This window comes from Heliconius melpomene, chromosome 15, assembly GCF_056956725.1.
Source record: "Heliconius melpomene rosina isolate 202511_hmr_F chromosome 15, ASM5695672v1, whole genome shotgun sequence".
NCBI lineage: Eukaryota > Metazoa > Arthropoda > Insecta > Lepidoptera > Nymphalidae > Heliconius > Heliconius melpomene.
The window spans coordinates 11,991,655-12,063,743 of record NC_140403.1 but is presented as its reverse complement, the minus strand read 5'-3'; the positions used below and the strand labels follow the sequence as shown (position 1 = coordinate 12,063,743).

Genomic DNA, 72,089 nt, shown 5'->3' with positions numbered 1-72,089 from the left:
CATACAGGGAAAAAAGGAGAGCTCTGCATGTGGCCTTTTTAGATCTGCAGAAGGCCTTTGACTGTGTGCCTCGTCAGTGTATCTGGTGGGCATTGCGATCCAAAGGGATCCCTGAGGCCTATATTGAGATTATCAGAGACATGTACCACGATTCCGCTTCTATGGTTAGGACTGCTGTTGGCGACACTAGACCCTCCCCGATTATAGTGGGGGTTCACCAGGGCTCGGCTCTTAGTCCGTTCTTATTCAATGTAGTGCTCGATACTGTCTCGGCTCACATCCAGGACCAGCCTCCATGGCTGATGATGTATGCCGACGACATAGCACTCATTGCCGAGAACCGACTGACGCTGGAGCGTAAAGTGAACCTCTGGAAGGGTACGCTTGAGAACGGCGGTCTTAAACTAAATGTGTCGAAGACAGAGTACATGGCCTGCGGGAGCCGGGACTCGAGCACCATCCTTATAGGTCCTGAGCCAGCCGTTAAGTCGGAGAAGTTCAGGTACCTTGGATCCGTTATGCACGAGTCTGGAGGCATCGATCACGATGTCCAAGGGCGGATAAGCGCTGCCTGGGCCAAATGGCGGGAGGTCACTGGTGTGGTCTGCGACCGCAGAATACCGCCCAAGCTCAAGGGGCTGATATACAAGAGCATCATCCGACCGGTTCTTTTATACGGCAGCGAATGTTGGCCGGCACTATCTCGGCACACTCAGGAGCTTCACGTCACGGAAATGAAGATGCTGAGGTGGATGTGCGGCGTAACGCGGTCTGACCGCATACGCAACACATTCATTCGAGGTAGTCTTGGGGTCCGTGACGTAGCGGATAAGCTCCAAGAGCGTCGTCTGAGATGGTTTGGCCACGTTACGCGCCGGCCTAAGAACTATGTCGGATGCAAGTGCCTTGCTATATCAGTTCCTGGAGTGAGACCTCCTGGACGCCCAAGGAAGCGCTGGCTGGATGTCGTGATGCAGGACATGAGAGCCAATGGTCTAACCACCGAGGACGCAAAAGACCGTGCAAAGTGGAGTAGGTTGAGTAGGAGGGCAGACCCTGGCAATAGCCGGGATTAATGCCAGGAGGAGGAGGAGGCTGTATCCCGCGTATAGCAGGGTAGGCAGATGGAACCTAGTGTTAAGAAAAGTTCCCTACTTTCCGCCGAATTTTCGAAATATCGCACTTTTGAAAATGAAAATCTTAATAAATAATAGAGTGGGAATTCTATTCAAAAAATTTTCGAACGGAAATCGAACTCACAACTGATCAAATTCGATGCATAGATGATACGTATCTGTTAGTTGCGTTGACTCAAGCTTAATTTTTTTTCTGTGCTCCAAAGAATTTAGTGCTTGAACTGCTCTACTGAATATTTATAATATTAATTTCAGCTTGAAGCCTCTACGCGGTCTTGAGATATAAGGTCTTGACATACTGACATCAAAGTCATCCAAACAATTTTGAAGTACAGAATCCTAAAAATGCTCAAAATTATCTTTTACAGTATATCATGTTTAGATTAATTACTATATTAAATTAATTTTAGGCGTCAAGCGTAACTATTAGCAATTTATCATGTCAATTTCTTGTCTTGCTAATAAATCCTTAAAAATATAAAAAACATGCGTCCGTGGTATAATAACTGATCGCCCCTAAAGTAACAAACAAGATTACAAAGTAATCAATCAGGGGAACTGTTGTAGGCAATTAATCAAGTGTGTCACGATTTGCAGAGAAAACTCTTACAGTATCAATTATGTATCTAAGCCTGATATGAAGCGGATTATTCTAAATATTATAGTACATATTTGTACTTAAACATGTATAAACTGTATAAATATATAAAAAAAATATAATTTTTATTGAAAGCATTATTACAAAGTTTAATGTAAATCTATACTTATATTTAAATATAAAAACATATTGATATACTCGTAAAACTTTACGCACTGATTAAATTCGGTATTAAAAAATATATATTAAAAAAATATAAATGCAACTATAGAATGATATTTTCTTAACACAATTCTAATTCTATTAAATATTTAATAAACTGTTTCAAAGTTAAAGACAATTTAAATTTTCTTATATTAGCAAAATTTGTTTAAAAATATATTAAAAATATCTTTTATGAATGAATGGCTTTATGACTGCTGTGTGCGGGATACAGCGTGAAGTTGATTTTATAGTAACTCTTAATATGTTTTTTTCGGTTAGCTTTATCGTTTTTGCGGGAAAACGTACTTTGAATATACTAGAGCGCTGTCGCCCGCATGATAGCTTACGGTCGTTTATAAACATTTGGCTTTGCTACCTGAAAATCAATCAGTTAACCTTTATTGGCATGCGCTTCGTGCGTCTCTAGAGAATAAACCTTAACATTCTCACAGATAAATAAGCTTTTAAACTTTTGAGAACTAAAAAATATAGTATTAAAAAAATATATGAGGATAATTTGGTTTTTGAAAATGAAATTACTATATTTTTTTCTTATATAGTCGGTCCATGTTGTCGTTTCTTGTTCTAAATAATCCCGGATATTAAGTCCGGAAAAACCGTGTTTACTCAGAAAAATGACCCGTTTACGTGCAACTTAGCTTGAAACTAGTTTCTCTTATCTTACTTGTGTAATAGTACAAATTAGTTTGCTTTATTTTATGTATTATTTTGTAGGTAAAAAGTAATATTTAAAAGTTGGTTTTTCGAATTGTAAATACAACTATTATTTATATTATGTAAATACAAATGTTTTACGTGTATTTACAAATACATAAAGTCTTTATTACTTATGAACTAACTTATTTTTCAACCAAATTATCTATATACATACAAACGTAGAGTAATGGTTGGCCAATCTAACAATATATAGCTCAAGCCACTTGGTAAAGTAGGTAATTTGCAATACAGATTCTATTGCACTCATTTATATAAAAAAACAGCATTTAAAATTTATAGGAGTAAATCATGTGTCTTACAATCATATTCTATTTAATTACATCTATAATATGAAGTAACGATTTTCTAAAAGTAGTTTTCAAGTATCACATATATAATCATTAACACATTCCTTTTTTCTCTTCAACGTAATTCCTTTCGAAAGAATAGTCTAACAAAGCAAATCACTAATCCTCGAAAGGGCAACGAATAGCCCATTTCCTGAAGGAACTATATCTTTTTCTTTTCGAAGGACACACATTCCCTTTGTTGAAAAATAGTAGTGAGTCACGAAAATAGCGAGGAAGGGTCGTGTTTTTCGATCTACTAAAAGTTATTTTTGATAGGTTATAAGAGAAGTTTTGATATGGCTGATTGGAATATGTTGAGATTCTATACTTGGATATTTTCAAGGTTTTTGAGTAATCACACAGAATTAATGTGCAACAATAATTGGGTTAATATTAAAACGTAAAAAACATCTTAAATGTATTTGTAAAAGACGTAAGTTGGACGTTTTAGTCCAGTTTATTACAATGTATCAAACTGGACATTATTGTAGATCTTTTTTGGGAAAACAGAGTGACCTTTTAATATTCTCTATTAGTTCGCGAGCTTCGATAGATACTCCTACGTGACCCTCGCCATTTATGTCGACAGAAAATGCCCATGGTGACTAACTTTTACAATTCGCTATATTGATATCTGTTATCGCTTAGACGGGCTGAGAGAGTTTCACATCAGGTATTTGGACCATTATAAATTCATTAGAATGAATAAAATAAATACACTTCCTTGAAACATATTTAGCTAGCACGAACTAAGTTAACAAACAAGCAAGACATTAAAAGATAACACTCATTCTATCGCCGGAGGAAGATTCTCCGTGATCTTGTATTCAAGCGGCACCCCCCTCTTGCACAGAGGGCGGGCGGCGGGCTTGGTTTACAACACGTCATGTTTCACGCGTATTGCCTGAGGACAGGCATTGTGTGTTTGCTCTCAAGTAGGTACATACATGATAAAATAGTAGTTGTGTAAACGTTATCTTTAATAACAAGGAGAATAATTGTACTTCAACATAAATGGACATTATATTTTAGCGCACTTCCCAAACTACATGTGGAACGAAACGTTTTAACTCTAGGTTCCCTTTGTTTACCCCGCTTTATGGAGGATATATAAACACAACCCTCCTTTTGGGTTTCGTCGCATTTGAGTAAAAATATAGCTTCATGTTTTTGACGCAACAGTAACAGAGAAGTTTTATTCCGCTCAATTCTTTGGTTACGTTCCGCCCAATTTTTAAGACATTGTGCGTTGACTGGCAAAATATCATACTTCGCTTTATATACCAAAACGAGCAAAATAATATAAGGTAAGATTCAAAAGTCTATAAATACAAATATGAACAAACCCGTCAATATGGATCATATACACACTCGACGGGATAGTCAGACCAATAGATTTTTTAAATGCTCGTGCATTTTCCATTGTTTTATTTGAATTCTGGTTGGTTATTTCCTGATTTGGACTGAATTATGAAAACAAGTTGTTCGTGATGCAAATGCAGCATAATAATAGTAGTGGTAAGTGGACGGACCGCTAATAAATAAATATAGAACATTGGAGACCTTGCATGTTGAGTGGCAGAACTCGGGTAAATGGATGAATGAAAAGAATTCATTCTCCAGATTGGAAAAAAACCTATATTTATCGTTATCTAAATAAAAAAATCCGCAACCTATGCAGGATGAAATTAAAATTTATATACAACTACCACCTAAGTCATGGTTTTTTTGATATAATCCCAAACTGTATGAATGAAGCCGTTCTCAATCTAGTTTGCACCATCGATGTTTTCCTATAGAGTTCGGTTCAAGGATTAAAATTGGTATGGACGGATTAAAAAAGAAATAAAACCCATGGGCAGATTTGTTTAGGCTTTTCTTTTCAAAATAAATGTACCTATCATTTACATAGTTTTGTTTTGAAATGGTGTGTTTACGTATCTCCTGTCAGAATGAACTTGTAAAAAAAATAATCAAAACCCCGTTATTTGCGGGATACAGCGTGAAGTTAAAAAAAAATTACACGCGCATGCAGTTTAACAACTGATTATTTCTGACTTATACTCCTCAGTTAAGCTCCCGGGGTAATATTGAATATCTGCCACAAGTTGTAATATTTCTCACATTGACTCTATAATGCATCGCATATTACTCGTATCTGCAGTACGACGTAAGGCAACTATTTGCCCGCGGGTTATTACTGGTCCTCGCTAGTTTATTGTTCTTGCATAACTTTGATATTACGGGTTATAATATTAAATGGAAATGGAATGAAATGCAATTGCAATCTCTGTTCTAAATGGAGCATATTATTTTATATTCCTTATTCATATGTATAATTTAGTTTTCTGTTGTCGGTTTGTTTAATCAATAATATTTGTTGTTGAAATTTAGTATAGGTTAAATAATAAAGTCAGGTGGGACGAATTCTTAAAGTCATATGTCCAATTTCGTATCAATAACAAAAACAGTTGACCAAACGAAACTTCAAAATTTTCCACTGTACAACTGAAATATGAAAATTGAACAAACTTCCTTTATTAAGAAGCACGGACCAAAAAGAGAAGTTTTAATTGAACTCGCGTTTCTGTAAAAGCTTTTATAAAAAATAAAAACTACAAAATGCAAACGGTCCTTGCACGTTTGTTTTGGTCTTTTTCAGTTTATACATGTTAACGTTACACACAAATTTTTAGTTTACAAAATTTTAATTAAAGGCAGAGAGTATGTAGCAAAATAAAACAAACATGTAACCTACAACTCTGAAAATGTCACATACATTCTTTTTAAAAATGTAAATTTTGTCAAATTGAAATTTCATTAAATTTTCAATAATGTATAAGCTACTATGGTTAAGTCCTGTTAAAATATTTAGGCATGTAGGTATGTAAAACCTAGTAATACAATTGTCCACATTCTGTGAATTTCAGAGAATCTATATATATAAAAGGATTTGTCATCACTGACTGAGGTAAGACGCACGCACAGCCGTAACCGCTGTGCGTAGAAACGTAATATTTGGACAGATGTTTACTTTCGTAATCTGGACATCCACTAAGAAGGGATTTTAAAAAATTATAACCCTAAAGGGGTGAAATAGGGGTTGTAAGTTTGTATGGAAAAAAATTTAAACCGGCACCGATTTTTATAAAAATTGAAATTTAGATTTTTAAAAGCATTTAATTGAATACGTGTTTCATAGTTTTCTAGAATTCTCCCGCTAAGGGTGCAAATAAGTTTGTATCGATTTTTTTTAAATCGGCACCAATTTTTATAAAATTTGAAATTCAGACTCTTAAAAGTATTTAATTGAACACATGTTTCATGGTTTATTAGAATTCAACCCCTAAAGGTGCAAATAAGGGGTTGAAAGTTTGTATGGAAAAATCTTCAAATCGCCACCGATTTTTATAAAATTTGAAATTTCGACTCTTAAAAATATTTCATTGAAAACATGTTTCATGGTTTATTAGAATTCACCCCTAAATAAGCTAGCGAAGCTGCGCGCGTCCGCTAGTATATTATAATTGTATGACTGACGCGTATTTTTCACTGAACCAGCAAAGTGAAAATTAGTAAAGAATCGAATCGTACAAATAAACATAATTCTCATCAAAACGAATTGTACAGCCTACAACCTAGGGCTCTAAAACATGTGAAACGTAGATTTTAAAAGATAATGACTACTCTATTTCTTTTGCTTACCTCGTGTATCGAAAAGTTCGAATAAAAGTACGAGTCAGTTTGGCATGTTTTAAATTTTGTCTATATACAAAAGAAATTCTAAAACTTTAAAATAAATAGACGACAACAGGTAACACAGCTTAAGCTCTCTCTCAAACACACAGTCACAATAATAAACCAACCAACGACCGATAACTTGTTTTCGAGAACTTGAACAAATCTACTGGGACTTTTAAGATATTTATTTATTTATTATTCGTATCTTATGTTATTTTGGATATTACTAAGAGTGATTTGAAAATATATTCATTATTAAAAAAGTCCAGTAAAGTTTAGCTTGTCAGAACCATAAACAATACTCAAATAAAAATTAAATAAAACCTACCCCAAAATTATACTTTATATGCACAGACTTAAACAAAAACTAAATTATAGAAAAATTGCCCCAGCGCCACGACTGGCCTCACTGGGAACTGAGGATATTGGATGAACCAAAAAAAAATTTTGTTATTGTTTCATAATTCGAAATTATAAAAATATGAATATTACAATACAGATCACATCCATTCTGTGTAATTATCGGGAAAACGTAAAATCATTCGAAAAGCAAATAATATATCAAAGTCATTCCACTGACGCGCTGTCACTACGAGGAAACACCTTTTCCCAAAGTTTTGCTGATCGACGCGAATGTAGATATCACATGTACCTACATAAGTGATTGATGCTCTTTTTATACAAACGAAGTCTAATGGGATATTTGTATGGATGTGGCAATACGTGAGCACAGACGATAAATGAGTCCCGAGAGATGCTCCCGAGAGCATAAAATTTTGAAAGAAAGACTTACTGACTTGTAATTCAATCCAAATAATTAATCGTCTTACGCATAACATGTTAAAATGTATTCAAATTTTAAATTTACAAAGAAATGCACAATAATAACGAAATAATTTAATAATAACTGTAAACAATAATAAGTAACTATAGACAATTTATAGATTTCAGATTTCAGAAAAATTGTCATCTTTAAAAAAGATAACGTGAGCGCCAAATTTTCTACTGGAAAGTCGAAAGCCTAAAAGCGAAAAGCTTCTTTGATAAACTAAATCCCCAGGAGTTCAGCGCAGACGCTCTCGCATGCACGTAAAGTGCTACGCTCAATCAGCTCTCAAAGAAACTAAAGGAAGCGACATCAAAGAGCCCGCGACTTACCTCCCACTACCTGCCTATTGAATGTTTATTTTAACTATGTGGATTTTCATACATATTTCCTGTGAATATGAGGATTATGCTGACCATTTACTACATATATTTATATTCTATAGATATAGAGGGTAATATTTGTTTATATGAGGTTATGTAGGCGCAAAGACACAAATGTGGAATCGCGGCGGTTGTAGGTTCGATTTCCACTTGGGGGAATTAATTATTTTATTTCCTTTGCGGGTGGAATACATGTTTACTAAGAAATTAAAAAATATATAATGTAATATAAGATATACTTATAGGGCGGTGTATGTCACGTTGAAATGACTACTAACTAGCGAAGCTATAAAAGTATTTCATTGAATTCTGGCTTCGAGTTCCACTGCAGCAATAATATTTATTTTTATTTTTTGCAAGCGGCTTAAATTCAAATTCAAATTCAAATTCAAAATATTCTTTATTCAAATAAACTTATAATAAGCACTTTTGAATCGTCGAATGAACATATGAACAAAAAGCTACCACCGGTTCGGAAGGCAGTTCTGCTGAGAAGAGCCGGCAAGAAACTCATCAGTTGCTCTTTTCAAAATCAATGGTACAATCTATTACATTAGTTGGCAGCTATCCTGCATTACATTCAATAGACATTAATTCCATACATGTTTGTCCTCTAAGTATTCTTGAACAGTGTAATAAGCTTTACTTGTTAGAATTTTTTTTACTGATATTTTAAATTTTGGAAGTGGCAAATCTAGAATACACTGTGGAATTTTATTATATACACGTATGCTCAGACCCATAAAAGATTTATTAACTTTTTGGAGGCGAAAACTTGGAGTAACAATCTTATCTTTATTTCTCGTTTCTATCGTATGATTGTCACTATGTTTACTATGACAATGTATATTTTGTCGGACAAAGAGAATATTATAGTATATAAATTGGGAAGCAACTGTAAGAATACTTGCATCTTTGAAAACATCTCGCAGAGAATCTCGCGCTCTTAGTTTATAAATATATCTCACGGCTCTTTTTTGGAGGATAAATATTGAATTTATGTCTGAAGCACTGCCCCATAGCAGCATTCCATAAGATAAAATACTATGGAAATAGCTATAGTAGACTAATCGGGCAGTGTCAACGTCCGTCATTTGTCTTACTTTTTTAATTGCAAACGCGGCAGAGCTGAGTTTATCCGCAAGTGCTTCCAGATGAGCGTTCCACTGGAGTTTGGAATCTATAGTTACACCTAAGAAAATAGTTGATTCCGACAAATTGAGAGTTTCTCCTTTAATTAGTAGACTGAAATTATTTTTTTTAACATTTTGTAAAGCAAACTCAATACATTTAGTTTTTTTAGCATTTAACATTAGATTATTAACATCAAACCAACGAAGAATATGCGATAATGCGCTATTCACATCGTCATAGTTTATTTTATTTCTGTCAACCTTAAATATTAAAGAGGTATCATCCGCGAAAAGTACAATATCACATAGGTTCTTCACATAAAAAGGTAGATCGTTAATGTAAAGAAGAAATAAAAGGGGACCAAGAATGGATCCTTGTGGAACGCCCATCTTTAGAGGAGATCCAGATGATTTTACATTATTTATACTAACCTTCTGGATTCTTTGGTTTAAATATGAGGCAATAAGGTCAAGGGCAGTATCCTGTATACCATAATGTTTTAATTTTAATAACAGAGTTACATGGTCTACGCAATGTATATTAAATTTTTTTTAGAAACAATTCTAATTCCAGTTCTTTGCCTCCTAAGCCTTGTATATTTTGGTGTACAATATTCAATGTAAACGGCCTAGGTGTTGTCTTGTTATCTAGTTTAAACTGGAACTTATTATGTCATTATTATTTTTTAATGAAAAATTATTATTACAAACTATTTCCTTTGTTATACAATGTATAACAGGGTTTCGAATATTATATGCTACTAAAGTAGCAATTTGTTTTTTAAAATATAAAGGTAGATACAATGTATCTTCTGTCAACTTACAACTATTATAAATAAACTTATTTAAATCTAAATAAAAAATCGCGTCACTATGACGTTGAGTCGTATTATACAAGGTCATATTTAAATTATAAATATACCTATTTTGTCTATCTGTAAGGCAAGAAGAATATGGAAAAGAGCATATAACAAATTTACATTTACTTTTACTGTGTAATTTAAGCAAATTTTCTATACTCTTTACCACATCTTGTCTCCTCACTGACAAACTATTTCCATGTAATAGTACAATAGTACTATGCTCATTTACATTCATAGACATTATTTTGTTAATATTAAACTGGTAACTGGCTCCAGGCGAACATGCATTAAAAACATTCGAAAAATGGTAATTAAGTAGGGACCCAAAGCCTTGACCTAATTTATCTGAAATTACAGTAATATTGTTTGGAGAGGAGCGAGAGGAATTTTCTACATGTAAATTCTTATTCAATATAATGTGCATGGCCGAGTCATCCACAACCTCAGAATTACATATCGTTTGAGTGATACTTGACTCAGTGGACTCCGTAACAGCACAACCACAACTATGTTTATTTGTCAAAGATTCAAATCTTTCTACATTATAATTGCACAAGTCAACTAAGTTATTCGCAGCTAGAATATGTTCTCTAATTTCATTCTGTGAGGATTCATACTTCTCACTTAATTCTCTGAGGGAGCTATGTAAGCTATCGATTTCATTCTGCAGTTGAAGTGTGTCTTGGTCATACATATACCTACTTTGCTTTAGTTTATTATTATAACACTCAAGCTTTTTAATTAATGTTGAATTATCATTTCTTAATGTGATAATTTTTTTTGCAGAAAACTTAAAATTTACCATTTTATTTGTTTTTTTTATAAATTTATTTAATTTAATATATTTCTTTAATTTATTATGTGTAGAAAAGTTTATATTTTGCATAGCATATAAGTCATCCTTCGTCAGGTCTATTACAACTGGTTTAAGGAATTGTTGTGCGTTACAATCAACCAGCTCATCATATAAACATGAGGTTTTCTGCGATTCATTACATTCTTTTTGTTTATTTAGTGTAAGAATTGAGGCTTTGGCTTGCAACTCAATTTCAAGCTCTGAAATCCGGTCCAGAGCCCTCTCATGTTCAATGCTGCACTGGTCAAATGTACCCACAACAACATTCAGTTGATCCCGCTGTGCCACTACATCTAAATAGTTTGTATGCAGCTCAGCAAGCTCATTTTTTAAATGTGAGTTCTTTTTAATGATTGTGGTAATTTCCACCTCACTGTCCTCACGTTCCTGGAGAAGCTGCTTACACAGGTCTTGAGAGGATTTTAGTTTATGTAAGGCTTGCTTCAGCTTGCTTTCTAGGTCTTTTGTAGAGGCTTTACGGGTCATAATTTGTGATTCCATTGTTAATGTACTGAAAATAAATAGAGAGCTTAAATATCAACAAAAGGGGCAATATAGTAAATATTAAACATATAAACCAGTTATTTAAGCAATTTCTTTGATCTTTACATGTAAATTAGCAAAGGTAATTTAGTATCACTGTTTTAATATTAATCAAGCAAATTAGCAGTTATATTATTGTATATGTGTATATCACACCCAATAGTCATATAATACTGTGAATTATATAGTATTGAGTGGAATTTTTGTCTGAGGCAAATATTTGAGTCTGCAACTAAGCTTCCAGCTTGTCAAGCAAAGTGAGACGGTATGGTGCCTAAGTGTGAGTTACTCACTATAAAAATGTATTTTGTGTAATTTAGTATGTTGTAAATATACAATATTGAAAGAAATACTCCCCGGGTTTCACAGAGAAATTCAAAAGTCCTTCCGTTGGCACAATGACAGACGACAGGTCACGGCGGTTGCACACTTGCACAGTCCAACGTTAGTAATCTTACAGTTAGGAGTATTTATAACACTGATAACACGTATTTAGGTGATTTTAGAATATACACAGTGAATCATATGAATTAATATACATTAAATAATCCTTTTTAATAATTTAAATTACGGAGCTACTATATTGACATGTTGCCTTAAGTCCGAAAATTGAAGTACCGAGTGTAATTCCCGCCACTGGACTGACTTTGTTCACTCAAAGTAACTAAAAATATTAGTAAAAATAAAACAATAATGAAAATCAGTATTTGACAGTTTTTAATTTCATTGTATAGTTTTGAAAAGGGATGTAAATGGAAATACAAGCCAGTCTGGGCCAGTTGTGGCCAGTCGTGGTGCAGAGGCTAGATGTGACTGTAAAATCGACTCGTTGTAGGTCCCCAGTCGAGGAAATGAGATATTTATTTAAATGTATATTTTCATTTTTTCGCTCTGGTGTCGGCGAAAAGCGCGGCGTTGAGATCCACCACTCAACAGGCAATGCCTCCAGAATTGTGATCACTTGACGTTTTTTACATACTTTATGCGGATAAAATTATGAATGTAATAGGTATATGAGATGTTCATCAAATTAATATATGTACTTCTATAATTATATATTTATTTAAATATTGGAATATTCATTAGGTTAATAATTATGTTTTAATTCATTAATATAAGTGAACTAAAAATACATAAATATGCAAAAGTCGTAGAGCACAGCTAAAACAGGAACGATTTAATGATTCTTTTTGGAATGTTCTGGAGCATCTGGGTTTACTGAAAAAAAAAAATTAAAACACTATATTAAAAAATAACTTTGAAATAAGTTTAACAGCATCTCAAATTTAAATTAATTATATAAGGTATTTTATCGTGTAAGATTTATACGTTTTAATAGGACACCAGTTTATTAAATTTTTTTGTTAAGCAAGGCAAGAACGGTAGCATTCAGAAGCGCCGATCCCATTAAGATACTTGTGTTCCCCGTGAACGTTAAGTGGCTGAACTAAAGGCCACGCTTTGCTTCGTTACCAGAGTGAGTAAATTAAAATAAATATTTCTTTTCCTCAAATGGGAATCGAACCCACAATTTGTCACGCTTAAGTCGCATGCTTGTGCTCCTACGCCACGACTGGCCTTAACCACGTACAAAAATATAGAAAGTGGGGGAACTGAGTTAGAACACTTTACTATATAAAAGATATTGCGTAAAGAAGTTGATGATTGATTATGTACTCGCATTGCAACACCACATATTTAATAACCACCAATACTTAGTAACGGCAGATATATTCTTAAGTATTACCGATAGACACATATAATAGATATTACACCCAAAAACTCAACAGACGATTCTTCGTTAGAACTTCGTCACTAGTCACGGACGCGACATCCTATATCTTATAAAACAAAGTCGCTTTTCGTGTCTGTCTGAACTTTCTAACTCTTCTTCTTCTAAACCACCCAACGGATTTTTATGCGGCTTTCACCATTAGGTCGAGTATTTCTCAGGGAAGGTTTATATATAGTTTATTATTTGTACATTCTTATGTAAATTAACATAAATACGATAAATGTGTCTAAAGTCCTACCCGTTGAGACACTTTCGCGCATGCGCTGCTTTAATGGTAATTACTACATGAAAATAATGTACTGGAGTATTGTTCCTCTTAATAAGATCTACAAAAAAGTCCGCGAGAGCATATTTTTATCTTTTAAGAATAACGTGTAGTGATCATATTTCTGTCTAAAAATAGTAATTTCAATATATTTTTTATTGTGAGGGATATTTTTCCATAATGGTATTAATCCTTATCCTTTAAAATACTTTATTAATTTTCTACGTTAAACGAAGATAAAATTTGCTTCTTACACTATTTCGAAATTGCGAATAGTATTAGAGAAAAACGCATTTAATTGTTGACACATCCCGCCGTTAACTCATCAGCTGTGCCGACTCAAGTTTTACTTATCCCTTACTCTCAGCATATAAATAAGTATATTAGTTACGTTGGCCATTTAATGTAGATCAAAACTGTCTTTTACTGTTTTTTCATTTTAATAATTACTTTAGAAGTTGTTACAATATCAAAACATCCTTGCTGCGAAACGCGCCCCGCGACGTTATACAAGCGCGTCATGAGCAGTCATCGGTGGTTCAGTGGTAGAATGTTCGCCTGCCACGCGGGCCCGGGTTCCATTCCCGGCCAATGCATTCTTTTTAATTTTCCTCACAGGCAGCCACGTAGTGCTTGCTTTTCATCAGGGACAGAATACCCTCTTCAGCATTAACCACAAGCTCGAAAAAAAAACCCGCCTGCCTCTATAGCAACGAAGATCTAGATGCGTTTGCAGGTATTGGATAATTGGAGTTGAATGTATAATTTCAGCGCGATATATTTGGTTTCATATTTTTTGTAGTAGTTATTAGTAGGTAGGCTTTTGTTTATAGTTTCTTCCGTTTAAAAATAGTCATTTAACTATCTAAAAATAGTCATTTAAAAATATTTTAATAAGTACTTGAAAAGATTAGTAGCACAGATTTAAAATTACGGTACCTACTAAAAAATCCTTGCTGTGTAAAACAATTGGAAAATCCTTATTGAAACTACGAAAATGCGGGTTGCATTAGAGTTTAATTAATTTTCACATTATCTTAAGTGCTTTGCAAACATACATTATATGAATAATCCAGTAGTATAAGCGGGCGAAGCCGCAAGGGGGTCGCTAGTTAACAAATAAAATATATACATAGATTTTCAATATACTTATATAACATTACAAATAATACGCACTTCCAGCGGCAATCACTTCTTCCAGCTCGTAAGGTAGATAATCAGAATATTTGTTTAAATCTAAAGTAGGGCCGTCTTTTTGAGCATTGACTCTATTAATTCTACTCAAGGACAAGCGGAAAGCTAAGTAGTGATTAACTTTCTGTCCCGTACTCTTGTAGTGCTTGTTGTAATCTTTCATGTATTTCTCAAACAATTCCACGGGCTTCTTGGTATCGTAGTGCGGCTTATCACCGCTGGCCACGGCGACGGCGGCCAGCAGGACGATGCCAATGAATATTTTCATTATTAACGTTGATTGCCTTGTATACGGAACTCGTGACTACAATCAAATCTAGAATGACGATCTCGAAGATCTACCGGTCATATATATAGGAGAGCTGTGTAAGGGTATTATTTGGCTCCGTAAATTATAATTTCCTTAACCCGCCATTAGTGACGTTAATTTGATTTACATCTTTGGTGGCGCCGGTCTCACGGACCGGGATTTTTATGTCTTAAATGGGCCTTTACTATTCTTAGGACATTAGGAACTCTTGGAAAATAAACAAAAATATATATCGACGGTCCCTAGGTATAAAGAATGAAAAGTGAAAAATGCTTTAGGAGAGCGATTTAAAGTTTATTTTTTTATTATAATTATTTTTATTTTGATAAAAACTTGGACTTATAGTTGTATTACGATAACAAACTATTACTACAATACTTACTACTATTATTAATAGTGTTCAAAAAAATTAAGTTCAAATAGTATACTACAAAAATGAACATGCATTTTGAATAGAAACTGACACTTTCGATTATATACAGAGAACTGAGTTCCACCACTCAACGCCTTAATTAGGCGGAAAATGGAGAACGAAGTGTCTTAAGATAAGGTTTTCTCTGCCTACCCTGCTGTGTGCGAGATACAGCGTGAAGATGATTTAATTTTTATTTCCGATACCTGTATATTATACACTCAAGTTTTTTTTAGTTTAGATTCAACGCACAGAAGACCTGTACAATTTTAGTATATTTATATAATTTTCTTTATACGTCTTTTATTCTGTGTCTCACCTTTTATTTTCATGAACTTATAAAATAAGATTTGGCTAGTATAAACTGGGTTAACTAGCAAGCAAAATATAAAACTTATATTTTTTTATGACAAAGAATGGAGGTGATGCCGGGGGAAGATTCCACGTGATCTTGTATTCAATCGACGCTGGTCTCTTACACAAAGGGCGATGATTACAATGCACCATGTTTCACGCATATTGCCCGAGGATTGTGCGTTTTCTTTGAAGTATTATGCATATTAAAATAGTAGTTGTATGACCGTTGTTATCTTTTATAACAAGTAGAATAGTTATAAAACGTAAATGGATATCATTACGGCGAAATTATTGTTTCATGTATATGAATGGTAATAAATCGTATAATGCAGGTACAAATGTGTATAATATATTAAAAACAAATATTTCTGCTGATTTTGATTTCATTTGACTAATAATTACAATTTACTAATTTACTAATAAATATCTATTAACTCTAAAATCCGAGAATCCTTTGTTACGGACACATTCGACCCCACCATTTGGTTTTATGTCAAAATGATCCATTTAAAATGTAAATAAATAATGTTTGTTCTAGCAACAAAAATATAGTAACTTGTCTCTCTTCTCTAAAAATATATTAACTTATATCTCTAGTCTTAAACCATACCTCGAATTTGTTCTTTTTATAGGACATGCGGTCAAATTAATAATGTTATATAAAAATAACAGGACTCAGGATGCTAAAAGTAAATAAAACAAAACTGATAATATAATTTCATAAATTATTGAATAGTTTGCAAATAGTTATTGTAACTTGAGTTATTCGACACCAAACTAATCTAGTCACTTTGCAAAGTAGATTATGGGCTGTCAGAACTTGGTAGAGAGCCGAAAAACTTGCAACGGTGCTCCTCATCTGAGGAGCTCAGTAGGACCATCTGGTCCTACTGAGATGATTGAATTTAAACAACATAATCCGACAAGCGCCAGATGCGATCGTTTGCTTTCAAGTAAATGATCACCCGTTTCTATATTTACTCCAGAGTAAGATATTTCTTATAACGTCAGTTTCCGCCGAATTCTAGGGGCAATGCGGTGAGTGGCGGATCTCAACGACGCGCTTTGCCTCGACACCACAGCGACGAAACGGAAATATAAATTTAAATAAATATTTCAATTCCTCGAGTGGGGATCGAACCCACAACCAGCCACGTGTACAAGCATTTGTGCCCCTGCGTCTTGGTCATTGGTCTCTATTCTAAATATTATACATTTTCATATTAAATTGGACTATTCTTAAAAATTTCAAAACAGATAAATTTATAAATTTTATAATTATATTTTATTTGAAAAGTAAATCTGAGGTCATACATTGAAATATTAAGTATTATTTATTTTTTTCGTCTCTAAATATTATTTTTTTAACTTCGTTCTTTTTCTTCTTGATTTAAGTGATGCGACACTAAGTTTTATTACTCATGGGACAACCCTACGAAACATACGCAAAGGATAAAATACACTATGCACATTCGTAGTGTTCAATAAAACAACATTATTAATTAATATTTTGCTTTAATTCGATTTTAGTGTACGTACCGTTAATTAATTTATAATATAAACAAAATCCTGATAACATTCGCTATTCCAATATTAACGATTATTATTTATAGTGTTTACCCATACACGATAGTGTTTAAAATTTACACGTGAAACCATTAGATGTTATATTATAGAGATACCAAACTTTTGTAATTTATAATCTTTAGTTATCTAAAACAATACGACCGAATATAAACGTATATTTACGTATTTTGTCTTTGTCTCTCTAAATATATCTATCTCGCTTCCTTGATTGATGGCACCGGAGATTGCACGTCAGTGTTAGAGGAGGATGTATGGACTATTTAATTCCTACCGGATAGTATATAGAGCGGAAGATATAAAAGAAACTTATAATTATAGACTGACGTGTGAAAAGATTCTTTTCTCTTATATGCCGTTGTTATGACGGAGAACTATTGACTTTACGTCAACGCTCAAAAATGTTTTGTAGAATGATTATTCTCATTTATATATTTTTTTTTACGTAAGAATTTTCTGAATTTCCGCAATTTAATAATTTTATATTATATTATATGTATTATTATTATTTTAATAAGTAGTAGTCTTCTTCTTCCTGGCATTAATCCCGGCTGTTACCAGGGTCTGCCTTACTACTCAACCTACTCCACTTTGCACGGTCTTTTGCGTCCTCGGTGGTTAGACCATTGGCTCTCGCACTCAACAGTCAATCAAAAGTTAAAAAAGTCAATAAAAATTATATATTAATATAGTTTTTGTAAGAAAGCCCTCTAGAGACTGACGGCGGAGGCAAAATCTATTTTGTTCCAGCGTTCTTACTTCACGTCAAAGTGATGATAAATAAGACTTGCCATCTTATAAGCCCTCCCCGAAGTATAAAGTAAATGTACTTTTATCTACATAAATAAAACTGTTTTATATATATATTTCTTTCGTTGTGTGTATGTACGTCGTTAGTTCGCATCAGGAGAGAAATTAATGTTAAGAGACCTTATTCTCCAGTTTCCACACGAATTCTAGAGCTGGGAAATTAAAATAATTTATTGATCCCGATGGGAATAGAACCTACAACCATCCTTGCTTTTGTTGATCAAATTAGTAATCTAGATTTAAAGATATGAAGTAAATAATTAAATTTAGTTAATAATGTAATTGTATTTTCTCCGACTACCTACTACAAGTAGGGAATAGTTTTCGCATAAAGTTGTTTTCAGTTATGATTTTGTTCCTCAAAGTTCTATAAGATTCGCTGTGGTCTTTGTTGTCTATTATAATTTACTACAAGTTTCAGTAGTCATTCGCAACGTAAAGTCTTATTTATAATCTTATTATTAGGATAGGTTCCCTGCCTACCCTGCTGTGTGTGGAATACAGTGTGAAACTGAAAAAAAATACAATGATCATTTTATTAATATAATACTTATAATTAATGAAAGGTTGAATACGAAAATTTGCGAAACAAGTATCAGTTAGGTATATGAAATATTTGTATATTTGAAATTATAACATAAGCAACGACCTGCTTCTTCTGTTCTGTTAGATTGCAAAAATTCTAGTAAAAATCTATATAAATCGGAAATAAATTTTGTAAGAGGAATACTTTACATATATTGAATACGGCGGAATTCCCACAACAAAGAAGTAGAAAGCAGTGCCAATAAAAGGGGACGATTGGCTCGCGTTTGACGAAATGGTAAAGGTTATCACGATTTCAATTTCAGCTCTATACATTGAAAATTTTACTTGAAATATTTTCTAGAGTTACCTGTATTGTAATGTATAAAAGTAACATAAAATAGTACCTGCTTCACATAATTATATACCCAAAAAAATAAAATCACGCTTCACGCAGTATCCCGCATACGGCTGGGTACGCAGAGGGAGCCTAGTGTTAAGACACTCAGTCCCCCACTTTCTGCCGAATTCTAGAGGCATTGCGTGTTAAATGGCAGAACTCAACGCCGCGCTTTGCCTTGACACCAGAGCGAAGAAATGGAAGTATAAACGTAAATAAATATTTCACTTCCTTGAGTGGAGATCGAACCCACAACCGTTGCGTTTCCTTTGTGCCGCTACGCCACGATTGCTTCTTACATACCAGAGCATATTTATATATTAAAATTTTAAACATTTTTGAATCCCTTACTAATTTTTGACTTTTTCTTTTCAGGTGACACTTGTAATAGAGACAGAAAGAATGAGGAAACAAAATTAAACTTCATAGTAGGCAAAGAGGCTAGTGATAAGTCACAATTTCTTAGTTGTTTTACAGTACAATAAAGGCACTCAGTTCCACACAATCCATTTTCGAGATATTGCGCGATCAGTGACAAAACTCATCACGCTTTCTCTTATTACTAGAATAGGTAAATGAAAAGAATTAATTCCCCACAGTGGAAAACGAACCTACAACCGCGGCGTTTACAGCTACACATTGTGCCACTGCGGCACTAAATTTACTCTATATTTAAATATCTAAATAGAAAAATCCGCAACCAACGCAGGAGGAAATTACAATTTATATACAGCCATCCTAGCCACCTAAGCCGCGGCTTTTTTGATGAATGTAATCCCAACATGTATCAATAAAGCCGTTCCCAATCTAGTTTTCACCATACATATTTAACTATAGTATTCGGTAAAAGGTTTATAATTTGTATTGGCCTAAGATCCCAGTGCACAAATCTGCAAGTATCAGATTTTTTAATCATCTATACTAATATAATATATCGAAAGCGTTCTTTTGTTTGTTTGTTTTTTTAAACGCTAAGATCTCAGAAACTACTGGGCTGATTTACTTTCTTTTTGTTTTGTATGAAAGCATTCTTCACAAGCTTTAATCAAAACAGTCAAACGTTTTGAACTAGCTCCTATAGTTATAAATCAGTTAGTGCGTGTAATCAATCGGTGTGACCTCATTTGTTCACGCGTATTTCGCAGTAGAACTGAACAAACGACATTTCCAATAAATTTAGAACATTACAATGGGGATTACACATCAAAGCCACTCTATAGGGGTAATCAGCTCATATACGAACAAGTGATGGCGCTGACATTCTAAACTGGTCCCTGGAAATACAACATTTAATGAAATTTTACTGATTGAACATCTTTCCTTTGTTATACAAAGGAACGTTATAAATTGCTATATTGCTGTCATATAATTGTAAATACCTCATTCAATTGAAATTAAAAACGTGTCAAAAAAAAACTTTCGTAAATGTTGTTTTTCAAGAAAATTTAAGCGCAAATAGTTAATGGATTTTAACTCGATTCCAAAATGCTAACTCCATTTAAAGCTCGTCGGTTTCAATATAATTTTGACGAGTTCGGTAAAATTTGCTTTTGATAAATCGGGTCGCCTTTTAATTAACTATTTAAAATGAGGTAGAATGTTGGAATTGTTAAAAATAGTTCTAGCTTAAAAGTAAGCTATTAAATTTAACAATTTATTTTTCATTTACTTAATTACCATATCTAAATTGTATAAAATTTTGTTTTGAGTGAACGAGTGTGGTTCAGCAGCACAGCTATCAAAATACAAGTTATTTCTTTTTTTGGGACTTAGAATTTATCTTAACACAAAGCTTTTCTCATTCTTGTCAACTCAACTAGACGCCGCGTTTTGCCTGGACACCAGAGCAAAGAAACGACGAGCGACGGAAAATACACATTTAAATAAATATTTCCTTCCTCGAGTGGGGATCGAACCCACAACCAGTCGATTTTGCAGCACACTTTGTACTCTGCTCCACGATTCGCCTTCGATCGTGGTGATCGTATTTTAATTTTTATTACGTACATTTTTTATGACAATTACCTTATTATTATATCAAGTCAAAAAACATTACATAGTTAAAAACTAGGTAAGTTTAACATTTTTATCATTTATCTTTGAAAGAAGAGAGAATTTTTCGCTATTAGTTAGAACTGATCCATTTCTCGTAGACAAGAGCTCTGGAGCTTCGCCAACCCCCCGTCCGCCGCCGGCACAGCGCTACGGTGAGCAACGACTGACATAAATCGCTTTTATTGAATTGCGATTGACGATATTTGGAATTCTGAATAGATTTTTATATGATTTCTTTTCATGGATCGTGTTGTGTTAGAGACATACTCGTAAAAGTAGTCGCTGTAATTCGAATATTTTGAAATTTTCTAATTAATTTAAATGATATTTTGAATTAAACGAACCGTTTATATTCCATTCCACCACATTCTTCAACTTTGCGATAAATTTAATCATCAAATAATAATAAATAAATTCCTTTTTGCACTCCACAACTAAATTAAAATTATGTTATTAGTGATAAATTTATCTCTAATAGAGATTTTTTACTAGTAGCGAAATGTCCTAACAAAAAGAGCATAAATGTATTATTAATATAGTTAATCTTATTATATGAACATTTTATAGACGCCCATTAATTATTTACAATATTCTCGCAACCACAATATGTTACGCAGCCTCGCACTATAAAAGGGAGATAAGAAACAGATATGGGCCCTCAAAGTGTGTCTTTCATTCATGGTATTGCTATCGGTATTCTATGACTCGTTTTGTTTTGACCGCTAAAATGTTTAAATAAAACTCATTCCAAACGTAGCATAAAGATGATATTATATGGTTAATAATTATAAAATAGGCGTAAGTTTGCTTGGTTGTCCTTTAATGCTGGTGCACGTACCTGTTTTTTAAGTTTAAGTCAAGAAGTTTGAAAAAAAATAGGATGAAGGAGAACATTTTCGATGTCAAGAATGGGCGTGTATTGCGTGGCTTATCAGATTTATCAAATAACCTTATATCGTCGCTAGGTAAAACTGATATATCTATTTCTAGAATCAAAGAAAGTATTCACAAGGCTATTGAAACACAAGAGCATCTAAATTTTTAGTAACGAAGACGGATGAAAACTTTTACCATCTGGGACTACTACGTAATATAAAGGTAATTCGAAATATTAAGAAGCAAAAGAATAACAATCTCTTCTTACATTTTTATGTGAAATACTATACATACACAGATGTTCATTTTAATACTCCCATCATAAAGCCATAAATACCATGCCGCTGACATAAATTATTTCTAAGTACTAAGCGTATTTAGAGTACAATAAATAAGAATTTATATCACAATCGCCACACTGGATTGGAATCGTTCCAAGAGTGAAGAATAATATCTATTTACGACACAGATGAAACTAGGAGATCTTCATTACTGCTCCAAACTTTCCCCACTGTCTCCGATAAGACGTAATTTACCCACTTGCAAATATCTACTAACAAACTAAACCTTTCATCAGAGTATCAAATTCAAACTAAGTTCTCTGATTCTGCAAATCTAGATATTTAACTCCTTAAACTTGGGTCCAAATATGGAAATGAAGATTTGACGTCATGAATACATTTAGACGGCCCTCGAAATAATATAGATAGAATTTTATACGCAAAAACAACCGAAAGATAGAAAGTTTTTCAGACAAAATCACTGAACACAATTGATTTAATATTTATATATACTTTACAAATATACAAAATAACACTTTGCAAACACCAATTTAGAAACTTCGTAAATTTTATTATAAAACGTATAAGTTACTTTAATTAAATAAACGTAACTTTATTAAAATAAATTATAGATTAATAAAGGATGAGATAAAATGGTTTCCAGTCTGGTGGAAGCACTTAACGATAACGTCTCTGAAATAAATGTTAGTGCCACTCGCGTTTTATTTATAAATTGCTCCGTTTATTTAAAAAAAATACGTTTTCTTAATAAGTATTTTTCGTTCTTAAGTGTGGTTAAAACTTACTTTAAAAATGTTAAAATAAAATAAAAAATATTGTTATACGTACTTTTTTTATATAAAATAATAATAACGAAAACTCCCAATAAGCAAAAGGATGGCATATAATATTTATGAACTTAATAACCAATTCAAGAATCGTAATCGTGTGACAAAAATTGTGTGCCTGATTAAAAATTATAGCAATGTCGCAATTTTGTTACCAATTTGAGTAATTTACTTGTTCTTATAGTTCTATTTTATACTTTGTTTTTACAATACTAACCCTTGAAGTTTATCTCTCCTTTCGTCACAACATACTATCAGATTTCTTAGATATATTTACTACGAATATTTTTTATAACCTTAGCAATCTATTATACTAATTGCATGGCCATTTTTGACTGTTTCTTCACATCCACAAATATAGCGCGACATCGATCGTATTCTAAGTACGCTACCATATCATCCCACAATATAAAGAAAAGGTTTTAAATGTAGAGTCCAAAAACAGAATCCAAATTCATTCAACTAAAATAAATAAAAACAATTGAAATTACAAACGTTCAGGCACCAAAGTAAATCTAGATAAAATTTATAATCTGTTCCTGTATCATACATTTTTTTACAAGCGAGCTACAGCCGTGACGGACATGTTGTGTACAAAAACATGTAAATGGTTGACTGGCGCATTTCAAACAGGAAGAAGCATTTTATTGCTAACAGCCTTTTAAACGGTACCTCGTGATCGGAAATTTCAGTTGTTATTTAGTTTAATTTATTAAAAAATTGTTATAGTTGTAGGAGCACAATTTGTTCCATTATATCTTAATACTTTATTAATTTTAATATTTTAATAATAATATTATTTTAATTATATTGAGTCCGTCGTGGCGCAGCGGCACAAGGGTGTGACTGTAACGCGACGATTGTGGGTTCGATCCCCACTCGAGAAAAGGAAATATTTATTTAAATTTATATTTACATTTCTTCGCTCTTCATTATATTGTTGTTCGATTAATCATTTATTCCAGTTGTATTTTTTTTTTCTTAGTCTATTTATTTATTGTATGCTGAATGTAAGGCTATTATTAGTATTTTAGCAACAAAATGTTTATGAAATTATTTTTATTCAATTATATTAAAATTGTAATACAGCTAGGGGAATTTCAGCATTATTAAGTAGGGCAATATAATTCTCATCATCAATTCTAGGTACCACAAGGGAGCCGTGATTTATTGAGATCAAAAACAAGGTAAAGAAGATTTGGAAGAAATCTGTGTCTCTTGAGACTTTTTGATTACTATCAGAGTTAATATATCTTAGATATGTAAGGTAATTTGAGGCCAGTCATCGCGCAGGAACACAAGTAGGAAAATAATTTCTTTTATTTCCATTATTACTACAAATTAAAAAAAAAATACTACAAATAAACAAAATATTGTATAGTTTTGAACTGAAAGTATTGAAGTAAATTAAAAGTACATAAAAATTCAACTAATATTGATTAAAATTAAAAAAATAAATAAAATCGAATCAACTTCACGCTGTGTCCGCCACCATACACAACGCCAACGTCACAGGAGGCAATTAAGACCTGAAGAACCTGAACCTGAACTCTGAAGGAATTTTCTGTTGAGTGGTGGAACTCAACGCCAACAGGGTGGATTAATGAGAAAAGGGCGTGAGAAGGGGAACCGTCATCAGGCCTCATTCGCACAGTCAATGTGATACATTGAATTTGTTTCGGATATTGACGTAATAATCAGAACCATATCAATTTCTATGATTAAATTTTTAATATGCATATAAAATCTAAATACACAGTTTACGTTTTTATTATAAAATATATTTTTAGTGATAATATTTTATTTATTTTTTAAATTATAATTTTAACAAGTAGCCTATGTGCTCCATAATCCTATCAGTCATTGAAAGACCCATAAAGATCAATTCAGCTATTCTGGAGATTAGCCTAGATAAATAGAAAAACAGACAAAAACTATAAAATTGTTTGTTTGTATTTTAGTATGGTCTAAGTAATCAAAATATGCACTTGAAAAAACACGGTGAATTTGAAATGTTAAGCAGACATTTCAATTTATCTTTAAAAATCTATCAAATACCACTCAAAAGTCAAAAGTTCTGAGTTAATAGACATCAAATAATACAGTCGATTTGATAACCTCCTTCTTACGGAAGTCGGTTAAAAACAAACAACCCGTCTGCATATAATTAAACAGACTAAAAACTAACGCAATAGTTCAATAGGATTAACAGTCTACTTTAACCAATTAAATCTTCCTAAGGAAAACTTGTAAACTTTTGGCCTGATTGTTTGTCGTAAAGAACGCTTATATTATTTTGTATATAAAATGCATCAATATTTTCTAAAAAGTATGAGCAATTATATTGAAATCAAATACAATTTAGATAATAAATTATTTTATTTATATAAATAATTTGTAATGTATATAAAAATTTAAAGATTACCAAAAGTAGGAACCAAAAATTGATTCTAGTCTATACTTCCTGGACCTTAACACTCACTTTCCTGTTAACAAAATAAAACAATTATTATGAATTAAAGTACTTTTTAAATCTATAATTTGATTTCTATTCGCATGGCATATAATGTAAACTATGCAAATATAATAACGTGATCCCATCAAAAACGTAAGTATGAAATTAGAGCCAAGTGAAAATTCTAGTCAACGCATCATTCTCAAGTTCACTAGCAAAAGAATAGGAAATCTTTAGAGCTTCTGAGTTTTGTAATCACTTAGAATATAATGTAGTTTTAAATTTCTATTGTCATTTTTTTACGTACCTATAAGCTTTATTATATTGGCAAGTTAGTACACTTTCAGCTTTTACTAGACTGTTAGGTTGGTATTTGGAATGGTAGCTGGTGGTAAAAGATTGCCAAGTCAAATTTAAATCTTCCCTGCTAAACACACAATTCAGCACTAATATAGATTTCCCATTCTTTTGTTGGTAAAGTTGAGGTCGAGGCACTGCTTAGCATTTAGCTTGAGTCTCATTTCACACTTCTATTTTTCATTGGATATCTTATCTTGGATATATGTAATTTTCTTATATCTATTCATATTCTTATGAATGTACATCTTTCTATCTTTGATATTACAACTATTTCAACAAATATCAATGACTAAAATTAATTGTAATTTTTTTCCTGTTTAATCTTCTTAAATTTATAAACACAAGGTCAATTTATTATATAAAATATGACGATAAATTATTATTAAGTTTCTTTTATACTGTAACTAAAACCGTACCGTATCCCTTCATTTTTTCAAACTCTTCTGGTGTATAATCAGCTAAATTATTTATATCAAAAGTCAATCCGTTATCCTCCGCGTTATTTTTATTAATTTCCAGCAAACTATTAACGAATGCCCAATAATGCACCATCTTGTCATTCTCATCTTTATAGTGTCTATTATAATCCCTTATAAATTTTTCAAACAATGCGGGAGCGTCGTTCACATCGTAAAATGGTTTGTTACTGTTGACTACTATAGCCGTGACCAGTACAACGAGGCAAATTATAGTTTTCATTTTTTTCTTCTTGGGTATAGGACTAGTTTATAGTTTAGGACAAACTGACGATTGCAGTGAGGCGTTCACAATACCTACATATATAGGCGGGATGTATAAGCGTCATAACGGTTAATGAAATCCGTCATAAATAAATTGTTTAATATACACCATGTATAATGCATTTTAAAATGTAAAACACTCAACTTTAATCATAAGTTAATTAAGTAAAGAAATATTACATAAAAAACATATCGTAGATAAATATGTTTTTTATATTTCCTAAATATAAATTGTATAATAATAATAAAAGAGTTGTGAATTACTACTTATGTTTTTTTTATCATTTATAAATGTATGTAATATAAATGTATGTCTTAGGTTTCAAATCCTAATCCGTGAGACCGGCGTCACCAAAGATGTAAATTTAATTAACGTCAGCGACAACTGCGGCTTAAATTATACAACTAGGTAACTTTCTACCCATTCCTACTTAGGTTGCGCTGGTACAATCTCTGCATTTAGCAATTCTTGATTAGTATAATCAAGTTTATTGTTAAATTGATCTAAAAGAGGAGCAACTGAATAGGCTTCACCGTCTCCAAAACATTTATATAAGCTTATATTTGGCTCCCAATTCGACTTCGCCGGAATACTCATGCTCTTTGTCTTCTATATTATATCCTGTTCAAGTCGTCTTCCCCTTCATACCTCAAGGTACAGTTCAAGTCTTTGTGTAAATCACACGACTTCTCCTTTCTCTCTTCGCTTTAAATCTACCTTATCTCTAAAAAAAACCTTCACGCTCTTCTTCCTTTTACTCTAATTCTTTCACAGTTAAATCTGCATAATCAGACAACTTTACTAACTTTACTTACACATGTATATACGTAGTAAATTAATTGTGAATTTAATTATTAATCTGTGTAAATTGAGTGTAAATAAATGTTAATTTATAGAAAACATTGTCATTATCAATGAACTCCTAGCTTTAACTTTCTCTTTATTATACAAAATACTCATAATTCAGTGATAGCGATTAAGTTTAATTCATAAAATATGTAATTTTTCATCAAGTTTTCTTATGATTTTACCACGTAAAACTTTTTTCCAAAAACAAGATTTACAGACAAGAAGGTTTTAATAAAAATACGGTTTTAATAAAAGTTTTAATAATATTGGTACGTAGCGTTTTTCACAAAGTATGTGTATTCGGAATATGTCATGAATGTGATAGGTATATGAGTCATAATGTGTTCATCAAACAAATATACTTCGAATGGAAAATTTATTAGGTTAAGAATTATGTTTTAATTCAAAAGAAGTGAATTAAAAATACAAAAGTCGTAGAGTACGGCAGCAGGAACGAGTCATTATCTTTTATCGGGATTTTCAGGAGTTTACGGGTTTCCTGAAAATAAAATTAAATCACATTAATAAACATTAATAGGCAGAAAGTATATGGATACTAAATATTAATAATTACATGTATATACTTCGTACTAATATACTGAGCAAATAAATGGTATTTTTTTTATTTATTTATTTGAAATATCGTTAGTTATTATAATATCGCCCTAAATTTACGTTAATTAATTATAAATGGATTTTATCATATAAGATTTTTGTGTTTTATTAGGATAACAGTCTGTTAATTATAATTTTTGTATAGCAATTCAAGAACGGCGCGAATGAACATAGAAGGATAGACAGGTGGACATTAGTGTCAAACGGTCTGTTCACATCTTTTCGCTGAATTCTTGAGGTATTGCGTGTTAAGTGGCGAAACTCAACGCCGCGCTAATCACCTCATCACTGGTAACTACCAGGGCTAAATAAGGTAATAGTTACTAGAGCGAGGAAATTAGACTAAATTGTTCATGACGGACACTATATTGAAAGCTAAAATTTAAAGAGAGAATGTAAATATTACAAATTAAACTCACTTGGAAAAACACCTCTCATTTTTGCCAACTCGCTTGGTGTATAGTCGGCGAACTGGTTTATACCGAAAGTAGCGCTGGTACTTTCAGCATTTGACTTATTAATTTGATGTAAGGACTTCACGAAAGCTTCATAATGCTCTAATCTGTCATCCTCGCTCTTATACTCCTTGTTGTAATCTCTTACAAATTTCTCGAATAATTCCGGGGCGTTATTGACGTCGTAGTATTCTGGCTTGTCAGCGCTAGCCATAGCGACCGCGACGAGCAGGACAATGCAACTGATTATTTTCATTTTTAACGCTGTTTTCCTTATATGCAGGACTAGTGACTACTATCAAATCTAGAATGATGATTTCGAAGATTAACTGGACATATATATATAGGTAAGCTGTGTAAGTGTTAAATGAATTCATAACTTGTTTTTTGTTTAATAGTCATTGAATCGAATATCACGTGCTTCAAGCCGAGGACATGTATGCATAAAACACCAATTTTTCAGAAGACGTAAGGCGCAAAAAAAATTTTATAGCTATTCTACTATCATCATTATCGTAGCTATTAGAAATTTAGATTTATTTTTATAACATATCTGAAGTAGTATTTTAGTATTTAGGTCTCTTTACCATGTCAAACCTGATTTTGTTAGTATAGGATTTTTTTTCTTGCTTTCCTTTTATTGTTTATTTTGTATAGACGTTCAGTTGGGGTTGCCATAGCAACGTTTATAAACAAAAGTGTAAATATTGTCAAATGCATAATAGTGTGTGTAATTTTCAATTAATTTATTTAATTATACATTAAATAATAAGTAATAATAAATAATACATTAAAAATTAAATATTATTATTTAAAAACAATAACGTTCTGGACTTGTCAAAAGGGCTCTAAAACTAAGCTTCACGTATAAATATGTAGATCTTTGGCATAGCAACATAATCAACTGGGAAACGATTGTTATATATAAAAACTAGCGACCCCCTTGCGGCTTCGCCCGCTTTTACTACTTTATTATTCATATAATGTATGTTTGCAAAGCACTTAAGATAATGTGAAAATTAATTAAACCCTAATGCGACCCGCATTTTCGTAGTTTCAATAAGGATTTTCCAATTGTTTTACACAGCAAGGATTTTTTAGTAGGTACCGTAATTTTAAATCTGTGCTACTAATCTTTTCAAGTACTTATTAAAATATATTTAAATGACTATTTTTAGATAGTTAAATGACTATTGTTAAACGGAAGAAATTATAAACAGAAACCTACCTACTAATAACTACTACAAAACATATGAAACCAAATATATCGCGCTGAAATAATACATTCAACTCCGATTATCCAATACGTGCAAACGCATCTAAGCGTTTTTTTTCTCGAGCTTGTGGTTAATGCTGAAGAGGGTATTCTGTCCCTGATGAAAAGCAAGCACTACGTGGCTGTTTGTGAGGAAAATTAAATAGAATGCATCGGCCGGGAATCGAACCCGGGCCGCCCGCGTGGCAGGTGAGCATTCTACCACTGAACCACCGATGCGTGTAAGGCAGGCATTTTTTGATATTGTAACAACTTCTAAAGTACTTATTAAAATGAAAAACAGTAAAAGACAGTTTTGATCTACATTAAATGGCAAACGTAACTAATGTACTTATTTATATGCTGAGAGTAAGAGATAAGTGAAACTTGAGTAACATACAGCTGATGTGTCAACGGCGTGATGTGTCAACAATTAAATGCGTTTTTCTGTAAAACTATTCGCAATTTCGAAATATTGTAAAAAGCAAATTTTATCTTCGTTTAACGTAGAAAATTAATAAAGTATTTTAAAGGATAAGGATTAATACTATTATTGAAAAATATCCCTCACAATAAAAAATATATTGAAATTATTATTTTTAGACAGAAAAATGATCACTACACGTTATTCTTAAAAGATACGAATATGCCGTCGCGGACTGTTTTGTAGATCTTATTAAGAGGAACAATACTCCAGTACATTTTTTTCATGTAGTACTTACCATTAAAGCAGCGCATGTGCGAAAGTGTCTCAACGGGTAGGACTTTATACACATTTATCGTATTTATGTTAATTTACATAAGAATGTACAAATAATAAACTATATATAAACCTTCTACGAAAAACACTCGACTTAATTGTGAAGACCGCATCAAAATCCGTTGGGTGGTTTAGAAGAAGAAGAGTTAGAAACAACAGACAGATACGAAAAGCGACTTTGTTTTATAAGATACTAGCGGACGCGCGCAGCTTCGCTTGCGTATTAAAGGGTGAATTCTAATAACCCATGAAACATATGTTCAATGAAATATTTTTAAGAGTCTAAATTTCAAATTTTATAAAAATCGGTGGCGATTTAAAGATTTTTCCATACAAATTTTCAACCCCTTATTTGCACCCTTAGAGGGTGACTTCTAGAAAACCATGAAACATATGTTCAATTAAATATTTTTAAGAGTCTAAATACCAAATTTTATAAAAATCGGTGGCCATTTAAGAATTTTCCCATACAAACTTTCAACCCCTTCTTTGCACCCTTAGGGGTTGAATTCTAGAAAAACATGAAACATGTGTTTAATTATATACGTTTAAGAGTCTGAATTTCAAATTTTATACAAATTGGTAACGATTTAAAAAATACCTATACAAACTTTCAACCCCTTATTTACACCCTTAGGGAGAGAATTCTAGAAAATGATGAAACACGTGTTCAATTAAATATTTTTAAAAAACTAAATTTCAAATTCTATAAAAATCGGTGCCGATTTAATTTTTTTTCCATACAAACTTTGAACCCCTATTTCACCCCCTTAGGGTTGAAATTTTTCAAAATCCCTTCTTAGTGGATGTCCAGATTACGAAAGTAAACATCTGTCCAAATTTCACGTTTCTACCATCAGCGGTTACGGCTGTGCGTGCGTCTTACCTCAGTCAGTGAGGACAAGTCCTTTTATATATATAGATAAGATAAGATAAGATAAGATAAGAAGACAAATGATCAAATGTGGCGTTAAGTACCATCACTCAACACTAAAAAACAGGTTCAACCTTATATATTATTTACCATGAGAACAAGAAGTTCTCACGTGATAGTACATATGTAGGTAAATATTAAAGATCCGCCTTTGTATTTATTTTATCGTGTTGTATTTAAAGAACAAATTGTGTCATCATAGCAACAACTATGGTGCAAACCGCAATGAAGCAAATGAATTTTTTGTCAGATTCTTTTAGGAATCTATCAACCGTATCTAAATTAATTTCTTATAAAAAAGATACGTGTTACTGTCCACTTATAATTATATCGTCAAAGAGAATTTACTGAATCATGGTACACTGAATTTTAAATTTACACATTTAATAGTGATACAAAAATATACATACAAACATTTAAAATATCTGTAAAAAAAATTCTAACAAGTAAAGCGTATTACACTATTCAAGAATATTTAGAGGATAAGCATGTATGGAATTAATGTCTATTGAATGTAATGCAGGATAGCTGCCAACTAATGTAACAGATTGTGATTGTACCATTGCTTTTGAAAAGAGCAACTGTTGAGTTTCTTGCCGGCTCTTCTCGGCAGAACTACCTTCCGAACCGGTGGTAGCTTTTTGTTCACATGTTCATTCGACGATTCAAAAGTGCTTATAATAATTGCCTATTTGAATAAAGAATATTTTGAATTTGAATTTGAATTTGATATATTCGTATCGACATTACACTCGGTAGAAGGTAGAATATTAATCGAAAAAATTAATACTTTTAAGAAAGGATATCTTTCTATATACAATGCTTAAAGCTGGTTTTTTAAAATTAGCATTATTGCAATCTATAGTTATAATAAAATCTAGCTGATGCTGCTTCTGCTGGAGGATATATCCTCCATGATATGAACCGATTGTAATTAAATTAACACTAAATGAAGCTTGCCAGACTCCAATTGTGAAAAGTTCATTTAAATCAGGTTAACTGTTTCTGAAATTAGCGTGAACAAACAGACAAAAATATAAAAAAACCGGAGAAGCGCGAGTCAGGGTCACCCACCGACCGTATAAAAATTGGAGGTCTCTTTCTGAAATTTACACTTAGCTTAGCCAAAGCCTTTCATTTGATTCCTTATTTCAATTAGTGACTTTAATACAACATTTTGCCTATCTATTTTATGGCTACTGTTTTTGGAATTTTATAGTGTCGAAATAGGCGTATTTCCTACATAAATATCTTTTATTTAATTAAAATATGTAGAAATAAGTTTTTTACAGGGTATATTTTTAGATCTAGGTATATGGTTTGTATTTTAACTCGATATCACCAAGCATTCCTGAGATAGAGGCTCTGAGACAGCGAAGAAGAGCTTCGAAGAGAAGACTAGATGTAGATAATAAATAATTGATTCCCCCGAGTGGGGATCGAGCCCACAACCGTCGCGTTACAATCACACACTTGTGCCACTGTGCGACGACGACCACAGACTATCACCTGGATGTGATTAATAAATCGTATTTAAATCTTCTGGGGATTTATTTGGTTTTGCTCGAAAAATTACTCTACATTATATTTTTATGTTGATGCAGTTCGGTAGTTTCTATCATCATACAAATAATAATTTTACAATGAATTAAGATACCACCAGAAAAAATAAAAATCATTGTAATAGAAATTACATGAACAATTTCTTCTAATAATAGTCTTTATGGTTTATCATCCAGACAGTGTACAGACATCGATAAGATACAATTTTATTATTAGATAATTATTTTTTCAAAGTAAATTCTGGAAAGTGGATTTTTATTATCTATAATCGATAAGGTAACCGGCGTAATTTTTATTTTTTATATCTTTCATGTACAGAATTGACTTTTCTATCCTTTTTTTTTTATATAAACCCAAGTGAAAAATTTATAGATTGGGAATTCAATGAAGTATTCATAACATGACTATAAAATATAATAAAAATATTATTTTAACCTACTGTAAAAATAGTCATAAGTATGTGACATTTTTCACATACTTTATGAGATATCACGAGTATGATAGGCATGTGACTCATATGTTTATCAAACAAATGTACTCTGACAATGATAAAAACATATGTTTTTAGTTATGGAAAATTTAATAGGTTAAGAATTATGTTTTAATTAATAATAGAAGTAAAGAATTTTTTTTATGTATTTAGTTTATATAAATATACAAAAATAGTAGAGCACAACAAAAACAGCAACGAATCCATTTCCCTTATACTGATTTTCCAGACGCTACGAGTTTCCTGAAAATAAAATTAATTGTCAATTAATATATATTTTTTATTTTATTTTAAAGAAAAAAAAAATTAACAAGTATTACACACATAAACTAAATAGACGTATTTTCGTTCACTATTCGGTGTCTTCGTTGAGAGATTTTCTTTTCTATTTTCTGATTTTCTTCATTAGCACGATTCTTTGAACTCGCGGTCTGTATAATCGGCGAACTGGTTTATATCGAAAGTAGTCATGCTGTGTTTAGCATTAGCTTCATTGATATGATGTAAATTATTCACGAATGCTTCATAATGCTCCTTCCTATCAGCCTCATCCTTGTAGTGCCTGTTGTAGTCTTTTATAAATTTCTCGAATAATTCCGGAGCGTCATTGACGTAGTAATATGGCTTATTACCGCTGTCCATAGTTTTCGTGGCGATTAGGATAATGCAACTAAATGTAAATAGTTTCATGGTTGGCCTTGTACAGTTGTCAGTCAGTCACAGGAGGGCGCTACTGAGCCACGGAAAACGTTAGCTTCGTATTTTATGTACACAAAAAATATTAAAATATGATAATATATACTAAAAGTAAGTACAGTGGAAGCATAAACATGTGGCTATTTTAGAATATAATGTAATATAAGTGAAATCTTCAACAATTAATAGCTAAAGCTGTTTGCGCATTTAAATCAATAACAGCACCATCTAGGTAAAAAACTAAGAAGCTATAGACTATCAGGAATAAAAAAACAATCCCGCTTTCTATTACCTAGTAAGACCAATAGAGGGCTATACTAGAAGAATTAATGAAGTATTCCATAATAATCAAGTAGAAATATTTAAAGAGTTAAGAATTTAAGACCTTTAAAATGTATGTGTTCAAAAGCCAATACCTCATTTGAATTAGCGGTCTTAACTCCAAATTTTGCCTCCTTTTAAAACTATTATTTTTTAGAATTTTTCATAAACTATTACTACCTGAAATGCTAGCTACATTTCATAAGTCTAGGTTGACCGGAAGTACCCCTTTAATTTTGATTCCCTGAAGCTGAATTAAATTTAGCTGTACGCATTATATCAGATCCATTTAATCGACTAAATTTAACTTTCATGAGTAATGTTTATAAGTCTATTTTAGTTTACTATAAACCGTAATTTTTAAATTTAAGTGACATCTCTTGAACATTTTTAGTACTTTTAGGACTATTAGTAAGCAGAACATGGTGCTGCTAAACATTTGTTATATCAAACATTATAAAATAGTTGATGATGTAGAAACAAGATGGCGTTGATCTATAAATTTGAAATCTATATACATACACTATAGTATTAGCCAATTTTAAACAAAAGAAGTTTATCCGCTTAACACTTATAAAGTTGTCACTATTTACTAACCACAACTAATAAGTTTGTTGCCAACAGATCTCACCAGAACTACCTTCCAAGCCGGTGTGCGATACATGTTTTTTCAACAATTCAAAACTTGCTTGCATTTATATATTGCTTCAATTAGTTTTGAAAGATATAATAAAAGTATACATTATTATTAAAATATAATCAATCTATATATTGTAAGCAACTATTGGAAATATTAAATAAAGTGGGAAAGGTAATGAATTAAAACAAGGCTTCAAATAATTATTAAACAACCAAAGGGACTTATCTAGCAGTCTAATAACAATATCTGGTTCTAAAGACCTGCACCTTAAACCTGCACCGATTTTTATAAAATTTGAAATTTAGATTTTTAAAAGTATTTATTTGAACACGTGTTTCATCGCTTTCTAGAATTCTCCCCCTAAGTGTGCAAATAAAGGGTTGAAAGTTTGTATGGAAAAATCTTTAAATGGCCACCGATTCTTATAAAATTTGAAACTTAGACTCTTAAAAGTATTTAATTGAACACATGTTTCATGGTTGTCTAGAATTCTCTCCCTAAGGGTGCAAATAAGAGGTTGAAAGTTTGTATGGAAAAACTTTAAGTCGTCACCGATTTTTATAAAATTAAAAATTTAGACAACAATATTTTATTGAACACATGTTATTGAACACAGTGTTTCATGATTTATTAGAATTCACCTCTAAGGGTCCAAATAAGCAGGCGGAGCTGCGCGCGCCCCCTAGTTTTATATAAAAACAATCCGTTTAGATTTACCACAATATTCATATCAGTTTGCAAAATAAATAGCAACACAACATTAAGAGAACAAAATATATTTTAAAAAGTAAGGTTAATAAAATGTTAAAAAAAGTAAATTACCGAGGTCCCTTCTCCCAAATTACTTAGCGATTTGCAATTTGTTCTCTCTTTACGCAGTGGCGAATTATCGAATTGCCTTTTTCCTAAGAATAATTTAGAAACGCTAAGGAAATTAAATTAGAATTAAATATTTTAAATTGAATTTGCAAAAAAAATATTAATAATAAATTTATTAAAATAAGACTTTAGTCCATTTAACCATTAAAGAAATTGCTTAGTTTTTACTTAAAATATTTCAGTGTCGTCTTAATGAATCTCTACAAGTAAATTTCGTTTATATCTTATCATTTTTTTCATTATTCAACTAAAATAGTTATATGAATTTATAGTATTTTAAAGCACTACGTCTCCTACACTATTGAATAATTGAACAATATCAAGAGAGTTTATTGAAAGCACAATTCCTGAGTCAGACATGTCGTAAATTGAAAGTTGCGCCGCGCTACGGACATTACAATATTTTCCTTTCAGAAAATCTTTCTTTATAGCAATGGTGCTACAAAGGCAAATTCTAAATCTATTAATATAGTCGACTACCATAACATTTTAAATAACTAATTATAGTTGAAATAAGGAATACTTTTTAATAGAGATCGTTGTTATACATTAAAAAACGGCAGAAAAAAATTAACCTACGATATTTTTCTTTAACAGAAAAAAAATTATATAAAAAATAAAAATAAATGATAAATGAATACTCTATTTCTAATAAACTTCAAAGAACAAACAAACAACGCTTACAAAGTTACATAAATCGATAACATCTAAACCCCACGAGTAGTCTTTAAATGAACTATCATTTGGTACCATTAAGGTCTTAACTGAACCTCATCTGGAGCCAGCTGTAATGCGTAATGATTTTGTTTATCACCTCCACAAGTTCACCTCAACTTGGTGGGTTACTGCGGCCAATATTCGATGGTTTTAGGCTATTTTGAAACATTTTCTGTAGCTTACTCATTTTCAGTAGTTTGTTGTTATACTTGCTTAGAATATACTAATGAAACTATTATTTTTTTTATTTAATAATTCTAATTACTTTCATGTTCTAATAATATTATGAACAGAAAGACATTATTTATACAATGAATGAAACAATAGGTACAGCAATTTGAGTCCAGTCGTGGCGCAGGGGCACAAAGCGTGCCTATAAACGCTACTGGTTGTGAGATCGATTTCCCACTCAAAGAAATGAAATATTTATTTAAATGTATATTTTAACTTCTTCGCTGTGGTGTCGAGGCAAAACACAGCGTTGAGTTTCGCTACTCAACACGCAATGACCCAGAACCAATCGTTGATTCTTCGTTCGAGTCACATTCTGTATAAGTAGATTTGGGAGAAAATTTAAATTCCATTGTCTATTACAAAATTATGAGAGAAATAAAATAAAAAAGTGTGCATAAAAAAGTAAATTCTTTAGTTCTTTAACTTTTCGTAGCCAAAGGATTAATCGGGATACTAAAACTTCGCTGTCTGTCTGTCACCAGGCTGTATCTCATAAACCGTGAAAGTTAGTTGAAGTTTTGACATATGATGTATTTCTATTGCTATTATACCAAAAATACTAAAAAACTGAATAAAATAAACATTTAAAAGGATCCCACTCAACAAACGTTTTTAATGCTTTTTTTATAGATAATGGTACGGAACCCTTCGTGCACGCGTGTACTCATACTTGGCCGGTTTTCCATATTGGTTTTGTAAAATTTTAGTCACGCAGTTTATACTCGTATGTAAAAGTTACATCAACAATCTTATTTAGTAAACATTTCAGTCCATGACAATATGATTACTTGGAAAATTTCGCAAAAGCTCAAACGGAGCTTTCCCTTCATTGTCCTCTTTAACTTTTCAATGTGAAAAAGTTTTATAAGCATAATATTGTTTACAATTTCCCTCTTAATTGCAATATCTTGATATAAATATATATTTTTATTTTTGTGTCTTTAATATTTTTTTTGTTTGAAATGTTAATAGCGAGTTCAATTCTTAAAAAGCTGCTTTGCTCTTTTTTCCTTTACAACAGGATAGGCAGAGGAAGCCACGTGTTAAAACACTCTTATGCTCTATGAGGTGCTTTGCCGTCCAGAGTGGGGAAATAGTTCGATTCTACTAAAAAAAACCTGTATAAGATAATAATTCATAATTTTAGCTAAAGTTAATATTAAATGTTACATTTCCTCGAGTGAGTATCGAACCCACAACAAATCGCGTTTATACTTGTGCCCCAGCGCTACGACTGGCCTCATCATTTCTTTTATGAATTTTACTAATGCAAGAATTATTGATATTTAATTTCTTCAGCTTTATAATATTAATATAAATAGATATAACATCTTTAAACATTATCTTGAGAAACTGCAGGAAAACTGATTTAGTGGATTTTATAACGAGTGCTAACAAGGCGGTTTCGGCTTCAAATAGTAGTCGCCACTTTATAGTTCAGTTTAACAACTAAATTTTAAACATGCTTTCAGGCAAAATTTAGTAAAATAAAGGCGTGGTTTAAAACATTATGAAGAAAATATCCTTCTTTTCATTCGACTTCGTAGAGAGTAGAGATATGTTTTTCAAGAGAAAAACTTGTATTTAGTCTCTCCGTTTTCTTTTTTCCACCCGATTTTCGAGACAAATAATCTATAAGTGTTTTTTCTAATGAAATTTGGTATCGAGGCTTATACCTATCAATATAACATATATCACAAACATATTGTTGGACAGGACTTGGAAGACAACAAAATTTGAATTTGAATTGAATTTATAATAGAGAAAGATAGAGAGAGAGATAACAGAAAGAATATGGTGTACAAACGCTCTTGAAGCCGAGTGTGAGTGTATATCGGCTAATCAACCTGTATAAATATCCCAGGCAAAATAAAATATAATTTAAAGCCTAATTCTCCTCTAAGTACATACATACATGTATCAAGTACCAAGAATAGGTATTTACTATTCAGTATTACGTGAGAAACCGCTTTGTACCGATGTAACGGATGCGGGTGAATATTAATCACGGGTTGCACAGCTTACATTTGCATTTTGGATAATGCCTAAATATAATGGAATTTGCAGCATTTTGATACTCCTAATGTTTCTAGATACTAGCTTAGTTATTCTCATTTTATTTTTGCTTTTCGCTCCATCCCGCATATGTAGAGCAGAGTAGATGGAAAATCTAATGTTTAAACTACCGTTCTCCAATTTTGTGTTTTTTTCTTATTCAAATCGGGAAAGTGAAAATAATTCATTTTCCACAGTCCACAATCAGTCAGCAGATATTACTATTCAATTTAGTGGGTTCTCGTTATTTAAAAAGTGATTAAAATTATATCTTATTTTCAGTTTTTTGTGAAAATTTATTTCTCTTTCTACAAAAAGGGAATAAAAAAAAATTGTGATCATTCCTCTGAGTAGAAATAAAACCTATTATTTTTTGGTTTTTACTTTTGTTTATACGATATTTTAGCGATGGGTCACTCAGTTTTTAATATTATTGAACTGGAGAGCGAAGTATCGTGACACTAAGGCTAAAAAAAGTCTTTAAAAATGATAAATATAATTCATTTTGCTTTATTATAAGTACACAATACTCGTATATAAAAATGTCACGAAAGCTATGAATTAAATAAACCGTTTTCAAGCTGGAGACTCGCCAAAAGCTCATTTTACTTAAGCCAGTGGTTTGTATTGCAGATATTAAAACTGACTGCCTTCTTAAGATGTAGTCAGATTTTTTTTGTCAACAACATTTTAACTTAATTTGATTCTATAATTTATTATGGAACGACTTTATATTGTAAAATATTATGACTTAAAACATAAAAAACCAAGCGACTCCGTTCGCGGGTTCGCCTCGTAATTCGGGATGGGGATTTATCATACTACGCTTCACGCTGCTTCACGCTGCTTCACGCTGTATCCCTAGCTAGGCTAGTCAGAGAGCACAGAGTTTCTACATATCCCTTTCGCCTCGTCCACTGTGTAAGCCTCTTCATGCGTGCCCTCCGGAGGTCCGAATGCTTTTAATGTGATCTTCCTCCAGTATCCATTCTTTGATACTGTGTTTTAGAAGGTCAACCGAGTTCTCTCACTACATCTCTTACTAATTTCATTTAGATTTTGTTAAAACATACAAAACAATAGTAAAAATCGCATCAAACTCCGTTTCATGATTTGAGAGCGAGCGATTCGAGATAGCTTAGGAACAGACACACAGAAGCAGAATTTTGTTTTATAATAAGTAGTAATGATTTGCATATTTATATATTTTTGTACACATCCGTAGATGTGTGAGTGTATTTAAAATGTTAGATAGTGAAGAACTGAGTGATTAACTACCAGTCACAGAAAATTCTGCACTGTGAAATTATAGACATGCTTAAGTAAGAAAAAAGATTTTTACGTGATTTATCATAAATTTTGTATTATTTAAACTAGAAAGTAATTTTAAGCACATGTTTTAAACCGGAATGAGCGTCTTGAATGTACACATATTAAAATATTTTGATCTAATAAATATGAGATATTTGTAATATGTCGAGAGGATGCTATTTGTATGGAATTTATATAACGTGTATAACCGTTCGCGTTGTTATTGGTATGCAACGATTATGTTACATAATCTATTTTTTTTCAGCTTCACGTTATATGTCCCAGAGAAGGCAGGAAGTCATAGGGAACCAGTATTAATACGCTCCGTACTCTATGCACTTCCCAATTTCCGATACATTGCGTGTTAAGTGTAGTGTGTAGTGGTAGAACTCTACGCCGCTGCCGCTTTTATCTTGTTAACAGAGCAGAGCAGAAATTTAAAATAATTAAGTCCCCCGAATGGGAATCGAATCCATAACCGTCGTTCATACGTCGTCGTCGTCGACGTCGTTCGTCTTTTCTTGTTTTCTTGAATGAGTAAACTAGAAAAGACGAACGACGACGACAAACATAAATGTCAATGAGGATTTGACAGACTTAATACAACAAGAATAATATGTGCGTGTGCGGCGTCGTCGTGCGAGAAGTGATAACTTAAACTAATCTCAATTGTTTTTTTTAATATTATTTCTTAAATTTTATGTATATGAATATGAAATATATATTTTTTGTCTTTATATATAAAAATGAATTATCGTCTGTATGCCCTTTATAGAATAGTAAACTACGCATTTTATCATGTGATGATCTTTAGCAAAGTTGTTATGCTAACGAAGGTTTCTGAGTTACGACCAATTTTCGACAGATGGCGTAACTATAATTGTAATAAATTTCATATATTGCAGTGACGGGTGGACTGCTCACATATCCGAAAACCTTCTGATTTATTCGTTTACGCACCAGATGGAAAAATAAGAAATATTGAGCATCCCACAGCCCTTCAATAAACATCGAATTGAAACGATGCTGCAATGTCTTATTCGAAATGACAAGTATAAAAATACATAGAGTTATACTATTATAGCCTGTATCATTTAGCGATAACGACTAGTTTACTTTACTAGTTAGACTCCAATATTATTTAGTGAAAAAGTAAATATAAACTCGTGTCTGAGTTAATATGTCAAATTCAAGATCCAATGAAGTTGATAAATGAGGGTATTCCAGTAATCGACGGTAATTTTTCACCTTCCCCACGCGTTAAATCGCTAATGTAGACACAAGCATTTATAGTTTATATGTACATATTCTTGGAATTTGAGATATCTTTATATAATAATAAATAGTATTACATTAGTTTTCTATTTCTCCAGCTTTTGAGAGAATCTAGTGAGGAGACACTCCGTTCTCCATTTTCTGCCCTAATGTCACGAGCATTGTGTGTTGAGTAGCGGAATACAACACCAGCGAAATTGCTATCCTACTAATTTTATTATTCTACTAATATCAATAATCACAATCTATAATGAGGCCAGTCATGGCGCAGGAGCACAAAGTGTGACTGTAAAATCGACAGGTTGTGGGTTCGATCCCCACTTGAGGAGATGGAATAGTTATTTAAATTTATATTTTAGGTTTCTTCGCTCTGGTTTCGAGGCAAAAGCGCGGCGTTGAGTTCTACCACTCAACAGAACTGTTCCCAGAATTCGGCAGAGAGTGGGGAACAAAAGCCATCTAGAGTCGGAATTCAGCATACACGAGAGTTCTCTGAGCGGAAACCGAACTCACAATCTTTCCGTGTACTGATCTCATCTCTCCTAAAAGGTGAGGTTCAGGGCTATCACAGGGTGCGATCAATCTCGTCGCTGAATATTTCTTTCTCATTTCCACCCGACGACGGATTTGATTCGACGAAGAATATTAATTCACACCATCCCTGAGATAACAAATATAATACATATTTGAGATGTGACCAGATTTCAAAAGAGATTTATTGTATTCTTAATCGTTTGATCGATATTATTTACATATTATTAAGATAATGTTAATAATTTTCCACGTGGCAATCGTCAGAGAGTAGTACCTAGTGATATGACACTCGTTTCACCATATTCCACCCAATATTCGAAACTAAAAATTAAAACTTGTTGACGAGCGTATCCTAACTCTGTGTTTTACGTAACTGATTAGGTATAAGTTCGATCAAATTCGAGCTTATAATCGTCTTAGAATAATGGTATCTACAAAATATTCTTTCGTTGTTTTGCTACTACTACTTTGTCATGTTTTAAGTCTTTCGAAGAACTATATTTAAATGTACAACAAGAGCTCTTGTAATAAGATAAAATAAATTGTCTTTGTTAACTTTCGTTCACATTGTCTTTTTAAATTTAATGTAGATTAAATTACATGAATATGATTACATAAGCATCTTTGTACTTAATCTTTTTTAAAAATATTGCTCCTCTCTAAAGAAACATAAATATTTTATTTTTTACAATGAAAAAAAATATTTTTTGTAAAGATAATTTGAGCATTTTTATTTTATTTTAAGATAGTAACTATGTAATACATTTTATAACACGAAAGACGAATATATATCTTTTTTTTACAATAGCTGTCAATATTAAAAACTATTGTGAACATAAATAAAATATATATATATATATATATATATATATATATATATACACACACATACTTGTATATATATTTACTTTTTATTACCCATCAATAGTAATTGTATAAATGGGTAATAAAAAGCCGGAAAAGCGTGAGTCGCCGATTATGAGTTCTGTACATGTCAACCATGATTTAATTTTTGCATTACTTTGCACGTACGACGTTGAATCCTAGTATTGAGACACTCTGTTCCTATTAACATACTTCCGTTCCTCACTTTCCGCACTCTAGAGGCATTTCAACGAGTCGGGATCGAACCTATAGCCAGTCCCGTTTACAGAACTCAACGCTTTACCTCGACACCAGAGCATAGAAATGACAATATACATTTAAATAAATATTTCAATTTCTTGAGTGAGGATCAAACCCAAAACTTATTCCGTTTACAAGCACACTTCCCCCACGACTGGCAGTTGAGATTATTTTTCTTTATGTCCCAGGAATGTTACGCAATTTATAAATTAATCAAAAATGACATTCTTTTTGCTTTTTAATAAAATAATAAGTTTGTTATCTAATATTACTTGAACATTGACACTTAAGCTTAGCGTTATCATACGATGATTTTGTAGTTTCTGCATAGCAGCATACGCACATATATAAAACTATGTAATAATATTATAGGTAACATATACCTATAATATTATTATATAGTTTTTAGTTTTTAGTTAGTCTATAGTTTTTAGCCAACACTAACAAAAATACAAAAATTAAAACAATATATAATTAATCAATTATACATATATTGTTTTAATATTTCAACCTCAATTTTCCTTATTTTTATATTTTAAAATGTCGTTTACATCTAAATGATTTTAAAAAAATAACATTCATCATCATCACCAGCCTGTCCTCGTCCACTGCTGGACATAGGCCTCTCCAATGGCACGCCACTGGACTCGATTTTCAGCTCTTCGCGTCCAGCCGCTGCCCCTTAAAAAAATTACATTAAAATTCAAAATATACTACTTGGTGGTTTTTTTAAAATAGAACTCAAAAAACTGAACTGCAAAGTAACATAAGTAAACGATATTATAAATAGGATTGTCGTTTGATTTTCTTGTGTTAGTTATCTCACAACCGTCATGGATCTTGAAGTAAACGGTAAGATTGTGGCTGTTACCGGCGGCGCCCAGGGCTTGGGCCTGGCGATGGTCAAAAGTTTTCTTCAACATGGAGCCAAACTAGCGATTATTCTTGACATCAACAAGGAAGTGGGTGAGCAAGTTATAGCGGACTTAAAAATAAATTATTCAAACAAGGTTATTTTCTACAAATGTAATGTTGTGACAGATTTGGAAAAAATTTACGATTTGATCATCAAAAATCATCAACAAGTTGATGTTTTGATAAACAATGCTGGAATTCTAGATGAATTAAACATCAAAAGAACTATAGATATTAATACAATTGCTGTTATGGAATGGTCCATGAAGTTTTACGAGCATATGAGAATTGATAAAGGGGGCAATGGTGGTACCATTATTAATGTTTCTTCGATTTTCGGCTACAGGATCACAGCTTATGTACCGTGCTATCAGGCTTCTAAGTTCGCTGTTCTTGGGTTTTCTAAATCTTTAGGACACGAAACTAATTTTAAAAAGACCGGAGTGCGAGTAGCGACACTTTGTCCTGGATCAGTTGTTACGAATTTAAGTACAAATTTTGTTATCAGAGAAAAAGATTTATTACCAGAATTTTTGGCGAAACTTAAAGGTTATGAATGGCAAAATAGTACAGCTATTGGATCAGGTATAGTGGAAATATTCCAGAAAGCTGACAGTGGTACTGCATGGGTAGTAGAAGGATCTAGACCGCCTCAAAAATTGGTTTAAAACTATCTTATGGCTCTATAGCACGAATACAGTGCATAGCTCCTTGCCTTTTATTTATTTTATTTATTAAAAATCTATTATTACTCCATAATAAAAATACAATAAGGACCTGGAACTGATTTAGTTGGTTCATTTTTAATAGTTGTCTCATCAGAATGTTAAAATGTTTTCTGAAATAATAATAATAAAATACTTAATGAAAATAACATGCTCATTTGATTTGTTCTGCTTCTCGTCTTTTGTAATAGTAACAATACTCAAATATATAATTGCATAAAAACTAATTATTTACTTCAAGCACTTCTTATAAGTAAATAAACAATACTTTATTACTTCACTATTTTATTTTCATTTCACAACTTTTTGTGATTATTGTAATAAAAATAAAATATAAAAGAAAAATAACATGTTTATAATTTATACTGTTGTTAGAAGGTACATTATAAAGATACTGACTTATCTGAATATTGTGACGTAAACTATAAAAGTGACAAACATAAACTTTATCGGTGAGTTCCGCTACACGACACGCATGTCTTGCGAATTTGAGATGAACATGACAGAAAATGAAGATCGGAGTGTCTTGGCACTAGATTCCACGTGGCTACCTTTTTATACTAGGCAATTAGGCGGAAGGTCCGCGGAATGTTATAACACTAGGTTCCCTCTGCATCCTGCTAGGTACAATGTGATAATTAGTCCGACTGGAACGAATTGCTCTTCTATGACGTCAATTAATTCTTTCACTATTTAGAAATATTATTATAATAAATACGATAAGAAAATAATAAATATTATTTATTTAACCATTAAAAGGTCATTTATGAATCCTACACTTAATAATATCTTTGTTTTTTATATTTAAAAATGTAAAATTGATTCACTAATTTAATAAAAGTATATACTCTTTAGAATTTTTGTACTTTTTTTAAAGTATGCGTGATATTTACATATTTTTATAGTTTCACGATGTCGCCTGGATAAAGCAGGATACACACAAGAAACCTACTATTACAAATACTCCGTTCACAATTTTTAAGATATTGCGTGTTGATTGCGGAACTCAACTTGGATAGATTTTGATGATGATGATTGACTATTTTTAGTTAAAAAAATAATATTTGGAACATTTAACGTTAAATATTGACAAAAGAAAAAACTATTTTTAACGCAACATTTGTATATTTTTTTAAATAATAATTTTAAACATAAAAAAATGCTTTTTAAGTCATTACAAAACAAATAAATAATAAAAATATTATGTATAACTTAAATGATTTTAGTGTTATTTTTAAAATTTTCACACACATTTTTTTTATTGATTTATTTAGATCCACCAGTGGTAATAATATTAAATTAATCATACAGTAGGTTTCTTATATTTAAATTACTACAGCTAAATGCATTACCTTTTAAGGTTAAAAAATTAAGAAGGAAAAAAAAGAAAAGGAATTCATTAAAAAGGAACTTTAATAATGTTACAATCAGTTGCACATACAGCTGTGCCAGTGGGTTAAAAAATATTAGCGTAAGATATAAGTAATTATATTATATGGGCGGCACATTATGATTTAAGTGCTAGATAAGATAAAAAATGTTTATTTCGTCAAAAAAAATCGACCTTTTTGACTCTAATATATTTGAACTTATATAAAGAATATCATCCGAGATAAATTCAATTGCGCTGTAACTAGTCTGTCGAGTTAACATGGCTAACAATCTCAAAAATAAAGTTGTCGTCATCACTGGTGGTGCGGTGGGCATTGGGCATTCAATAGCAGTGAATTATCTTGAAAAAGGAGCCAAAGTAGTGGTTCTTCTTGATGTTGACGAAAAACAAGGAGCAGATACAGCGAAAAAACTGTGCGCGAAATATGGAAATGATCGCGCTGTATTCCTTAAATGTGACGTCACAAAAGATCTAGAAGTTGTATATAAAAAAATTATAGACACTTACAAGACTGTCGATGTGCTAGTTAACAATGCAGGTATATTAAACGAATTGCAAGCAAAAAGAACCATTGATACCAATGTTATAGCAGTGATAGAATGGTCTTTAAAGTTTTGGGAACACATGAGAACAGATAAGAATGGGCAAGGTGGTACTATTATCAATTTATCATCAAGGTGTGGCTATAGGATAGAGCAATATCTTCCAATCTACCATGCTTCCAAATTCGCTGTATTTGGTTTCTCCAAATCCTTAGGACACGTTTATAATTTTAATAGAACAGGTGTCAGAGTACTAGTCATATGCCCAGGATTAAGTAAGACAAGTCTTGCGGGAAATATTATAGTGTTTGATTCGGAGATTATTGAAGATTTTAATGTCTTCCTAACCGAGGAACCGTGGCAAGAGGTTGACTCAGTTGGTGCGGCTGCTGTAGAAATATTCGAAAAGGCTAATAGTGGTACGGCGTGGTTAATAGAAGGTGCTCAACCTGTTGTTGAAGTCTAATAACTGGATTATCTTTATGTTTTGTTACTTATTAAAATAAGTTTTTTTAATAAATTAAAGGTATGGTTGTACTTAGACTCAATATATTGGTCTAAATTCATGTTTATTTTCTTACTAAATTAAGTTACCTAAAGCCATATACATTTTTAACAACCATGCGAATGAAGTTACAACTTCTTATATTACATATCTATATAGGAAGTTGTAGCTTCAAATCTTAAACGGTTATTATAAACGTTACTTTGTACCCTATCGTTTACTAAATACTAATCTATATATATAATAAAACTGTAAGGGGGGTAAAATCTGTACATTGAATATAAAGTAAAAAAAACACTTCAGGGGGACTCAATATAACTAATAGAAGGTAAAAATATGATTTTTGGAATTCTTGTCTGTCTGTCTGTCTGTTGTGGCTCTTTAACTCAAAAACTACTGGACAGATTTAAATGAAACTTCTTTTGTTGCATAGCTATTAGTCTTCGGCAACATATAGGCTATAATTTATTTTGATAGTCCGAATACCTGATGTGAGACCCTAGCAGCCCGCCTAATCTATAAGAGATATCAATACAACGAATTAGGAAAAGTTATTCAGCGTGATGAGCATTTTTTGTTGACATCAAAAAAAATTGGATCCAATGTGGAACCCCAGTCACCCAGCTAAACTTTATTACATATAATTCGTCAGTCGTCTTAAAATAAATTATTCTACGTGATAAACATTTGTTTTGACGTTTACGTAATACCATAATTATTATTTAAAATGGTTCAACACCAAATGATATAAATGTAAGTAAATATATTCAAATAAATTTTTTTAAAAAAAACCATAAATCGGTAACATATATGTGTATCACAGAAAAAAAATATTACATTCTTATAATTTTTAGGCCCGTTGTGGCGCAGTGGCACAAGCACGCGACTATATACACGACAGGTTTTGAGTTCGATTCCTACTTGAAGAAATGAAATATTTAATATTTTCATTACCTCACTCTGGAACGAGGCAAAAGTAATTTTATAATATCAATAAAATATACGAAATATCTTCTTTTTTATAAAAAATAATCGCTGAATGTGTTGCTAAACGCAAATCTCGAGAGCAGCTGAACCGATTTTGCTAATTCTTTTTTTATAATATTCCTTGAAGTACGAGGATGGTTATAACTGACAGAAAAAAATAAAAAAAATCCAGAAAAGGTCCAAAAACATGACTTTTCTATATTCCCATACAAAAGATTCGTAGTAATATCTACTTAAAAGTCAATTTGGACTTTAATACCCTACTATAAAGTTTAAATGTTAGTAGCTGGATTCCTGGAAGAAAAAATTGAGTGACGTTAGTATCGTATAAATATTATAGCCCAAGATCCCAGAGCCGCCAGACCGACGTCATTTTAGCAAAGCTGAAATTTTGAGGACTAATAGTCTTACATGTAGTTAAGACAGTATGCTTACTCACTAACATGAAAATGGGATCCTTACAGAGGTAGAGAAAAATAACGGTATATTGCTTTTTGGGAAAATGATAAAGCCATCGGATTGATATGGTTGCTTAGGGTCTGCTACCTCTTTATATGAAAAATCCTTCACAGTTCAAGCAGTGCGCTTATGGAACTCATTACCTAACTCTATACTGTCGGGCAATCCATCTCTAAATACTATTAAAATCAAATTAAAACAACATTTATTAATCTCAATTAGAATCTTTAGTAGACGCTTTGTCTTTTTTTTATTAATTTTCTTTTTCTGTTTCAACTCTTATATGTCATTTTATATATTTATGTAGGTATAGTAATATTGATTAATGTTATGTATATTTGTATGTAGGTTTATTATTATTATTATTATTAACATTATATTAAAATACCGCACCCGAATCATTTCTTTTAACATCCCCTTACATTCAATTCGTTCGTTCATTCGTTTCTGGTAGAGATCTCTGTTAGAGATAAGTTATCCATTGTACACATTTTTTCTGTTATCATAAGTTTTCTGTACTTTCTTTATTGTGTGGTACATAAATAAATGAGAAAAAAAGAGACTTTCTTCTTTAACGCAACTGAAAGTGTGCTTTAAGTTGGCACTATCTCTGATGGTTTTTTAAGTTAGAGAGTCTTAAGTACATATTAGACTATCAATCCTCAAAATTTCAGCTTTGTTAAAATGATGTAGATCTGGGGGCCCTGGGATCTCAGTCTGTTAATGTCAATATTTGTCAATATTTCTATGGTAAGATGTCAATTAAAATGTAAACGTCTCATTGTGCGTCTATATTACTAAATCTAAAAGCCACAAATTTTATAAAATTAATAAAGTGTTGTGTATTTGTGACTTACTAAATATGCCTTCTATAAGGCGGTGGACAAATTTAGGCAGAAGAATCTAATCGTACTGCCCAGAACGTGAAGATTGCAATGAACGTGAGCACGATAGTTGACTGATAATTGTGCAAATTTGAATCGAGCTGCTTTTTGTTACGATATATCAATTGATTGGTATAAAAATAGATATATCTCAAAATAGAGGAGCACTAAAAGGCACTCATTATTATATTAAAGAGGATTACCCGAAAAATATATTGGAAAAAAGAAAGTTACTACAACAGGAAGTAAGGTTGGAGAGAGAAAAAGGAAACAAAGCAATAATTAAATATGATAAAATTGTAATACTAAACAATAATATACATACACCAGCATACGAAAACAAAAAAAGAACTCTTTCCAATTCCCCTGAGCACAACAAGAATAATGGAGCTGAGCAAAAATTGCAAGCATGTAAGAAGAATAAAACGCAGAGATCGATACAAAGATCATCAAGCTTATCCGAGAGTGTTTTAAAGCCCAGCATGCTAAACTTTTTAACTAACAAGAAGCCAAATGACGCAGCCAATAATCAACAAAATAAATCCATGTACAAATAGCAACTACCACCCCCCCTCTTGCAGAAAAAACACATACAATATTCAAACAACAACTATTAATAAATCTAATCTCCCAAGCCGGTTGGTCACCGTGGGAGAATATGACCACAACCCTCCAAAGAAAAATATAAACATACGGAACATACCAATAAACTACAAACTAAATAAACTACATTACATTATGTGAAGATCAACAAACTTTGGAGGAGGCCTTCACCTGTTGAGGGGTTCTTGCGAAATATATTGAATTAAATAAACAAATAGAAAGAAAAAATAAATAATAATATTAAAATAATAAAATAAACATTACGATACTAACCCTAAAATAAAATAAATTAAAAATATATATATATATATATACATATATATTAAAAAAAAATGTAACTAACCTAAGAAAAAACCTAAGAATAGTTGTAATTTAAGAATAGTTGTAATTTACTTTAGCAAGAAATAAAAGGCTTTTTATTTTTATTTTATTTTATTTTTATTTTATTATATCAATTGATGCCAGCAGTGCCTACAGCTGTGTTGCTATTGGACCTATGAACTCAGCTTGCCAATATTGAAAGGTTATTGTAAAAACTCAGTTTGCCAATCAATTTGGTGGCGCAATTATTTTATTATAAGGAGGAGGATTGCCAGTGGTTCCACGTTCAATGCAAGCTGATGAACTGAATTCATGTTTAAAGTCCTCGAAATTGTGGAAACATGTCAAGGTATTACATTTAAGCAAGAATATGCGTGTCATGTTGCAAAATGATCAATCTGGATACATATTCTCTAAACAACTCATTGATATTGGTAATGGCAACTTCCTATATATGCGCTGACTGGCTGCATCACCTTTCCTGATTGTTTTTGTCAGTTAACGTAATCAAAAGATGAACTCATTCATAAAATGCTTCCAAATGTTGCTGAAATGTTGCTGATTATTTATTCCATAATTGGTTGAGCGAAAGAGCTTTACTGGCTGCCAAACACACTGATGTAAATGAATTAAATATAAATTTTCAAGATGGCATTCCTGGCAAAATAAGGACACATAAGTCAGTTGATACGGCAACTAATGAAGATGATGTCGTGAACTATCCACCGGAATTTTTAAATTCACTTGATTTGCCAGGATTGCCGCCTCACAACCTTCAATTAAAGCTTGGATGTGTAGTTATAATGTTGCGAAATATTAACCAACTGAAACTTTGTAACGGCATACGATTAGCGATAAAAAAATAATGAATAACGTAATAGAAGCAATCATATTGAAAGGAAAGTATAAAGGAGAAGACTTTTTGATGATGCGGGGCATCCCAATGATTTCGACTGACATACCGTTCGATCTTAAAAGACAGCAGTTTCCAGTACGGCTTGCTTTCGCAATGACTATAAATAAATCCCAGGGGCAGTCATTAAGTGTATGTGGTATTAATATAGAAAACTCATGTTTCTCGCATGGTCTATTGTATGTTGCCTGTACCCGTGTTGGAAAACCATCTGCTCTGTTTGTTTACGCGCCAGATAACCAAACAAAAAATAACGTGTACCATAAAGTACTACAATGAAAATGAAACTGAATTTAGAATAAGTAAAAATAAAATAAAATATAATAATTAGGCATCATAATAAGATATCGGAAATTGTTATTTTTATTATAATTTTTAATGAATATTATAAGAATTACAAATGAATTAAGGTTTTATTTTTTTTATCTTACTAGCTGACCCGGTGTCGCTAATAACAGAATACATATTAAAAAAAAATCGACTGTTAGGCGATACGAAGTTCGCGGGTCTGCTAGTCTCAAATAAATGTCGAGAGGACTTCGGCGACTAGTTTTGAAAAATGTGAAGCATTATTTTACTTTAGTAGTCAGTGTTACCCACAACTGCCGCACGAATGTATAGCGGATGGATTCGATGCTCACTCAGGGGAATAAATTATTATCATGTGTTCTGGTCTGGTAAAAAAAAATATACTATTGATTTTTGCTACTTAACTCGAATTTTGATGGAAAACGCAGAACCGAGTGTCTTGACAGTAAGTTCTTTGTCTGCCTTACTATATGCGGGTAAAAACGTGAATTACAAAGAAAGAGTGGAAAGCGAAGATCCCAGTAATTTATTAGGTTAGTGTATCGCAGTTGTAATAAACTGGTTATTTATGTAAAAAAACATAATGAATTGATAAAAAAAACATGTCCATATATTTAATAATAAAATTTAATTGACAAATATTTGATATCGCTGAGTTCGCTTTAAATGAGATTTTACCCGGTGTCCTTTTACGTAAGAATTGGCGATATTGCTCTTTATTTAGCTTTAACACTAGAAGTGCCGAAGATTGAGACCCCCCTAGAACCGCCGTCGTGACAAATTTGTCCCATTCTACTTATTATGTTGATTGTTGGTATAATACAAAAAAAATATTATTAAAATAAATCGTAAAGTATGTAGACCATCTTTAATAATCAATTCTTATTATTTAACAAACATAAAAGTAGCAAAAAACAAAACACAAAGAAAGAATCAAATATTTCAAATACGTTCTAAGGTCGTGACAACTAACTGAATAACTCTTACAAAATTATAAGTTATTGAAATTAGTTAATATTATTATTAGGCCAAGTAATGCATTAATATATTCTTCATCAGTGATACATCACAGATGATGATGATGATGATGAACATTGCGTGGTAATGCCTCCAGAATTTGGCGGAAAATGCCAGCGGAGTGCATAGCACTAGGTTCCCAGGTTCCCTCTACCTACCCTACAATTGTCCACATTTGGTATCGAGTGTTTTTTCTGAAATTCAAGCCTAGCTTAGTCATCCTTTCATCTGATACCTCACTTGAACTAGCGGCAAAATTTAGTATTGACACCAATTTTACCCCACTTTTCAGGCTATTATTTTTTAAGATTTATACATAAATGTATAGTTTTCAGATTTTTTCTTGTACTTGTACTACATGTAGATGCTAGCTGCCAAATTTCATAATTCTAAGTTCACTGAAAGTACCTTATTAATTTGATTCCCTTTATAGTGTCGAAATACACGTTTTTTACTATGTAAATGGTCATATCTTTTTTTAAGGGCGCTTTTTCAGGAAATTAAGGGACTGTAGATCGTCATATAGTTGATATTCATATACTCATATGAATATCAACTCGATTTCTCCAAGCATTCCTGAAATAAAGGCACAGACAGACGGATGGACAAAAAAATGATCTTATAAGGGTTTTTTTTTCCTTAAAAGCTACAGAACCCTAAAAACTTAGGCATTGACTGCTAAACCTACTATTCAATTTTTTCCGCCCCCGCATCGCCCTTTCACCTCCACCTCGTCCCCGAGGCATGAAAATATGTCAAATTATACCCTCAAATAACAAAATAATAATGGCGGGACAAAAATGACCCAGCGGCAGTTCTAGGTAAATCTAATTTTTTTTCAAAAAGTATGACTGCTATAAAATTATTTATATCTTTAATTAAATAAAGGTGTAAAATTGGTAATAGTAAAAAAATTTCATCTACATAAATTAACAAATAAAAAAGTTATATACAATCAAACTTGCGTTTGGGTCAAAAATGGGACGGGGGCGCTTCTAGTGTTAAATTATATTAATAGTAGTAGTAGGCAGAGGAAACGTAGTGTCAACATATAGGAATTATGGGAAATGATTAAAATTAAATCAAAAATCAAATCAGCTTCCCTTTGAATCCTGCACGTAGCAGGGAAGGCAGAAGGATGAAAATCTTCATTTCAATAAATATTTCATTTCTTCGAATGGGGATCGAACCACCAAAAAATCTCATTGACAGTCACATTTTGTGCCCCTACGCTACGACAAGCGTCGAAAAGGCTAATAGTGGTACGGCGTGGTTAATAGAAGGTGCTCAACCTGTTGTTGAAGTCTAATAACTGGGTTATCTATGTTTTGTTACTTATTGAAATAAGTTTTTTCAATAAATTAAAGATATGGTTGTGATTAAACTCAATATATTGGTCTAAATTAATATTTATCTTTTCACTAAATTAAGTTATCTATAGCCATATACATTTTTAATAACCTTGCGAACTATTTCGTTTATAATAACCGTAACTTTGTACCCTGTTGTTTACTAAATACTAATCTATATATATATATATATATACTAGCGACCCTCTTGCGGCTTCGCCCGCTTTAACTACTGGATTATTCATGTAATGTATGTTTGCAAAGCACTTAAGATAATGTGAAAATTAATTAAACCCTAATGCAACCCGCATTTTCGTAGTTTCAATAAGGATTTTCCAATTGTTTTACACAGCAAGGAATTTTTAGTAGGTACCGTAATTTTAAATCTGTGCTACTAATCTTTTCAAGTACTTATTAAAATATATTTAAATGACTATTTTTAGATAGTTAAATGACTAATTTTAAACGGAAGAAATTATAAACAAAAACCTACCTACTAATAACTACTACAAAAAATGTGAAACCAAATATATCGCGCTTAAATAATACATTCAACTCCAATTATCCAATACGTGCAAACGCATCTAAATCTTCGTTGCTATAGAGGCAGCCGGGTTTTTTTTCGAGCTTGTGGTTAATGCTGAAGGGGGTATTCTGTCCCTGATGAAAAGCAAGCACGACGTGGCTGCCTGTGAGGAAATTTAAATAGAATGCATGGGCCGGGAATCGAACCCGGGCCGCCCGCGTGGCAGGCGAGCATTCTACCACTGAACCACCGACGCGTGTAAGGCAGGCGGGCGCGGCGAACGCATGGCGAGTGGCGAGCCGTTTCGCAGCAAGGATTTTTTTGATATTGTAACAACTTCTAAAGTACTTATTAAAATGAAAAACTGTAAAAGACAGTTTTGGTTTACATTAAATGGCCAACGTAACTAATGTACTTATTTATAGGCTGAGAGTAAGGGATAAGTGAAACTTGAGTACCATACAGCTGATGTGTCAACGGCGGGATGTGTCAACAATTAAATGTGTTTTTCTGTAAAACTATTCGCAATTTCGAAATATTGTAAAAAGCAAATTTTATCTTCGTGTAACGTAGAAAATTAATAAAGTATTTTAAAGGATAAGGATTAATACCATTATAGAAAAATATCCCTCACAATAAAAAATGTATTGAAATTATTATTTTTAGACAGAAAAATGATCACTACACGTTATTCTTAAAAGATACGAATATGCTCTCGCGGACTTTTTTGTAGATCTTATTAAGAGGAACAATACTCCAGTATATTTTTTTCATGTAGTACTTACCATTAAAGCAGCGCATGCGCGAAAGTGTCTCAACGGGTAGGACTTTATACACATTTATCGTATTTATGTTAATTTACATAAGAATGTACAAATAATAAACTATATATAAACCTTCTACGAAAAACACCCGATTTAATGGTGAAGACCGCATCAAAATCCGTTGGGTGGTTTAGAAGAAGAAGAGTTAGAAACAACAGACAGACACGAAAAGCGACTTTGTTTTATAAGATACTAGCGACCCCCTTGCGGCTTCGCCCGCTTTTACTACTGGATTATTCATATAATGTATGTTTCCAAAGCACTTAAGATAATGTGAAAATTAATTAAACTCTAATGCAACCCGCATTTTCGTAGTTTCAATTTCCAATTGTTTTACACAGCAAGGTTTTTTTTAGTAGGTACCGTAATTTAAATCTGTGCTACTAATCTTTTCAAGTACTTATTAAAATATTTTTAAATGACTATTTTTAGATAGTTAAATGTCTATTTTTAAACGGAAGAAATTATAAACAAAAGCCTACCTACTAATAACTACTACAAAAAATATGAAACCAAATATATCGCGCTGAAATAATACATTCAACTCCAATTATCCAATACGTGCAAACGCATCTAAATCTTCGTTGCTATGCCTCTATAGCGGGCGGGTTTTGTTTCGAGCTTGTGGTTAATGCTGAAGAGGGTATACTGTCCCTGATGAAAAGCAAGCACTATGTGGCTGCCTGTGAGGAAAATTAAATAGAATGCATTGGCCGGGAATCGAACCCGGGCCCGCGTGGCAGTCGAGCATTCTACCACTGAACCACCGATGACTGCTCATGACGTGCTTGTATAAGCAAAACGTCGCGGGGCGGCAAGGACGTTTTGATATTGTAACAACTTCTAAAGTACTTATTAAAATGAAAAAACAGTAAAAGACAGTTTTGATCTACATTAAATGGCCAACGTAACTAATATACTTATTTATATGCTGAGAGTAAGGGATAAGTAAAACTTGAGTCGGCACAGCTGATGTATCAACGGCGGGATGTGTCAACAATTAAATGCGTTTTTCTCTAATACTATTCGCAATTTCGAAATAGTGTAAATAGCAAATTTTATCTTCGTTTAACGTAGAAAATTAATAAAGTATTTTAAAGGATAAGGATTGATACCATTATGGAAAAATATCCCTCACAATAAAAAATATATTGAAATTACTATTTTTAGACAGAAATATGATCACTACACGTTATCCTTAAAAGATAAAAATATGCTCTCGCGGACTTTTTTGTAGATCTTATTAAGAGGAACAATACTCCAGTACATTATTTTCATGTAGTACTTACCATTAAAGCAGCGCATGCGCGAAAGTGTCTCAACGGGTAGGACTTTAGACACATTTATCGTATTTATGTTAATTTACATAAGAATGTACAAATAATAAACTATATATAAACCTTCCCTGAAAAATACTCGACCTAATGGTGAAAACTGTATAAAAATCCGTTGGCTGGTTTAGAAGAAGAAGAGTTAGAAAGTTCAGACAGACACGAAAAGCGACTTTGTTTTATAAGATATAGGATAGGATAAAAGAACTTGTCCTCACTGACTGAGGTAAGAGGTAAGACGTTTGTCTGAGGGTCTCGATGCCCAAAACAGAGGCTCTCCTATTCCATGGCCGGCGGAGGGGTCCCCCCCGTAGGGCTACTCTGAACATCCAGGATCAGGAGGTGGAGGTACGGACCCAGATGAAATATCTGGGTCTCACCCTAGACGGTCGATGGTCGTTCAAACCGCACTTCGCTCTGCTTGCACCAAAGCTTGTAAACTGCGCTGGAGCTCTTGGCAGGCTATTGCCGAATGTCGGAGGGCCGGACTCTTCATGCCGACGGCTTTATGTCGGTGTGTTGAGATCCATGGCATTGTACGGTGCACCTGTGTGGGCTGACGCTCTCACCGCTCACAATAAAACCCACTTGCGGAAAGCGCAGCGGGTTATAGCGGTGAAAGCAATTCGAGGTTACCGTACGGTGTCGTGGACGGCGGCTACACTCTTGGCGGGCGATCCGCCTTGGGAGCTGCAGGCGGAAGTGCTTGCTAAAGTTTACACTTTTCGAGCAAGTGAGCGGTCGCGAGGTGAGCAACCATCGGCAGAGGTTATCGCGCGGATCAGGAGAAGAGCGGACGAAGCCCTGATCCGGCGTTGGAGAGAGGACCTGGGGTCACCGGCGGCAGGCCTAGCGACAGTGGAGGCAGTTCGCCCACACTTGGGTCGCTGGGTTAAAAGGAGTTTTGGTGTCCTGACGTTCAGACTGGTGCAGGTTCTGACGGGGCACGGTTGTTTCGGTAAGTACCTGCATCAGATTGCACGTCGGGAGATGTCGCCGGTGTGCCACGAGTGTGATGCCTCCGTGGATTCGGCGCATCACACTCTGGCTGAATGCCCCGCTTGGGCCCCACAACGCCATGCCTTGATGGCGGCAGTGGGTAGAGACCTCTCACTGGCCAGTGTGGTAGGGGCTATGCTGGACTGTGAGAGGAACTGGTCTGCAATGGTCTCCTTCTGCGAATCAGTAATCGCATTGAAGGAGGCCGCGGAGCGGGTGCGCGAGTCCAGCTCGAACGCAGACTCGCTCCGCCGCCGTAGGCCAGGGGGTAGAAGAAGGCGGTATGCGCGTCTTCTACTCCCCCTACCCTAGAGGAGCTACCGCGGGAAGGTCAGGTTGATCTTCCTGCAAGGTTATTGCGGATGCCCTAGGGCACCCTGAAAGCGATGATGGCCTGCAAAAGGCGGGCCTTCCACCGAGGCGTCGTAGTAGTATGCGCGAGCGATCCTGCGGCGTCTCATTTTGGTGGAGAGGGTTACCGCTGGGTTTTAGTGGGTATGATCGGTCTCACCGGTGAGTCCCACAGTACCGCTCATCCGTAAGGCACGCCTTCCGTATGGGCGGTCTGCGTAAATGCATTTCCCAGCGAAAAAAAAAAAAAAAAAAAAAAAGGGAAGGCAGAAGGATGAAAATCTTCATTTCAATAAATATTTCATTTCCTCGAATGGGGATCGAACCCCCAAAAAGTATTTGTGCCTCTTCGCTACTAGCGTCAATAGGAAATTAGAATAAAACAAATAAATAATGAAAAAATTCCACACGATTTAGATTTATTTGTGCTTTTTTGTTTTTTTCAACATACAATAAAAATATATTTTAATAAATGTACAATACAATACATACAACTGCGCCAGTCTTAAAAAAATATTCGCGCAAAATATTATATATGATAGGCACGTTAAGTGATAAGCAGAAGTTGTTTATGTTGTCTAATGAATTAAGACCTTTGACTCTACGCTTGTTGTACTTATATAAAGAGTAATCCGAGATAAATTTATTGTGCTGTAACTAGTCTGTCAAGTTAACATGGCTAAAAATCTCAAAAATAAAGTTGTCGTCGTCACTGGTGGTGCTGTGGGTATTGGACATTCAATAGCAGTGAATTATCTTGAAAAAGGAGCCAAAGTAGTGGTTCTTCTTGATGTTGACGAAAAACAAGGAGCAGGTACAGCGAAAAAACTGTGCGCGAAATATGGAAATGATCGTGCTGTATTCCTTAAATGTGACGTCACAAAAGATCTAGAAGTTATATTTAAAAGACTTATTGACACTTACAAGACTGTCGATGTGCTTGTTAACAATGCAGGTATATTAAACGACTTGCAAGCTAAAAGAACCATTGATATCAATGTTACAGCAGTGATAGAATGGTCGTTAAAGTTTTGGGAACACATGAGAACAGATAAGAATGGGCAAGGCGGCACAATTATCAATATGGCATCGAGGTATGGCTATAGGATAGACCAATTTCTCCCAATTTACCAAGCTTCCAAATTCGCTGTATTCGGTTTCTCCAAATCCTTAGGACATGTTTACAATTTTAATAGAACAGGTGTCAGAGTAATAGCCATATGCCCAGGATTTAGTAGGTCAAGTCTTGTAAAAAATCCAAAAGTGTTTGATTCGGAGATTAATAAAGATTTTGATGTCTTCTTAAGCAAGCAACCATGGCAAGAGGTCGACTCAGTTGGCGAGGCTGCTGTAGAAATATTCGAAAAGGCTAATAGTGGTACCGCTTGGTTAATAGAAGGTGCTCAACCTATTGTTGAAGTCTGATAAAATTATTAAAAAATATAGTTAACCCAGTCGTTAGATATATTTTTTTGTTACTTTTAACGATAGGTTTTAATAATGTTTTTTATTAAATTAAAGGTATATTTGAAACTACGAGTACAAACGTTTTAATATTTTGTTCATCTAAATTCATATTAATTTTCTCACTAAATGAAGATATCATAGCCATTTACATTTTTATTAACTATGTTTCCTGTTCATCTATATGTCCTGTTCATAACTAAAAGACTCCCTGCGGTAGAAAACGTGAAGTTTACTAAGAAGAAAGTATAAAAAGTGAAGAAGAGTGATTTTTATATGAAAAAAGTAATGTTTTTTTAAAAAAACATGCGTATAATATATTTCATGTTGTTGCTCAACATTAAGAATTTATTAACAAACACTTGATTGTACCAATATTTATTCTTACTGATGTAGTTGCTTTTATGTATAAAACTTCGCTCAAAATGACATTTAACCGGGTATACGTTTACTAACATAAATTACACGCAAGAATTCAAAAGACTCCTCTTTATTTACCTTTTTTACATTTATTTATCTTCTAGCTTCACGATATATTCCTTATAGGAATATACTATGCCTAAGTCCTTTAATTGTTTAAGGCTCCCTCTGCCTACCCTGCTTTGAACAAAGTGAAGATGAAAACAAACACTAAAGCTTTTGTTACATGTTGACATTCAGCAATGTCTCTAAAATCAACAGATATCAGAACGGAGAGATTTTACTATGCAGAAAAATGTATTTATACCAGAATAAAATATCGATTTCTTCATAAAATTACTGAGCAGACAGCGTGCAGATATGATTAAGCAATCTCCATTAGAGGTAGCTTATAGCTCGTACCAAACAAATTCCTTTGCAAATTTAATTATAGCACTGAAGTTTATTATTTGTCGGACTTTATTCTCTACTAGGGCATCGCTCGCGGCTTCGCCCGCTTACCATCTATAATATTTTTATTATGCTGCACTTATCAACAGATTGACAATTATATAAATAGGGTCACTTTAGTATGAAAAAAATAAACAATTGTGAATCGAATTCTAACAGTAATATCTTATTGTGTACTATTATAAGTAATTGAATCGAAAAAACGGATAATTAAAGAACAATCTTGAACCCGCGCATGCGCAACAAAATTTTAAGTTTTTGAAAAAATCAAACAAACAAACTCTTTCGCTTTATTATCCTATATCTTATAAAACAAAGTCGCTTTTCGTGTCTGTCTGAACTTTCTAACTCTTCTTCTTCTAAACCACCCAACGGATCTTTATGCGGTTTTCACCATTAGGTCGAGTATTTCTTAGGGAAGGTTTATATATAGTTTATTATTTGTACATTCTTATGTAAATTAACATAAATACGATAAATGTGTCTAAAGTCCTACCCATTGAGACACTTTCGCGCATGCGCTGCTTTAATGGTAAGTACTACATGAAAATAATGTACTGGAGTATTGTTTCCCTTAATAAGATCTACAAAAAAGTCCGCGAGAGCATATTTTTATCTTTTAAGGATAACGTGTAGTGATCATATTTCTGTCTAAAAATAGTAATTTCAATATATTTTTTATTGTGAGGGATATTTTTCCATAATGGTATTAATCCTTATCCTTTAAAATACTTTATTAATTTTCTACGTTAAACGAAGATAAAATTTGCTTTTTACACTATTTCGAAATTGCGAATAGTTTTAGAGAAAAACGCATTTAATTGTTGACACATCACGCCGTTGACTCATCAGCTGTGCCGACTTAAGTTTTACTTATCCCTTACTCTCAGCATATAAATAGTATATTAGTTACGTTGGCCATTTAATGTAGATCAAAACTGTCTTTTACTGTTTTTTCATTTTAATAAGTACAATATCAAAACATCCTTGCTGCGAAACGCGCCCCGCGACGTTTTGCTTATACAAGCGCGTCATGAGCAGTCATCGGTGGTTCCGTGGTAGAATGCTCGCCTGCCACGCGGGCGGCCCGGGTTCGATTCCCGGCCAATGCATTCTATTTAATTTTCCTCAAAGGCAGCCACGTAGTGCTTGCTTTTCATCAGGGACAGAATATCCTCTTCAGCATTAACCACAAGCTCGAAAAAAAAAACCCGCCCGCTATAGAGGCATAGCAACGAAGATTTAGATGCGTTTGCACGTATTGGATAATTGGAGTTGAATGTATTATTTCAGCGCGATATATTTGGTTTCATATTTTTTGTAGTAGTTATTAGTAGGAAGGCTTTTGTTTATAATTTCTTCCGTTTAAAAATAGTCATAACTATCTAAAAATAGTCATTTAAATATATTTAATTAAGTACTTGAAAAGATTAGTAGAACAGATTTAAAATTACGATACCTACTCAAAAATCCTTGCCGAGTAAAACAATTGGAAAATCCTTATTGGAACTACGAAAATGCGGGTTGCATTAGAGTTTAATTAATTTTCACATTATCTTAAGTGCTTTGCAAACATACATTATATGAATAATCCAGTAGTAAAAGCGGGCGAAGCCGCAAGGGGGTCGCTAGTCTATATATATAAAATCGAAAGGTCACTCATCACGAAATCTCAGAAACTACATGTGCTAGGAATCTGAAATTTTGCATAGGAGTTACTTATAGGACGTAGGTGCTCGCTAAGACTTTTTAAGGGAATTTGTAATATTCGACTTCTAAGGGGTTGTTTTTGGGGTTGAAAGTTTGTATGAAACTTCTTTACTAAAAATGCTAGGAGTCTCAAATTTTCTATGGACGTCACTTATAGGACGCAAGTACACACGGAGACAGGAATTTCCAATATTCCACCCCTAAAAGGTTGTTTTTAGGGTTGATGGTTTGTATGAAACTTTGTTAATATAAGTGCTAGGAGTCTCAAATTTTCTATGGACGTTACTTATAGGACGTAAGTACACACGGAGACGCGAATTTCCAATATTCCACCCCTAAAGGGTTGTTTTTAGGGTTGATAGTTTGTATGAAACTTTATTACAATAAGCGCTAGGAGTCTTAAATTTTCTATGGACGTCACTTATAGGACGCAAGTACACACGGAGACGGGAATTTCCAATATTCCACCCCTAAAGGGTTGTTTTTAGGGTTGATAGTTTGTATGAAACTTTGTTACTATAAGAGCTAGGAGTCTTAAATTTTCTATGGACGTCACTTATAAGACGCAAGTACACACGGAGGCGGGAATTTCCAATATTCCACCCTTAAAGGGTTGTTTTTAGGGTTGATAGTTTGTATGAAACTTCGTAACTATAAGTGCTAGGAGTCTCAAATTTTCGGGTCTGTCAGAGGCCCAGTTCGGGTTCAGAGCCGGTCGTTCCACCATCGCCGCTCTTAATGCTCTGAAGACTCGGGCGTTGGCCGCGACTTCACAAGGAGAGGTTCTCCTAGCCGTTTCAATAGACGTGATGAATGCCTTTAATAGCCTGCCGTTTGAGACGCTACGAGAGGCACTCCGATACCATGGTGTGCCTTTCTATCTCCGGCGGCTATTGAATAACTACCTTCAGGATAGAGTGATTTTATGGACTGGAGGGGATGGGCAAATCGGTCGTCGAAGTGTCGCTTGTGGGGTTCCACAGAGGTCGGTTTTAGGCCCGGTTCTGTGGAATCTCGGATACGATGGCTCCTACGTTGTCACCTACCCCACGGGATGAGCGTCATCTGCTACGCTGATGACATTCTTATCACATCCCGAGGTGTAAATTATAATGAGGCGGCACGTCTGGCTGAATTCGGTATCACTCGTGTTATTGACCGTATTGAATCGCTGGGTCTCAGGGTTTCCAGTTCAAAAACGGAGGCCCTACTGTTTCATGGTCCACGCAAGGGACCACCCCGTGGGGCCACTCTTTCCATTCAGGGACAGGAGGTGGAATTACGGGCTCAGATGAAATATCTGGGTCTGATCCTGGACAGTCGATGGTCGTTTTCGTCGCACTTCGCTCAACTTGTACCAAAGCTTGTGAATACCAAATATGACTGGTATGATGGATGCTGGCAAAACCAAAGTGTCAAGCCTTTTACAGAATATTGGATGCTCACCGATTCAAATGGTTCTAAGTTGTCTGCAAACATATGGTTCCAAATGATACTGGGGCGCATGCCTCGAGATGAGAACAGTACTTCATATGAGGCCGATCTTGGGCTCTTTACATTACCAATCGGTGATTTGTCGTAAAGTAATGTCTCGCTCTGCCGGTGACTCCCAGTGTCTTTGATACCAACTTGCTCTTGGTTTACGTATGATCGCGATACTGACTGATAGTTACTCGAAACGTTAAAGCCCAACATGTTGATACTGGGAGTATATGAGAATAACATTTTTTTGTTTAAATTAATAATACTCTATAACAAAAATTTACATGAAAGTGATAAGAGCCCTATCAGGAATGAATCCCTGTCAAGGCCAGTTATTTCGTCTTTAAGTCTGTTTATGCAATTGTAAATTATTTGAATAGTTCAAATTAATACTTATATTTCTTTTTAACATATGGTGAAAGTAAAAAAAAATAACCATATCTTTGCAATATTAACCATAATAAAAAAATTAACCATATCTTTGCGTATATTTTGTAATATACGCTCTAAAAAAAATCGGTAATATATATATTTACAAAAAAAATCTTATAACTGATCTTAAATAGTAGGTACTGTAGATTGCATTCTTTTAAACCATTCAAAATTCTTATAACAATTACGCTAATACGGTACCAAAGTTATTGAAATGTGCATATTAGAAATCACTAAGTGTGCTGCAAACATGAAATATTAGAACATAAATTAATTCAGTATATTGAATTAATAATTGTGTAGTTTAAGCGGGCGAAGCCGCTGGCGGTTGCTAGTATTAGTATAAAAGTGCTTTATTGTATTTGATCTAAAAGAAATTAAAAATATTTTAAAACAATTAGAACCGATTTCAAAGGTATACTTAAGCGCAGAAACTTAAATAAAAAAATATTTATAGAAAATAATATTTCAATTAAATCGAATAAAGACAATTTGAAAAAATGGTAAGTACTTTATTGATAATTTTATAACTTTTTACTACTTCGGTTCCAACATGGGTATTTTTTGGACTTCATTCAGGTTTTGTTCGGTGTATTTACATTTAGTATTTTTTTCTTAACATTATTTTTTTTCTTCACTGGCACCGACTTCCAAGATAACTATTAAATTAAGGATCGAGAACCATTTCCAGGGTCCATTACATGTCTGATTAGAGCTGGTACCGTCGAAGCTGGCGAGACGTTAAATACTAATTATTTTCCAAGATAACGTAACCTGATTAAAAATTCTAGTTAAGTTTGCACTGTGTTGTGAAGTTCAGATTAAGTTCTGTTCAACGTTGTTAGATTACGCTCTGATAAATGCTGAAAGTTGGCTTCGGCTCTCGGGAAATATAATATGTGGGGGTTATTACTATTTTCTTTTTTATGAAACCGTGGTAAGTTAATTATTTATTTACGATTTATTGTTGTAGGATACATTTAACAGAGTAGACTGAGGGATATTTAGGAAAGGGACGCTTATATTTATTACTATTACTAGCGACCCTATTGCGGCTTCGCCCGCTTTTACTACTGGATTATTCATATAATGTATGTTTACAAAGCACTTAAGATAATGTGAAAATTAATTAAACCTAATGCAACCCGCATTTTCGTAGTTTCAATAAGGATTTTCCAATTGTTTTACACAGCAAGGATTTTTTAGTAGGTACCGTAATTTTAAATCTGTGCTACTAATCTTTTCAAGTACTTATTAAAATATATTTAAATGACTATTTTTAAACGGAAGAAATTATAAACAAAAGCCTACCTACTAATAACTACTACAAAAAATATGGAACCAAATATATCGCGCTGAAATAATACATTCAACTCCAATTATCCAATACGTGCAGACGCATCTAAATCTTTGTTGCTATGCCTCTATAGCGCGCGGGTTTTTTTTTCGAGCTTGTGGTTAATGCTGAAGAGGGTATTCTGTCTCTGATGAAAAGCAAACACTACGTGGCTGCCTGTGAGGAAAATTAAATAGAATGCATCTATGATGACTGCTCATGACGCGCTTGTATAAGCAAAACGTCGCGGGGCGGCAAGGATGTTTTGATATTGTAACAACTTCTAAAGTTATTAAAATGAAAAAACAGTAAAAGACAGTTTTGATATACATTAAATGGCCAACGTAACTAATATACTTATTTATAAGCTGAGAGTAAGGGATAAGTAAAACTTTAGTCGGCACAGCTGATGAGTCAATGGCGTGATGTGTCAACAATTAAATGCGTTTTTCTCTAAAACTATTCGCAATTTCGAAATAGTGTAAAAAGCAAATTTTATCTTCGTTTAACGTAGAAAATTAATAAAGTATTTTAAAGGATAAGGATTAATACCATTATGGAAAAATATCCCTCACAATAAAAAATATATTGAAATTACTATTTTTAGACAGAAATATGATCACTACACGTTATCCTTAAAAGATAAAAATATGCTCTCGCGGACTTTTTTGTAGATCTTATTAAGAGGAACAATACTCCAGTACATTACTTTCATGTAGTACTTACCATTAAAGCAGCGCATGCGCGAAAGTGTCTCAACGGGTAGGACTTCAGACACATTTATCGTATTTATGTTAATTTATATAAGAATGTACAAATAATAAACTATATATAAACCTTCTACGAAAAACACTCGACTTAATGGTGAAGACCGCATCAAAATCCGTTGGGTGGTTTAGAAGAAGAAGAGTTAGAAACAACAGACAGACACGAAAAGCGACTTTGTTTTATAAGATATAGGATAAGACTTAGGTCTTCCATCTTTTAGCAAGTTTTTTAAACAACGTGTAGAGTTACGAAACTAAACGCCGCTCTTTGATTTGTTACCACATTAAAGAAAAAAAATAATTCGTTCCTTCAAGTGGGAATCGAATCCGCAGCCATCTCATTTAATTAAACACACGCGGCTATATCGTATAAACATCTTTCTGTATAAACATTTACATTTTATAACTTTATTATATTATATGATACAAACACATATAGAAAGTCAATACGTAACGTGACCTCACACTATCATCAATTGAACTCAAGATAAAGTTATTTACAATACAATGCTTAGATTTTTAGCTCCTCCTTCCAATCTTCTTTCGTTTCACTTCCTTTGGAACGTGTGTTGAATATTTACTAGAGTAATATTACATAGACCATAAGTGAGATCGGCAAACGGAATAGTAAGCAATAAGAGAATACTAGCCCTATGTATTATATATTTTTTATTAATTTATTTTCCAGAGGCCAGTCGTGGCGCAGGGGTTCGATCCTCACTCGAGGATATATTATACTTATTTAAATTTATATTCTTCGCTCTGGTGTCGAGGCGGCGTTGTGTTTCGCCATTCAACACGTAATTCCTCTAGAATTCGGCGTAAAGTGGGAAATAGAGTGTCTTAACACTAGATTCCCTCTGCCTACCCTGTAAGGTTCTGGATAATAAGTATATGTAAGAAATAAGCTATAATTCTGTAGCAGTTCGATTTTTTTAGCTTAACGCTCTATCCCGTACGTATAAGGATAGTCATAGGAAATCTAGGCTTAATGCACTCTATGCTCCTAAAGATTTCCATACTCCACTTTCTGCCGAATTTTGGAAACATTGCATGATGAGTGACGGAATGCAACATCAGGCTTGCCACCAGAGCGAAGAAATGTAAATAATCATAAATAATAATTTATTTGGGGATCGAACTCACAACCAGCCGATTTTATAGTCATACTTTGTGCCCCTGCACCACGACTGGCCTCTCCACCCAAAATATGGAAAAAGCCCACTTGGGCGGCCTAGCCGTCGGCACCGATGAAGCGCGTCAGTCTGCCGGCGACACGACATAAAGTGATTAATACACTGTCAGCGCGATATCCCCGAATTTCCCTCTAAATTACAAGCCACGCCCTACGCATATATCATGCAAAAATGTTGATTTGCTGCCTGCATACGATAACGCGGGTAGCACGAGAGCTCTATGTTTTGGTATTATATAGGTAGATCGGAAAGTGCCAAAATAGATAACGGTTATAAAAACGACAACCATTTTTTTTCTTAACCAGAGAGAACCCTATAGTTAAGATAAGACAAGTATAGGTATGTATACAGTAAATATATATTTTTTTATTCTTAGGTTCACTCTGGCCTCACCAAGCGGAACCTGGGAACCTAATGTAAAGACCCTCCATATAAAACAGTCCCATTTCCCACTTTTCGCCGAATTATTCAAAAAATATAATATATATATTTTTCCTAATGTAGTTACCTCACTATAATATACACTAAGCATACAAATCAAGTCAAACAAACAGAAGAAAACACGTAAATTTGTGGTAATATCCACATTAAGGGAAGGCTCGTTACTGCCCTACCTACCTACGATTGCGGGAAACTTTGCGAATGGGGGGTCGATTAAGACAATCGCTAATAAAATAAAGCTTATCGCGGAACTTGGTAATATGTTGCTAATGTTCCTTTTGATAGAGTAGTTTTGGATTTCTTTGTGATGTAAATAGAACTGTGATAGAGGCAATCGGCGTAATTCAGGTTTGTAAAGAATATATTATAATGGAGACAGAGATTAGGTTCAATCTGGAGGAAGGATTTTAACTTCACCTTGTATCTCAAGCTCAAGGGAGAGCGGAACGCCAGACACTAGGTCTATTTTTATTTATAGGTCTACTTTTTTTCGTTACTAGTGTTTTACGGAATAAAAATAGTTTTTAAGAAAACGTATAACAGTTTTAACCTACGTTCATTGAACTTGTGTATGGTAGTATGTTTAGCTTAGTGGTCAAAACCCTTGGACATTTTCTGAGAGGTAAGGGTTCAAATCTTCATTTTAAAAATAGTTGTAATAGCCTAGGACAAATATAAATAGATCTAAGAGGCAATAGTGAAGTTTTTCCAAAGTATTTTTGTTTCTTTAATGTGAAATAATATTTTAAAAATTAATAAAGAATAAAAACACATATAGAAAGTAATTACAAAAAAATAACAAAAGAATGCTTGATAGGTGATATCAGACCATGACCGTGAGTTCAAACTTCACTACAATATTGAGAAAAATAAAGTAAAACAGTGTATTTTATATACCTAATTAGTGAGATAAAAAGCAGTGATAAGCTGCGCTACTAAGAAAACAGATTTTATTTGAAAGACAAAGATAGTTATTGTAAAAATAGTTATTCCGCGATTAAACAAAACAATAAATCTCTTATGAAATCTGTTCACATCTCTAATAACACTGTTATCTCAGGGTTGGTGTGAATTAAAATTCTTGAAGCGTGTTTTGTCCCAATCCCGTCGTCGTCGTCGTCGGGTGGAATCGAAAAATATTCAGCGTGAAGATTGATCGCACCCTGTGACATCTCTGAATCTCATCTTTTAAGGGCATACTGGTAAATTGAAAAATTCCTATATTTTCAACTGTAAAATGTAAAATTATAGCAGTTTTACTTGTGTTTTGGGGCATGCGGCTGTAAACGCCGTTTCTGCTCTGATAACAACAAGCATAAAATGGGTAGTTTTCATATTAGATGTTTTCTGTCGTTTTCGTTTGCTAGATTAGGGAAACGAACATAATCCCTTTCCCGTTGAAGCTTCCAAGTAAAAATAAGTGTAGAAATTAATATATTGTTGACATCAACTTAAAGTTATAGTATATAATGAATTTATGAAGTACTTGAACTATCTTAGCCTTAATAATATAATATAGATGTGATACACACAATTTATTCAACAAACGTACAAGGGATCGGATTATGAAATTTGATATGAGTGTTTTAGACCATGTGTATCAAGTTTGATCGGACATATTCTGTTGTGGTTTTTTTTAAATCTTTTGCATGATTTTTTTTATTTAATGAATTAGATTTTTTAAGCAGAAAAGGCAAGGGAATCTGGGAAGCTAGTTTTCAAACACTTCGTTCCCATTTAGACACTTCCGTTTCCCACATCTACATATGACAGGCAACGCACAGACAACACTTATGGAAGTTGAAAAGTTTACGTTTCCTATATTCCGCCTGAATTCGAGACATTGCATTGTTATTACTAGAGCGAGAAAATATAAATATTTCATTCCCCTGAGTAGAAATCAAACGTAAAATCGTCACTTTTACAGTGAAACCCCGTGCCGTTGCGCCATAACGGCCTCAAGTAATACTACTAAGAAAGCTATATATATAATTAACATATACATACGTATATATTAATTAGAGATGTAGCCATTTAGAAATGACAACAAGTATTAACTAAGTATACTTCGCCGCTGATTGGGCGTTTGTCTTCGTTATATTATTCAATCACGACAGTGTATAATGAAATTTGCTTTTCATATGTAATCTTAGCTTATTAGTTTAATGAATTCGATGAGTAAGCTAGAGGGCATGGGTTCAATGCCTGTCTAAGTTCAATTTTCTGTAATGAATTAAACATTAAGATTACCTATATTTTGAGAGTATCACTCTTAGATCTTTTTAAGTAAATTGTTTTTTAAAAGTAGATTATTGGGTAAAACTTTAATAAAATGACATATTCAGAGAGCTAACCTGAAAACCAGCTATTTCTCCCGAGAAACGAAGCTAAAAAACCTAAACCTACACCCAAAGAAACCAAATCACTAATTTTAAAGGTTCTAGTTAAGATATATCTATCGGGATGAACTTATCATCGACAATATTATAAAACGACAATATTATAATTGTATAAGTATTTATCTTTAATTGTTGTATGTATGTATATATGTATGTAGGTATTTGTGTAGATATGTATGTATATATGTAGATATGTATCCTATTCCTATATCTTATAAAACAAAGTCGCTTTTCGTGTCTGTCTGAACTTTCTAACTCTTCTTCTTCTAAATTATTTCTCAGTAAGTATTTCTCAGGGAAGGTTTATATATAGTTTATTATTTGTACATTCTTATGTAAATTAACATAAATACGATAAATGTATATAAAGTCCTACCCGTTGAGACACTTTCGCGCATGCGCTGCTTTAATGGTAAGTACTACATGAAAATAATGTACTGGAGTATTATTCCTCTTAATAAGATCTACAAAAAACTCCGCGACAGCATATTCTTATCTTTTAAGAATAACGTGTAGTGATCATATTTCTGTCTAAAAATAATAATTTCAATATATTTTTTATTGTGAGGGTTACTTTTCCATAATGGTATTAATCCTTATCCTTTAAAATACTTAATTAAATTTCTACGTTAAACGAAGATAAAATTTTCTTTTTACTCAATTTCGAAATTGCGAATAGTTTTAGAGAAAAACGCATTTAATTGTTAACACATCCCGCCGTTGACACATCAGCTGTATGTTACTCAAGTTTCACTTATCCCTTACTCTCAGCATATAAATAAGTATATTAGTTACGCTGGTCATTTAATGTAGATCAAAACTGTCTTTTACTGTTTTTCATTTTAATAAGTACTTTAGAAGTTGTTACAATATCAAAAAATCCTTGCTGCGAAACGCGCCTCGCGACGTTATGCTTATACAAGCGAGTCCGCCGCGCCCGCCTACCTTACACGCATCGGTGGTTCAGTGGTAGAATGCTCGCCTGCCACGCGGCCGGCCCGGGTTTGATTCCCGGCCGATGCTATTCTATATAATTTTCCTCACAGGCAGCCACGTAGTGCTTGCTTTTCATCAGGGACAGAATACTCTCTTCAACATTAACCACAAGCTCGAAAATAAAAAACCCGCCTGCGTCTATATATAGTATTGGATGATTGGAGTTGAATGTATTATTTAAGCGTGATATATTTGGTTTCACATTTTTTGTAGTAGTTATTAGTAGGTAGGTTTTTGTTTATAATTTCTTCCGTTTAAAAATAATCATTTAACTATCTAAATATATATATAGTCATTTAAATATATTTTAATAAGTTCTTGAAAAGATTAGTAGCACAGATTTAAAATTACGGTACCTACTAAAAAATCCTTGCTGTGTAAAACAATAGGAAAATCCTTATTGAAACTACGAAAATGCGGGTTGCATTAGGGTTTAATTAATTTTCACATTATCTTAAGTGCTTTGCAAATGATACATTATATGAATAATCCAGTAGTATAAGCGGGCGAAGCCGCAAGAGGGTCGCTAGTGTATGTATAAATGTATGTATTAAACTATTTTGTGTTCTCTGAATATTGGTTTATATATTTTATGTACTTTTTGCACCTTTCTGCCTTCTTTTCTAAATTTAATCCTTCCGTTTTTTCTTTGGTTGCCTGTAAGAAATCGCTTTTAGTGATAAGGCCACCATTGCAAGTGTGCAATGGCGGCCATCA

The 72,089-nt window shown here is 33.0% G+C and overlaps 7 protein-coding genes across 7 annotated transcripts; 3 read left to right on the top strand and 4 right to left on the bottom strand.

The window, feature by feature from the left end:
* Positions 1-12,254: 12,254 nt before the first annotated feature.
* Positions 12,255-14,938, bottom strand: LOC146531736 (uncharacterized). Its single transcript, XM_085198409.1, has 2 exons — positions 14,587-14,938; positions 12,255-12,568 (listed from the first exon to the last, which is right to left on the bottom strand). Exons 1-2 carry the CDS (start codon positions 14,870-14,872, stop codon positions 12,528-12,530), a joined length of 327 nt encoding a protein of 108 aa, XP_085054535.1. The 5' UTR covers positions 14,873-14,938; the 3' UTR covers positions 12,255-12,527.
* Positions 14,939-25,466: 10,528 nt separating this feature from the next.
* On the bottom strand, positions 25,467-26,869 carry LOC146531735 (uncharacterized). Its single transcript, XM_085198512.1, has one exon. The coding sequence runs from the start codon at positions 26,574-26,576 to the stop codon at positions 26,271-26,273; it is 306 nt and encodes a 101-aa protein (XP_085054638.1). The 5' UTR covers positions 26,577-26,869; the 3' UTR covers positions 25,467-26,270.
* A 960-nt stretch (positions 26,870-27,829) lies between these two features.
* LOC146531734 (uncharacterized) lies at positions 27,830-28,855 on the bottom strand. The gene is made up of 2 exons (XM_085198513.1): positions 28,502-28,855; positions 27,830-27,966 (listed from the first exon to the last, which is right to left on the bottom strand). The coding sequence occupies exons 1-2, from the start codon at positions 28,791-28,793 to the stop codon at positions 27,956-27,958; spliced, it is 303 nt and encodes a 100-aa protein (XP_085054639.1). The 5' UTR covers positions 28,794-28,855; the 3' UTR covers positions 27,830-27,955.
* Positions 28,856-33,671: 4,816 nt separating this feature from the next.
* Positions 33,672-34,239, bottom strand: LOC146531733 (uncharacterized). The gene is made up of 2 exons (XM_085198231.1): positions 33,864-34,239; positions 33,672-33,782 (listed from the first exon to the last, which is right to left on the bottom strand). Exon 1 carries the CDS (start codon positions 34,227-34,229, stop codon positions 33,945-33,947), a length of 285 nt encoding a protein of 94 aa, XP_085054357.1. The 5' UTR covers positions 34,230-34,239; the 3' UTR covers positions 33,672-33,782; positions 33,864-33,944.
* Positions 34,240-44,156: 9,917 nt separating this feature from the next.
* LOC146531732 (15-hydroxyprostaglandin dehydrogenase [NAD(+)]-like) lies at positions 44,157-45,096 on the top strand. The gene has a single exon (XM_085198441.1). It carries the CDS (start codon positions 44,160-44,162, stop codon positions 44,907-44,909), a length of 750 nt encoding a protein of 249 aa, XP_085054567.1. The 5' UTR covers positions 44,157-44,159; the 3' UTR covers positions 44,910-45,096.
* A 1,505-nt stretch (positions 45,097-46,601) lies between these two features.
* Positions 46,602-47,367, top strand: LOC146531731 (15-hydroxyprostaglandin dehydrogenase [NAD(+)]-like). The gene has a single exon (XM_085198310.1). It carries the CDS (start codon positions 46,618-46,620, stop codon positions 47,365-47,367), a length of 750 nt encoding a protein of 249 aa, XP_085054436.1. The 5' UTR covers positions 46,602-46,617.
* An 11,543-nt stretch (positions 47,368-58,910) lies between these two features.
* LOC146531730 (15-hydroxyprostaglandin dehydrogenase [NAD(+)]-like) lies at positions 58,911-59,818 on the top strand. Its single transcript, XM_085198169.1, has one exon. The coding sequence runs from the start codon at positions 58,955-58,957 to the stop codon at positions 59,702-59,704; it is 750 nt and encodes a 249-aa protein (XP_085054295.1). The 5' UTR covers positions 58,911-58,954; the 3' UTR covers positions 59,705-59,818.
* Positions 59,819-72,089: the final 12,271 nt, after the last annotated feature.

Excerpts from the sequence above, each read along its gene's own strand:
- LOC146531735 (XM_085198512.1), bottom strand. The coding sequence starts at position 26,576 with ATGAAAACTATAATTTGCCTCGTTGTACTGGTCACGGCTATAGTAGTC.
- LOC146531731 (XM_085198310.1), top strand. The coding sequence starts at position 46,618 with ATGGCTAACAATCTCAAAAATAAAGTTGTCGTCATCACTGGTGGTGCG.
- LOC146531732 (XM_085198441.1), top strand. The coding sequence starts at position 44,160 with ATGGATCTTGAAGTAAACGGTAAGATTGTGGCTGTTACCGGCGGCGCC.
- LOC146531733 (XM_085198231.1), bottom strand. The coding sequence starts at position 34,229 with ATGAAACTATTTACATTTAGTTGCATTATCCTAATCGCCACGAAAACT.
- LOC146531736 (XM_085198409.1), bottom strand. The coding sequence starts at position 14,872 with ATGAAAATATTCATTGGCATCGTCCTGCTGGCCGCCGTCGCCGTGGCC. Across the intron at positions 12,569-14,586 it reads AGAAGTGATTGCCGCTGGAA|TAAACCCAGATGCTCCAGAA; the intron begins GTGCGTATTATT and ends TTTTTTTTTCAG.
- LOC146531734 (XM_085198513.1), bottom strand. The coding sequence starts at position 28,793 with ATGAAAATAATCAGTTGCATTGTCCTGCTCGTCGCGGTCGCTATGGCT.
- LOC146531730 (XM_085198169.1), top strand. The coding sequence starts at position 58,955 with ATGGCTAAAAATCTCAAAAATAAAGTTGTCGTCGTCACTGGTGGTGCT.